This window comes from Nicotiana sylvestris, chromosome 1, assembly GCF_000393655.2.
Source record: "Nicotiana sylvestris chromosome 1, ASM39365v2, whole genome shotgun sequence".
NCBI classification, from domain to species: domain Eukaryota; kingdom Viridiplantae; phylum Streptophyta; class Magnoliopsida; order Solanales; family Solanaceae; genus Nicotiana; species Nicotiana sylvestris.
Genome location: NC_091057.1, coordinates 15,389,776 through 15,461,864, shown reverse-complemented (window position 1 = coordinate 15,461,864; position 72,089 = coordinate 15,389,776). Strand labels below are relative to the sequence as shown.

Here is a 72,089-nt window from a genome sequence, read left to right as displayed (position 1 = left end):
TTTGTTAAAAGGTGTTTAAAATCAACAACGCGTAGAAAGCATGCATATAGGAGCTATTAATCAAGTGTGAATCGTTTCACTCATTTTTAAGTCTAAAACCAGTAACAGTGACGCATGCTCTTTTGCTAAAACTCGCCTTTCTTTAATAACAGACGATTTTTCTTGAACCAGTATGTATTCATGTTTACTTCATTGTTTCTGGAATCAGTAGATATCACGCCTATAGGTCTTCGTCCAGTACTTAGGCAAGCCATAGGGTAAACTTATAAACTGAATCAGACTTTTTATCAGCTACAACCAGCAGGCAGGCCTGATTTGAGCTTCTTATCTGAACTATGTAATAAATCAGTCTGCCTCGACCCTTTAAGTTTTAATCAGACCTTAAATAGTACATGCAAGTCATGCTACATTATGTGCTTTCTTTGTTTTAAAGGAGGTCTGTTTGAGCCCTTTTATTTATTTATATGCTTCCCCAAATTTGCTATATGTGTTTCGTTTGTCGCCTTAGTATTTTACCTTTTTAAACCACAAATAAGCCCAATACCTCCTCCCTTTAGGATTAGTAGTCCTAAGTACCTCCGGGGCTGATAGGATTAGGGCGGGTAATAGCATGCAATAAGTAAACGAGATCATTCCGCGCTTTAATACCTTAACGAGGTGGGAAAGGGTAAATATAGATATGATGACCACGCAATAACATCACGTGTAGTCCCTCACTGAGGAGTGACTACCAGATGTTGTGTGGGGTGATCCATATTATTAATAAACCTAGGACCCCCCCTTTCCTTTGTTTTCTTTGTTTCTTTAAATCTTTCTAAACCGTTTCATTCAAGAAAATCAACTCTTTTTAGTTCCTTTTTCTTACTTTTGTTTATTTGTTACCATTACGTGAAAATCCCCTCTTATCTGAAGCCTTTATTTGCCTATGTGCATTTAAGTCACAACAATAGTTTGGCGGGAACCATACTAGTGGATCTTGAGGGGTTCCTAACACCTGCCCCTTGGGATAATTTCAAGCCCTTACCCAATATCTAGTTACTCAAAACAATCCCCTCCTAGTGTCCTATGCACTTTAATCATTAGGTGGCGACTCTTCAATTTAAATCCAATTCCCGAAAGGGAACGAGTTGTCCTCCCAAATGTCATAAACCCGATTTCGCGAGAAAAAGGGGGCGTGACAATATACATCGAAAATATAAAAGCAGATAATTACAGTTAAAGATGGAAGGGGGAAAACATGCTTCGGGGAATAACAGATAACAACAGAATATCAAGAGGAATATAAAGAAACCAAAATCCATATACTAGCAAGGATAAGGAAAACAAATGCAGAATTCACTTTTATTTCACCTCTTGTTGCAGGCGTGCAACCAGCTCCCATTTCATATATCTCGTTGCAAGCGTGCAACCCGCTCCCATTTCACATATCTCGTTGCAGGCGTGCGACCCGCTCCCATTTCCTATATCTCGTTGCAGGCGTGCAACCCACTAATGATAATAATTTCCCGGTAAGGGAACAGTAATGATAATAACATCCCGGCAAGGGAACAATAATGATAATAACATGCGAAGCGCAATAAACCACAATGGAGTCATAACAATTACAATACAAGACCCACAGGCATATTTGACACCAACGTATAGATACTCGACACCATGCCTATACGTCGTACTCCACAGTTACCACGTAGCAAATAAGACACAACTCCTAATCCCCCGAGCTAAGGTTAGACCAAACACTTACCTCGATGCCACGAACACAATTCAAGTCTCTACTATCGCTTTACCTCTTGATTCCACCACCAATTCGCTCATATCTAGCCATAAGTTAATTAATTACATCAATAAATGCTAAATGAATCAATTATAATGCATGAAAATAAGTTTTTCAAAGTTTTACCCAAAAATTCAAAAATTGCCCCCGGGCCCACATGGTCAAAACCCGAGGTTCGAACCAAAACCCGATTACCCATTCCCCCACGAACCCAAATATATAATTTGTTTTGAAATCGGACATTAAATCGAGGTCCAAATTCCCAATTTTTGAAAAACCTTGGTTTTACCCAAAACACCCAATTTTCCACATGAAAATCATTGATTTTGAGTTGAAATCATGTGAAAAGATGTTAAAGATTGAAGAAAACTAGTTAGAAATCACTTACAATCGATTTGGAGAAGAAGTTGGCTTTGAAAAATCACCCTAGGAAATTTATGTTTTGAGAAGATATGAAATTGAAAATACGTCTAAGTGTGAAGTTACAGGTCTCTGATGTCGCAATTGCATTGCGAACCCTTCAGGATTCTGAGACTTTTGCATTTGCAAAGTAATTTATCGCATTTGCGACCTCCCCTTATTTCTGAGGGGTTCGCATTTGCGAAGCAGGCGTCGCATTTGCTACTGGGGCCTTCCGCATTTGCGAGCCAAATGGTCACATTTGGGATCAGACCTGCCTAGGCCTTTGTTTGCATTTGCGATGCAATTCTCGCATTTGCGAGTTGCGAAGCCTGCAGACCTGATCATACCAGCTGAAAACCTGGAATTTTTCTAAGTCCAAATTCCACCCTGTGGCCTATCCAAAACTCACCCAAGCCCTCGGGGCTCCAAACCAAACATGTACACCAACCTAAAAACTTCATACGGACTTGCTCGTGCATTCAAATCACCAAAATAACATCAACAACTATGAATTTAGCATCAAAATCACGAAATTACTTAAGAACTTCAAATTTTCCAAATTTCTCAAATAAGGTCCGATTCACGTCATTTCAAATCCGTTTCTTACCAATTTTACAGGCTCGACTCAAATCATATATAAGACCTGTACCGAGATCCGGAACCAAAATACGGGCCCGATACGAATGGTTTCAAACACATTTCACTTTCAGTAGCTCATAATTAATTCAGTAAAATAATTTTTTTCAAAAATTCATTTTTCGGGCTTGGGACCTCAGAATTCGATTCCGAACATATGCCCAAGTCCCGTATTTTCATACGGACCCTCCAAGACCGTCAAATCGCGGGTCCGGGTCTGTTTACCCAAAATATTGATCGAAGTTAACTTAATTCATTTTTAAAGGCAAAATTCATCATTTTTCTTAAATTTTCACATATTGGCTTTTTAGCTACGTGCCCAGACTATGCACACAAATCGAGGTAATGCTGAAAGAGGTTTTTAAGGCCTCGTATAATGACTCGACTGGTTTTTTTGCCTTTTAGAACCCCGTTCCTTTAAATAAAATTTCACGCGCTTGCTTTACCTAATTTACGACTTGCGGGGATGGTTGGTTCGGGATTTGGAAGAGTTTGGAGGGAAATATGCCTACTTGATTCCTTAGGATTTTCTTAAAAGGCTAAGTTTGACTTTAGTCAACTTTTTGAGCAAACGGACCCGGATTCGTGGTTTGACAGTCCCAGAGGGTCCGTAGGAAATATGGGACCTGGGCATATGCCCAGAATCGAATTTCGAGGTCCCCAGCCCGAGTAATGAATTTTTATTAGAAATTGTTAATTTGAAGTTTTAAGGATTTAAAGAAACTAATTAATGATTGATCACATGGGTATCGGGCTCGTATGTTGGTTCCAAATCCCGGTACAGGTCCGAAATAATATTTAAGACTTGCCCGCAAAATTTGGTGTCAATCCGAGTAGTTTAAGGGTGTTTTGGCCCGTTAGAGGAAAAATTAAGAACTTGAAGTTCATAAATTTGATTCAATTGGTTTTATGGGTGATTCTTAGATTTAGCGTTGTTTCGGGCATTCCAAAGGTTCGAGTAGGTCCGTTTCGTGATTTCAGACTTATCAATATGTTTGGGCGGGGCCCGGGAGCCCCGAGCATCAATCGGACGAGTCTCAAGTGAAGTTAAAATTTTTGAGAAGTGCTGAAGTTGCTGCTTCTGTCATAACCGCAGGTGCGAGACCGCAGATGCGGTCCATCTATCGCAGATGCGGCCCAGGGAAGGCCAGGCCAAACCGCAGAAGCGGCCTCAAGCCCGCAGAAGCGGTCCCAGCTCTTTTAGCCCCTTTCGCAGATGCGATCCTTTCTTGTAGATGCGGGACCGCATATGCGGAAATCGCTGAAGCAGTGAGTTTCATTTAATACGGGTTCTAAGTCAATTTTTACCACTTTTCACTCATCCATTGGCGAATTTGGGAGCTTTTGAGAGAAGAATTCCACCTAGCATTGTGAGGTAAGTTAATCCCACTAATTCTTAGTTTAATACTTGTGTTTTAGGTAGATTAAACACTAGAATTTTGGTAAAATCAAGGTGTTAGAGCAAAACCTAGGGTTTTAATAAAAGTTAGATTTAACCACAAAATTTGTTATGGAATAAATTAGAAATCATATATTCTTGATCCTCAGGTTATAGAGAACAACTTCCTTCGAAAAATTTCGGAATCTGGGCACGTGGGCCAGGGGTCGAATTTTAGGAAACTTGTGTTAAAGGTTGGAAAATTGCTTAAATAGCTAGAATTCAATCTTGTGAGTCTATATTGACTAGTTCCTACCTCATTTAGCTAGTTTGGGATCGTTCTACTCCGAATTGAGGGCTTGGACTCGTTCTTGGGATTAGAAGTGCACTTTGGAGCGAGGTGAGTCTCCTTTCTAACCTTGCAAGAGGGAATTATCTCCATAGGCGTAATAATTGAATTAATTGCTATTATATGCGGGGGCTACGTACGCACTAGGTGACGAGAGTCCGTGCGTAGCTACTATTATGTTAACTCCGGGTAGTCTAGGACCCAAAAGCATGCTCTACGTGATATTCTTGTAACTTGATGATAAATTCGGCTTCGTATAAATTATGTTGAATATGGTAAATGAGACTAGCAGAGGAACCCTATTTTGCTTGGCCTTTTAAAAGAGAATTTGAATATTCATGCGTATAACTACTCCTCAAATATACCTTATTGTCTGCTTGTTGATGAGTTTATTTATATTTGACCGCGTCGCACGTGTGATTCGCGAGCGGGGTAATAGATGCATCTATGTTTTGAGCCGTTCGACCCTCGGCAGTGCATAATTTACTTTCATGTTGGATCAGACCGTACGTCCCTCGGTGTTACTTGCGCATGCTTTACTTGGTATTTCTCTGTGGACTGAACTTCATATATGCCTTTAAACGTAAATGGATACCCATGATATTATTTGGAAAAAGAAATGTTATTCCTTTCCATACGATGCTAATTAATTGTGCTATCCATGCTTATTATAAATTCTTGCTCATATTATTTGACCCTAGTAAGTATCAAGTCGACCTCTCGTCTCTACTTCTTCGAGATTAAACTGGATACTTACTGGGTACATATTGTTTATATACTCATACTATACTTCTGTACTTAATTGTACAGGATCTGAGGCAGGTGTATCTGGCTATCAGTCTGGTGCGCATCCCTGAGCAGATTCCGAGACTTCTACGATGAGCTGCTTCCCATTCCGTGCTGTTCAACAGCCTGAAGGAGTCTCTCTTATGTATTTTTGCTGTCTATTTTGTTTTAGACAGTAGGATAGTGTGGTTCTTTTGTATATTCTACTAGTTTCACTCAACTTATGACACCAGGTCTTGGCACACACATTGGTAGACTGTATTATTTTGGGATTGTATGATTATTTTCGAATTTACTGATCATTTTTGATTTTATTTCAACTTAAAGAATCATTTCAACTATTTTGGGCAAAAGTAAATGAGAGCTTATTTGGTATTTTTCCGCGTTGGCTTGCCCGACAATGGTATTGGGTACTATCATGACCTATTATGAAAATGAGTCGTGACACCTCAGAATGCAGGATTCATTTCTAAAACAAGTGATGACCTTTTGGGTCATCACAGATATATTGGTCATAGGGAATGACATACCGGTATTGAGAAGTATCAAGATTTGGCTATCTGAACAGTTCTCCATGAAAGCCTTGGGAGAAACAGCTTATATATTAGGAATAAAGATCTATAGAGATAGATCTAGGAAGCTTCTTGGACTTTCCCAGTCTTTGTACATTGATACCATCTTAAAGAGGTATAATATGGATAATTCCAAAAGAGGCAATCTACCGATAGGCACTGGAATTACTCTCAGTAGGGAGGATTATCCTAAAACACCTAAAGAGAGAGAACACGTGAGTAGGATCCCATACGCTAGTGCAGTGGGAGCTATCATGTATACCATGACATGTACACGTCCTGATGTGGCTTACGCACTTGGAGTGACTAGCCGATATCAGGCAAATCCTGGTGAGGAACATTGAAAAGTAGTGAAGACCTTTCTTAAGTACTTAAGAAGGACTAAAGACCAATTCCCCATTTATGGAAATTCTGAGTTGAAACTTTAAGGTTATACTGATGCAAGTTTCTCTTCAGATTGAGATGATAGCAAATCTATTTCTGGTTATGTATTCACCTTAAATGGTGGTGCAGTGAGTTGGAAAAGTTCCAAACAAGCTACAGTAGCTGATTCAGTGACTAAAGCAGAATATATAGCAGCTAGTGAAGCTGCTAAGGAAGCTGTATGGATGAAAAAGTTCTTAACTGAACTTGGTGGGGTTCCTTCAATAGAAGTTGTAGTTCCATTGTTGTGTGACGACACTGGAGCCATTGCTCAAGCAAAAGGACCAAGATCACACCAAAAACATCCAAACACGTTATGCGAAGGTATCACTTCATAAGAGAGATCATTAGACATGGAGACGTATAGATTCAAAAAGGTTGATGGAAAGGAAAATGCTCCATACCCATTAACTAAAGCTCTTGGTGCAAAGGAGTTTGACAAGCACAAGTGAAATTGGGAATGAAGCACAACAGTGATTGGCTCTAGTGCAAGTGGGAGATTGTTAGGGATATAGTAGATAAGCCCTAGATCTAATCTCATATTTGATGATTTGAACATATTTTTGTGAATATTATTTGATATAAAAATATATGGCATCTGATATTCTTTTTATCATAGTTATTATTAATTATTTGATTAACTTGATAAGGTCCTTAATTAAATTTTGAGACTTGACATTGTGATGGAGATCATGATAATGAGAGTGAAGTTTCTTATAATTTAATCTAAATTTGTTCTTGATCATATGATTATTAATTTGGACACTAATAATACGATTAGATCAATATTTACGTGATCGTCTTTATGGGATAAAGATTAGTTGATCTCATTAATTAATCACATAGATAGATGATGCATATAGAGATATGATCATTGAACTGACTCATTGGATAATTCCTAATGGTTAGAATTACCATAAACTATCAATATGATATTCTCTTGAAGAATGTGATGTAAAAATTTCCTTTGACCTGAGATCATCATAGTAATTGACAAGTTATTTATTGTGCTTTGATACCAGACACCTGGCGATAGTTGAAAGGATATTGGGTACGATTAAATGCTTATAGAATTAGTGATTGATCAAGATGGAATCTGTCAACTCTTGGTAATGAGTTTAAGCTCCATGTTGTCATGAATTATAAACGACCAAACTAAGACCTTGGCCAGGACAATTAAATGAAAGAAGAAATGAGTTTCTTAGGTCATTCAATGGCCGATTATATTTGACATAAACATATAGTTGGTCGCCTATTAGGATTTGACAGTTGAACCATATCCTAGGATGATCCAGAGCTATAAGGACAGAAGGAATTACTACATTATTCTTCTACTGGATCTTGAGAGTAAATTGTATACTTCACGCTATCCGGTCGTTAAGGAGTATTGCTAGACGCCACCCTTGATTAGTATATTGATGTGGTCAATTTACTACCAGCTTAGTATTGAACCTATGGGTTCGCACACTAACGAGTGTTCAGATATTTGCAAGAGGATTAATTATTTTATTATTTGGTAATTAAATTAAGGAATTTAATTAGTCAAATACATTTAGTTATTAGTCCAAATAAAATATTATTATATTCTTTGCTAGCACAGAGGATATAATTAATATTGTGAACAAATTGAAGTTTTCTATTTGGAATAGAAAATTAAATTATATCTCTTGGTTGAAATATATATATATATATATATATATATATATATATATATATATATATATATATATGTGTGTGTGTGTGTGTGTGTGTGTGTGCGCGCGCTATATATATATATATACATACATATATATATATATATATATATATATATATATATATATATATATATATATATATATATATATATGTGTGTGTGTGTGTGTGTGTGTGTGTGTGTGTGTGTGTGTGTGTGTGTGTGTGTGTGTGTGTGTGTGTGTGTGTGTGTGTGTGTGTGTGATATATTTAATTAATATTTATTTATATAAGAGTATATATATATATATATATATATATAATATTAATATAAAAGGTTTATGAGTTAGAATCCAATTGTGAATTGGATAACTTTACGTGTAAAGTCCTAAAAAGGACGTTCGGCAAATTCAAACCCATTTGGAATGGGATTAATATTTACCTTATATATGAAAAGTTCATAAATAAGAGAATCCAACTTTGAGTTGGAGGAATTACGTGAAGGACTCGGCAGTCACATTTTCATTAGTTACATGATTTTCTAGTTTTCCATAAAATTTCATGAAGTTTATTTTTGAAATAAACTTTACTCCAAATAAATCATTACCTTAACCAAATAGGAAAAAAGTTTATAGGTGATGCTATATAAAGGGTGATGGAACAAAATTTGCCATTATTAATTCTTGAGAAGAAAAAATACTTTGTGAAAGTGAGAGTGCAATACCAAGCCAAGAGAGAAAATACAATTACAAGAAAAGTATTTCTTGTTCTTCTAATTTGAGTTGAGATTTTTGAGAAAAATTTCAGCACAAGTTTTTCGTTTAATTTGTTCGCGGGTTTCATTGCTCAAAGAGTTGATAGTAAGGATTGGTCTCGGTGTGGATACGCATAGAGTCTTCGCACTATCGAAGAAATTTTGAAACAGATTTCTCAAGGGAGCTGAAGGATTTTCCAACCTTTATCATTTTTTGGAAGGTGAATTTATTATTTAGTACAAGATTATTATAGGAGTAGAGTTTAAGTAAAGAGTAAAAAAGTCGTTTAAATTCTTCTAGTCATTTCGATAATTCAACTTTAGATTTAGAGGGATTTCTAATTATAATATAGTATGATATGATTAATCTTTATCAACCGATACCAATGAGACATAAATACTGAGGTAACGCAAACTCATCAAATTGGTCAGAACAAATTCTATTTTTGTCATTGGTCCGAGAAAAAATTCCTTTAACTATCAAACAAACACTACTTCAGCCAATGTTGTACTGTGATTTTTTTTTGGGGGGGAAGAGTGTTAGAAACTAGAAAGGGAAGTGGAGAAGACGTAACAACAATCCAAACAAGTTGTTAAGTATGTAGTACTTAAATTGGCCAACAATTTAATAATTCTAAAATTTTCAGCTTTAACATCAAATGCAACTACGAAGTTATTCCTGTAATCCAACATATAGATAACTCCGTTGATGCAAACTCTACTTTTTAAAGATGGAACCCAAATGCAACATCACGTGTCATCAAAACTTTATACTTCTTTTCTTCTGGTTCATAACCTAGTGAATAACTATATAAATGGTGAACCGAGTTAATAATTTTTCTCAAGCTGGGAAGACGTAGTACGTCTCATGTACAGTCAGATTTTTCTGTAAGAGCATCCCTATATAATAACTATTTTTCTATCTCCCATCTATCTATTTTCTTTAGTTATTTACTAGAGCAATTATGAACTGGAAGTCGGGGCAAGTATTCGGAGTCGGGTTTTCCGTTTATCCACAACGGAGGAGCCACCCCAAAACGACCCTTCCCTCGCGTTTGGCTATAGCAAGAGCCCCCGAATCTTGAGCTCAGGGGCGAAGCTACATGTTATAAAGGGTGATCAACTGACCACCCTTCGTCGGAAAATTACACTGCGTATATAGGTAAAATATTAGAATTTAGAGGTATATAACATATATTGAACACTCTTTTTCAGAGAATTTGTTTCACTTCTTTCAAGTTTGAACACCCTTGAGTAAATTCCTGGCTTCGCCACTGCTTGAGCTACTTGTCGTTCCAACCCAATTCCAACAATGCATTTCTCGGAGCAAGAAAGAGGAACTGTCTGACGTTTTCACTATAAAAGTTAAGTTTTTTCGGAATTGATTTTAACATTACGTTATAATATATGTTATCTATAAACGCACTTCAGTATTACAGTCGAAAAATATCGAAACAAACGACGTTGTTATAGAGAGGTTTGATTGTACTGTGATTGCAAATTCTAACAGACCCCACTTGCTCCATCCAAATGCAAAACAAACCATTAGTATACATTACATTGTTGTAAAGATTATGGAAATTCCATTTAAAGGCCTTTCCATCTCCATTGTGCTCGATAGTGTAAAAACTCTCCTTTGCGCACAAGAATTTTTGTTCCACCATTGCGAGTCATAGAGCGACAATGATGAATATCAACGAAATTTGATTCCAACATAAGGGAATAAAACTCCTACATCAATACTCATTGCCTCCCCTCCCCTCCTCCTTTTCCCCCAACCTCTTCAAGTATGCAATTCTTATTGACTATTTAAGATAAGCAAATTCTTTATTCCTTTGCATACTTATATTTATGTGATTGTGTATTAATCTTTGAACTGTATATAATAAATGAGGATATCAAACTTTTGGTGTTTTGCTTTTTAAGTCCCGTGAGGATGAAGACAATGTTTGTTTCTTTTCAAACAATTTGTCCTATTTAGTTTATTTTTTACTAAGAAACTTTTGTCTGTTTATTATTATTATAACTTATGATTATATTGTTATCATAAAATAAATAATATTTATCATAAAAATTATCTTATCTAAGCACAGTTGTATTTAAAATAAAATGACAAATAGAATATTTTGTATTTGAATCGATTTGGAATCTAAAATTTTGAAGAAATTACGCTCTTATAAGTGTAAACAATTCTAAAGTTATTTAAGTCATTTTAATAGAAAAAGAGTTTATCAGCACTTTTTTATCAGATACTGCAACAACTTATTATCAATTTCTGCACTTGTACCCAAATAAATACAAGTAGGGCAAATATTTCTCTTTGATGAAACTAAAAAAAGTTCTGTTTCCTTCTAAAACTTCTTTTGTTTTATTCGTTTAATAATTAAGGAAGAAGAGTAATTAAGGTGAAAATTAAGAGACAGAAAAGCTAACAATACCATAAAATACGTTATTTGCCCAAGTAACCACGTCAACCGAGAATGCGACATTACATATTATGTCCCGAACATATGCATTAGTAGAAACAAGATTAAATAAGTAAAAAGACATAAGTACCCCTGAACTAGGGGTATCAAATGGGCGGGGTGGATCGATTTTGGAAGGGTCAAAATGGTTTGAGTCAATAATTAGGTGGGCCCAAAAGTTACTTGGGCTAAAATGGGTTGGATCAAGATAGGCTAAAATTTGGGTCATAGTCCAACCCGTCTAACTTTTATCAAGCTTTACTTAATGTGTTATTTTCTTATAAATTGTATAATTACTAAATAAGACTTTTCTTTCTTTGGTCCTATATAACATATCAAACAAAAAAAATTATTTCTAAGATATTTTGACAAAATTACTCATGCATTAATTTGGGCTAAAAATCAGTCCAACTTAAATGGATTGAGATAGGTTAGGTCTAGATAAACTGAGTTCAATAAATGGACGGGTCAATAATCAAACTTACCTTGGGTGAATTGGGCTGGTAATTTGGGCTTGGGCCAAATTTGATCGTACACGCCATACACATGAATCCCTATGATATGAAGTTTGATATGAACTGTCATTTGGCCATACAAAATTTCACTTTTTTCGAAATCAGTATTTGGCCATGAAATCTTCAATTTTCACTTCAAGGTGAATTTTGGAATTTTTCAAAAATCTGAAATACTCCAAAAGGCTATTTTTAAAATTTTCACTTCAAATCACTCACATAAATTTAAAACAACCCAAAATTGTATTCATGTTCAAGCATAATTCTAACTTTCAAATACCATTTTCACTTGAATTTTTTTTTTACTTTTTCGAAATTTTACAATATTTATGTCCAAAGCCCACTAAAAATAGATGAGTTTTTCAGGTACTTTTTGGTGCTTCTTCAGTAGAAAATAGTGCTCGTTTATTTGGTTGACGAGGAGGATGACAATTTTCTAACCGTCTCATAAGTTTTTTCCAATACCCCATGTTTGCAATAAATTTATGCAGAGAAAAATAAAATTGTAATTACAAACAATTATAAAAAAAAAAAAAATTTATTGATAAATATTGCAGGTTATAACTTTGTTTATCCCTTTATTCTTCCCTCTGATTTATTCTACGTGATTCGAGGGCTTTAGCAAGACATATTTGACATGTTTTGGATCTCTTATTGAATATTCAGAGAATTTCGGAGATCTCATATTTGATTCTTTGTGCATAATTCGAGAGTTTATGAAATTGCTGAGATCGTCTTTGAAGGACACATATAGCCTTATTTATATGCATGAATTAGGGTTTGGGTGGAGTAGTAACAAATAATCCTAATAGACTCCTAATATCTTAAGAGTTGTCTTGAATTTAGAATTTATCTTGATCTGTTAAAATTTCAGTGTCTACGCCCCTAGCCTTACTTTATCTTATTTTATTTCTAATATTGGATACTTTTCGTTGGTTTCTTCTATACATGGAGTAAAAAGGTGCTATTTACTTAAACGAATTTCTTTTTTATTTTTAAGAACCAATTAAATATCATATCAGATTTAAGTGAATGGTTCAGATAGGAGAGCCGTTTGATTGTACTAAAATATGTTATCTATTAATGATCATTGCAATTAGGGGTGTTCATAAAATTCCGAAAAACCGAATCAAACCGAAAATCAAATCCAACCGACCAAAAAAATCGATACTTTTTGGTTTGGTTTGGTTTGGTTTTGGTTTTGAATTTTAAAAACCGATCAAATTTGGTTTGGTTTTGGTTTTAATCACAAAATAACCAAAAAAATGAATCAAACCGACTATAGGAGTAACTATTAATTTATTATTACACCTATATATAGTATATTTTTATACAAAGTTTCAAAAAACTTTTGGTAAATATTAATCGTTTTCACTTTTAGTACAGTTCTTTATCTTTACATTCTAGTTTGATTGATATTTTTTTTTTGTTAAGTGTAAGAATCCATTTCATGTTAAAAATAATATATATTTTAATTGAGTCATTAAATTATTCATCACTATTTGATTCAATTATCATCAATATATCTTGGTAAATAATAGATTTCTCTGGGCAATTGATTTGATAGTGTTGCATTGAAAATGACCGGAATATATATTTCGTAGTGTATGTCTTATATTTAAGAAAAAAACGATAAATAACCGACAAAACCCGATATAAACCGAATCGAGAAAAAAAAACGACTTAATTGGTTTGGTTTGGTTTGGTTCTAATATTTAAAAAAAATCGATTTACTTGATTTGATTTTTTTTATGGGAAAATCGATCCAAATTGAATCATGTACACTCCTACTCATTTTTACATTTAAACCAATAAGAAACAACTTCAAACAATCCATAAAAGCAAATGATGCTTTGGACTTCTCCAGATAGTCTCTGAGTCAAATTCCGTGTAGTTTCAAACTTTAAAATTAATGTAACTGAGGCTTCCAAACAAGTCCTAAAATTGTACCTATACATTTGACTTCTTCAATTTATTATATTGGGTAATTTTTATTACTTAAAAAATACTATGGGAATAATATTTTATTAAGTTTTGTAATACATAGCTACACAAAGATGGATTTGATATTAAGTTTGTAATACATAGATACTCAAAGATGGATTCAAACTTTAAATTTAATGGGTTTAAATTAAATGAACTCAATATTTAACATTGTTACCACTAAACTCATTATACTTTAGAAGTTATAGGTTCATAATTCATTTTTGTTGACATTTTAGTGAACTTTTCCATGTATGTTCATTTTCTACTGCCATTAATTGTTGGGTTCAAAATTTAAATTTAATGAATTCAATATAATTGTTTAAGCACGAGAAACACACTGAAACAATGCTCTATTACTCTGTGAAGCTTCTGTATTAGAATTCCAAATTTTAGAATTGCTCAATATTAAAAATGGACAATCATTCGAAGGGAAGAATAAGAAGTATACAAAAAGGAAAATAATAATGTTCAATATTAAAAGGACACGAGGAAAGCAAGCAACTTATTCATTAAGTAGGAAAGCCGTTAGTACTTTTGTAGACTTTGCTTGATGTGTCGCCTTCCTACAAAATATATTGAATTACTAAAATTAGTTATATTTTCATATGTTAATTATTTATTATACAATATTATGATATTGTAACTCATTGTACGCATTTGGACAATATTTACTTGAAATTGTAAAATACTATTTGGAACTTCGATTAATTTGGATATATAATATTTCGACTTCAACTTGAAATATCATTTTCGGAATAATGTACGTGTTAAATTTTGATTCATTATTTCAACTTCAAAGATTGAAATAGAGAATTTTAAAATAAAAATTTGCTTAAAAAGTATTTCTCATTAAGTGAAGTTTATGTCCAAACACAATTTAAAAATATAAATCTAACTAAAATAACAGAATTTAAATTAATTACACTATTAAATTTTATCAGATAAAATAATGTAACACAAATTGTTGGGCTCGTGTTAGCACGGGCCAACGACATCTAGTATTAGTATATAGTGAAAATAAATAAGAAAAAAGTACAACTTCCCAACTAATAACGTATAAAAAAAAACTATATATATAGAGAGAGAGAATTATTTACTTCAAATCCCAGATCTCCTTATTTTTGTGTAATATGATTAATTGGTGACTTCTATTAATTGATTCTAATAATTTCAAGTTCACCTCGCGCACACCTCGCTTATTTTACAGGTCATTGCTGTTAGAATATACTATAAGCCATGCGTATTGTTATAGTATTCTTTATGAACAATTATTTATTTACTTGTTTAAATTCAATAAAGTTTCATTTTAAATAGATCATGTGTTGGTTTGTGCGTCCATTGCTTACATAGTAGATGATTTAGTGTATAGAGTTTAGCTTATACACGGAAGATTAAATCATCGGTTCTTGTAAGACATAAAAGTTAATGTTCACAATCTAATGATGGAATTGGACAAATCATCGGAATGATTGTAGCACAAGATTAAATATAATTTATCTTAATTATGGGAATGGTTTAATTCCAACTTCTTGTGCTAGTACATTTTGTATGTATTGAACGGATCAAGTAGAGATGAGTATTTTATACTGACTTTATAAAATAATTTCTCTAGTCCATTTAATGTACTTATACTCTTAATCCTGATATAATTATTATTAGTTGTGTATGTCACTTGTTGTTTTGATTTATTAAAAGGCGAGATTCTTTCGCGAGTCAATAAGCCTGGTAAATTGGATAACAATGATATACATTGGCGAAGTAATAATTAGTTGATGGAATCCATGTCTCAATTTTGAGATTGATGATACTCCTTTATGAAAGCTTATAAGTTTTCATGTGTAAACCCGGCCGGTGGATTTTGTATCCGACACATGAAATAAGTTAAGTGTAAGTCTAAAGGAAGTAATCAATAAATTAAATAGTCAGTAATTTAATTTGATTGATTAGTATCTGAATCTTAACATGGGGAGTTAAATAAGGTTTTATGGAAGAATTTCGAAATTGAACTAAGGAGTGCAATTACGAATTTTTAGTGGAATAATTCGTAATTTATTATGATGGAAATTAGTTTCAGAATTTCGAAATTAATATCATAATAGGAAGCCTTGTTAATTAAATTCTGTGGTCCCTACTGTGCCTAAATAATAGAAAATAGTGGAAACTGTTACTTAGTGGGAAAGAAAACGTGAAAACCGTCCCTTAGTGGGAGAAGGAAACCTAACAGGTTTTGAAAACGATTTTGACCTAAAAAAACGCAGCTATATATATGGATATAAGGGCTGGACGTTTTTTACATGATTCTGACTGCGGTTTCTACTAGAATTTTGCCCACCCAAAATTCTTTTTTTCGGTTATTGTTTGGGTAATACAGTAGAAGACTGTGGAAATCTGCTAGTGTGTTTTCAACTGAGGAACTGGAGAACGACCTAGATTTGTTGTGTTTACGCTTCAAGAGGTAATCCTAAAATTTCCATACGTGCTAGTTGTTTAGATTACACGTGAATAAGATTCTGTTATTGCTTCCGCTGTGGTATATATTCCATCAATTGGTATCAGAGCTTACTCACATCTAATTAAATAATTAGGATAAACCATAAGGATTAATATCATGTTCTATATGCAAGTTTTGAATTACATGCAAAGTTTGTTTTTCTGAAAACCTGCACTGTTTTTTTGGTGTGATTATCTGTTATGGGTTGTGTTGATTATTCTGGAAACTTGATGTATCCTTTTAATATTTGTGATGTTGAGTTAGAATAATCTGAAAATTGAATTTTATCATGTAAAACGGAAAAACACGTTCTGCTGAATTAGGGCAGAAAATCGGAGGTCAAAAAGTTTTGGATATTGTTCTAATTGCTGAAGAGTACAAATTTGTGCTCGATGAGGTGTGTCCAGAAAAACCTGGAGATGATGCCACAGATGATGAACAGAAGGCTTACCAGAAATGGATTAAGGCTGATGAGATGGCGCGGTGTTACATTTTGGCATCCATGTCGAATGTTCTGCAACATCAGCATCAGTCGATGGAGTCTGCTTATGACATTCTGGAAAATCTCAAAGAAATGTTCGGAGATCAGAATCGTGCGGCTAAGCAGACTGCCATGAAAGCCCTTCTGAATACCAAAATGGTTGAAGGTTCATTGGTCAGGGACCATGTTCTGAAGATGATGAGTCTTCTGAATGAACTGGAGGTCCTTGGAGCTAACATTGATAAGGACACGCAGGTTGAAATGATCCTGCAGACTTTGCCTGACAGTTTTCAGCAATTTCGCCTGAATTATAACATGAACAAAATGGATTTGTCCCTTGCAAAATTGTTGAATGAGCTGCAGTCGGCAGAGACTATTATCAAGTCCCAAGCTCCTCCCGTGGCATTGAATTTTGAGGCAGGTTCTTCTTCTAAGCCGAGAGGCGGGCAGAAAAAGAAAAAGGCTCAAAAATCCTCTGTTGGTGGCGCGACTGCTGGTGTGAAAAAGGCTAAGGGCAAGTGTTATCACTGCAAGCAGCCCGGGCATCATAAGAAGCAGTGTCCAACTTATCTGGCCAAGCTGAAAAATAAACCAGGTGATTTACATCTACTTGTCGTTGAAACATTTTTAGCGGCTGTTTCTACCATGTCATGGTGTGTAGATTCGGGAGCCACTAATCATATCTGCACTTATTTGCAGGGGTTTCAGGTAACGCGGCGGCTAAGTAAAGGAGAAATCAATGTTTATCAAGCAGACGGTTCAGCAGCCCCAGCTTTAGCATTAGGAAATATTAGTATTTCGTTTGGTAGTGGTAGAGTTTTAGCTTTAAAAGACACATTATATGTACCTTCCGTTAGAAGGAATTTAATTTCGGTTTCTAGCGCTATGAGAGATGGTTATGATTTTAATTGTCATGACGTTGATAAATGTGTTATTACTCATAATAAGCGTTATCTCTCTTCGGCTACATTGATTAATGGTCTTTTTGTTGTTGACTCTATTCCTAAACCGTTACCACCTAAAGAACTGAATAATGTTGATTTACCAAGCAAGAGAAAACGTTCTTCTGAATTGAGTGAAACATATTTATGGCACTTGCGTTTGGGTCATATAAATCTGAACAGAATTTCCAGGTTGGTCAAGGATGGACCTTTAAGTTCATTGAAAGTGGAGGCACTACCAACTTGTGAATCTTGTTTAGAAGGGAAAATGACAAAACGAAATTTCCCCTCAAAAGGAAATCGGGCAAGTGATAAATTAGAATTAATTCATTCTGATTTGTGTGGTCCAATGAATGTCCAAGCAAGAGGTGGTTTTGAGTATTTTGTGACTTTCACAGATGATTACTCAAAATATGGATATATTTATTTGTTGCGTCGAAAGTCTGAATGTTTTGAAAAGTTCAAAGAATTCAAGACTGAGACTGAAAAGCGACATAATAAACATATCAAGACACTACGATCTGATCGTGGTGGGGAGTACCTCTCTACAGACTTTATTGGTTATTTATCAGAATGTGGAATTACATCTCAATTATCTGCACCTGGAACTCCACAACAAAATGGTGTAGCTGAAAGAAGAAATAGGACTCTTATGGAAATGGTTAGATCAATGATGAGTTATTCCGATTTGCCTTCGTCTTTTTGGGGACATGCCTTAGAAACGGCGAATTATGTTCTGAACTTAGTTCCTTCAAAGTCAGTACCCTTGACCCCTACAGAATTGTGGACTGGGCGCAAGCCTAGTCTGCGGCATATTCGAGTTTGGGGTTGTCCGGCACATGTGCTAAAGGGGAAAACGGATAAATTGGAGGCAAGAACGGATGTATGCGTGTTTATAGGTTATCCAAAAGGGACGAAAGGTGGTTTATTCTATTGTCCTAAAGAGAAAAAGGTAATTGTTAGCACAAATGCCAAGTTTCTAGAAGAGGACTATTTGATGAACCATGTTCCTAGAAGTAAACTCGTTTTACAGGAACTCAACAAAGGAATGGAAACTCAGTCATCTGAAAATCAAAACGACCATATCCAAACCCCGGAAGTCGATTTTGACATACCATTGCACTTTAGTAGTGGGAGAAATGTCAATAGACTTAATGTACCACAAGAACAAGTGCCCGCAGTCATACTACCACAAAGTAGTGGGAGTCATGTTGAGCAGACTGCACAACAGGAAGAAGTCGTTGATATCCCTGTGGATAGCATGGAGACTCAGGTTCCTGATGATGTTGTGGTTCAACCACAAAATCAACGTGATGTAGTTGCAACTGATGTAGTGCGTAGTCGTAGTGGGAGAGAAATAAGACAGCCAGTTCGTTACACGCTCTTGGGAGAATCATATGATAGGATCCCTGAGGAGCCTACCTCCGAACCTGTCAATTACGACCAAACACTACATGATAAGGATGCCGATAAGTGGGTTGCTGCTATGAAATCAGAGATGGAGTCTATGTACTCTAATCAGGTTTGGGATCTTGTAGAACCAACTGATGGGGTTAAACCCATTGGATGCAAATGGATCTATAAGAAAAAGAGAGGTGTAGACGAAAAAGTACAAACTTTTAAAGCAAGGCTTGTAGCGAAAGGGTTTACTCAGAAAGAAGGGATTGACTATGAGGAAACCTTCTCGCCGGTAGCCATGCTTAAGTCTATAAGGATTCTCTTATCCATTGCTGCTCATTATGATTATGAGATTTGGCAAATGGATGTCAAGACAGCTTTCCTTAATGGAAGTCTTGATGAGTGCATCTATATGATGCAACCAGACGGTTTTATGGAAAGTGGCAAAGAGCACATGTTGTGTAAGCTTAAAAGGTCCATTTATGGACTAAAACAGGCATCTAGGGCATGGAACACTTGTTTTGATAAGGCGATTAAAACTTTTGGTTTTGATCAGTGTCTTAACGAATCTTGTGTATACAAAAAGTGGGATGGGGACAAAGTGGCATTTTTGATCTTATATGTAGATGACATACTGCTCATAGGAAATAATGTGGGCATGTTGAATTCAGTTAAGCAGTGGTTGTCCACACATTTTGATATGAAAGATTTGGGAGAAGCGGCTCATATCCTTGGGATCAAACTCTTGCGAGATCGCAAGAAAAGGATATTAGGCTTGTCCCAAGGTCTTTATATTGATACAATACTCTCCAGGTTTAGCATGCATGATTCCAAGAAAGGATTCCTTCCTTTCAGACATGGAATTTCTCTATCTAAAGATCAGTCTCCTAAGACTGATGAAGAGATAGAAAAGATGAAGGCGGTCCCTTATGCATCAGCTGTGGGGAGCCTCATGTATGCTATGTTATGCACTAGGCCTGATATCTGCTTTGCCGTTGGCGTTGTTAGCAGATTTCAGTCTAATCCTGGGAAAGAGCATTGGACGGCGGTTAAACATATAATCAAGTACCTGAAAAGGACTAGGGATTACATGTTGATCTACCAATCGGATGACCTGGTACCTATTGGGTATACTGATTCGGATTTCCAATCAGACAGAGATTCTAGAAAGTCTACCTCAGGTAATGTGTTTACTCTTGGAGGTGGAGCCATAAGTTGGAGGAGTATCAAGCAAACTTGTGTTGCTGATTCCACCATGGAAGCCGAATATGTGGCAGCCTCTGAGGCAGCCAAAGAGGCAGTTTGGCTCGGTAACTTCCTGAGAGAGTTGGGTGTGGTTCCTTCGATTCAAGCACCAATTACGCTTTACTGTGATAATAGTGGTGCGGTTGCAAATTCAAAGGAGCCACGAAGCCATAAGAGGGCAAAGCACATTGAGCGTAAATATCATTTAATTCGTGATATAGTGCAGAGAGGGGATGTAGTGGTCACCAAGATTGCGTCAGAGAACAACTTGGCAGATCCGTTTACTAAGAGCTTACCACAGAAGACTTTTGATAAGCATGTAGAAGGAATGGGTGTCAAAATTGTAGACGCATGGTTATTAGTCTAAGTGGGAGATTGTTAGAATATACTATAAGCCATGCGTATTGTTATAGTATTCTTTATGAACAATTATTTATTTACTTGTTTAAATTCAATAAAGTTTCATTTTAAATAGATCATGTGTTGGTTTGTGCGTCCATTGCTTACATAGTAGATGATTTAGTGTATAGAGTTTAGCTTATACACGGAAGATTAAATCATCGGTTCTTGTAAGACATAAAAGTTAATGTTCACAATCTAATGATGGAATTGGACAAATCATCGGAATGATTGTAGCACAAGATTAAATATAATTTATCTTGATTATGGGAATGGTTTAATTCCAACTTCTTGTGCTAGTACATTTTGTATGTATTGAACGGATCAAGTAGAGATGAGTATTTTATACTGACTTTATAAAATAATTTCTCTAGTCCATTTAATGTACTTATACTCTTAATCCTGATATAATTATTATTAGCTGTGTATGTCACTTGTTGTTTTGATTTATTAAAAGGCGAGATTCTTTCGCGAGTCAATAAGCCTGGTAAATTGGATAACAATGATATACATTGGCGAAGTAATAATTAGTTGATGGAATCCATGTCTCAATTTTGAGATTGATGATACTCCTTTATGAAAGCTTATAAGTTTTCATGTGTAAACCCGGCCGGTGGATTTTGTATCCGACACATGAAATAAGTTAAGTGTAAGTCTAAAGGAAGTAATCAATAAATTAAATAGTCAGTAATTTAATTTGATTGATTAGTATCTGAATCTTAACATGGGGAGTTAAATAAGGTTTTATGGAAGAATTTCGAAATTGAACTAAGGAGTGCAATTACGAATTTTTAGTGGAATAATTCGTAATTTATTATGATGGAAATTAGTTTCAGAATTTCGAAATTAATATCATAATAGGAAGCCTTGTTAATTAAATTCTGTGGTCCCTACTGTGCCTAAATAATAGAAAATAGTGGAAACTGTTACTTAGTGGGAAAGAAAACGTGAAAACCGTCCCTTAGTGGGAGAAGGAAACCTAACAGGTTTTGAAAACGGTTTTGACCTAAAAAAACGCAGCTATATATATGGATATAAGGGCTGGACGTTTTTTACATGATTCTGACTGCGGTTTCTACTAGAATTTTGCCCACCCAAAATTCTTTTTTTCGGTTATTGTTTGGGTAACACAGTAGAAGACTGTGGAAATCTGCTAGTGTGTTTTCAACTGAGAAACTGGAGAACGACCTAGATTTGTTGTGTTTACGCTTCAAAAGGTAATCCTAAAATCTCCATACGTGCTAGTTGTTTAGATTACACGTGAATAAGATTCTGTTATTGCTTCCGCTGTGGTATATATTCCATCAATTGCATCCTTTCGCATACTCAAATATCGAATAATCGTATATGCATATTTGTTAGGATTTTATAAGGAGATACCATCTACATTTCTTAGCAAAAGGTCAAGAAAATAAATATAACAATCACTGAGTGAGAAGCATGCATAAGTACATAGATGTAGGAACAACAACAGCAACAACAACATACATGTACTCTCACGTAGTGGATTCTGGGAAGGATAGTAGTGAAAATAGCACGGGCTAGCCAGTTTTTGGATTGATAATTGAAAAATAACCAGCATTTGTAAATTCATTAAAAATAATCACTATTTTACTGAAACAACAAAAAATTCCAGCATAATATACTGGATTATGGAGCTCCTGTGCATAACCTTCCAACATATTATATTGGAACTCCAGCACACGGAAAGTTCAAGTATAATATGTTGGACATTGGAACTTTTGTGAATAAACTTCCAGTATATTATGTTAGAACTCCAACACATTATGAAGTTCCAGCACATATTTCATATGTAAAAAATTCGAACTCCAGCATATTATACTAGAATTTTCCAGAATTTTAAGGGTATTTTTGTTCAGATTTTAACTTTACATGAAAAAATGACTAAATTACGATTACTTTTGAAACGGTGGCTATTTTCCATTTACCAGTTGTAAATCTGGCTATTTCTGATTATTTTTTTTTCCAGGATAGAATATACGCAAACCTTACTAATACCTTTGTGGAGGTATAGAAGTTATTCCCAATAGACTCTCAAATCAAGGAAAGCACAACAAAAAATGAATACGGTAATATAGAAGCCATGATAGAGATACAATTGCATAACCAACAAAACCATTACATTTCTTTTAGGATTCAACGTCTTTAATATAAGATCAGACAAAAGATACGAGGCAAGGTGCTGTATGTGAAAATTTGGCACCTGCAAAAAAATAACAATGATGTACATTTACATGAACTTACAATTGGGATCCTCAAATCTCACAATCATGTGTCTATATACTCTGGCGAAAGGATTGTCCTGAGAAGCTCTTTCAAATTAGCAAGTACATGTCTTGGCCCTAAACTTCTGCCGCCAATATAACTCAAAAGTTGCTCTAAATCCTGCATAACAAAAATAAACTTGCCAATGTTAACTTCAACCAAAAATACGAAAAGGGCAGCTCGGTGCACTAAGCTCCCGCTATGCGCGGGTCCGGGGAAGGACCGGACCACAAGCAAAACAAACAAAAGTAATGCCTGTCCGCAAATTAAACTTGCCAATGTTAACTTCAACCAAAAATACCAAAAACAAACAAAATTAATGCATGTCAGCAAATTTCACAAGATTTTTTTTACAAGTCATTTTATTGCACCAACAAAAGTCAAAGTGTATGAACGGCAAGAACTGGAAGCTGAAAGACCTCATTGACAATCTCAAGCATCTACTACAACAACAACAACTCAGTATAATCCCACAAGTGGGATCTGGGGAGGGTAGTGTGTACGCAGACCTTACCCCTACCCTGGGGATAGGGGTAACATGTGCAAGCATCTACTAACACGTGCAAAATAATTTGTCCTGGGCACGTGGAAACTGGAAAAATAAAGGGAACAATAGTCAAATTCCACTCTTTTTCTGGAAGAGTAAATTTTGCTAATCAGTAGTAATCCTGCAAAAATGGTCTTACTATTAAAAGGTTACGAAATGAGACCCTATATACTAAGGAGTGCCTCCACCTGGCTTTCTAAGTTTCTTCATGGGGTCAAAACTTATTATTTCTCAATGTTACAGGAGAACAAAGTTTACGTCAAGAAGATCGCATAACTTAGTGTCTCATTGATGGTGGATAACAATACTATGACTCCATGCTTCATTAGCATCTTGGAATCAAATTGGACAGATATCGTCGGGGAAAGGAGACTGTTTCACAACTTTCTCTTCTTAAACTTCAAGGCAATTTCCACAAATATACCAAGATTAATATCTAGACGGGCATTCGAAAGACGGATATGTAAATTAAAAATGCAAGTGGCATCAGAGATCCAATTCCATTGAACATTTTGCATCATAAAATTGACAGAAAAGATAGTACATGGAGAATTGATTTCTCTCTCTCGTACATGGATTTTAAACACACTCTTACAAAGCCTTGAGCAAAAATATAAAGAGATAGAGAATAAAAAAGCAAACCTTATTCAACAAGAATACAGCATAAGCCGCTCTTGTTGAGTCTTGGCCTTCTAAAAATAGAGGAAATTCCACGGGCCTTGAATTTGCGGAAACTGAGGAACTAGATGTTAAATCAGACGACGAAGGCTCTATTGAAGGTGCGTAATCACGGATATATGATCGAGATCCTCCTAACCTCAAAGGATAACGAAGAGGAACTTGTAAGTAAGATGCAATAAGTGCGACCACCTGCATGAAGATCGATAAGCTGGATTAATATACACTAGCAGACTAATGTTAAATTACAAACAATGATCAACAAAATGACATAAAGGGAACCAAAGCATCATTGGAAATTTCCCCCTTTTTTCAGTAAAATCTTCATTGGGTGTATTCTACAGAAAGAAATTGAATGACTTTCAAGGCAAATGAATACACACACCAAGAAGACACAGAGAAGAGGACAACTTAAGAGAAAAACTACATTAATATGAAACAGCAAAAATGGAAAAAAAAATACAATTAAAGACAAAGAGGTTGTGAAGCAAAGAGAAAGAACACACGTGTGCAACATATCCCAGGGCAGTTGCAGACCTCTGAACCTCCTTCTTATCAGTAAAGAAGCTCATCTTCGTGAACACGGTTAAATGCAGACCTGCAATGATCAAGGCTCCTTGGTCTAAAGGTTTTGACCCGGCAGAGTTACCTGAAAAGGCAAAAAAGGAAACTTAGATGGGTGTTTGCTTTGTTTATTTGATACTGTCAACTCTGGTTTGCTTCTTTGCATTTTTAACATATGATCAAAACAACAAAAAACCATTACTATCAAATACTTGGTAGACTAGGCAAGAAGGCACCACGATTTCTAAGATATGACAGCCAATGAAGCAAGACTAAGAGTACTCGAACCATCAGCTATAAAATCCTCCTCAAAACCTAATGAAACAAAAATTGAGGTATTTACTTTTACAACATATTAAGAATAATGATATGTATCAACTGATCAAAGAAAAAGAACAATGATATGCATCACTGCATCCAAAGGACAAAGCAGGATTCTTCTAGGATGTGAATTAAGCAACTAGAATCCATTCCTGAAATTCATGAATATCTGCAAATCATAGCCTTTAGGCTTCGCGGAACAGAGGTGAAATTTTCTCAGGAGAGTGCACTGAGCTTCCAAACTTGGATCGCCAATATCAGAAACTTGAGTCACAAAGAAAATTGTGGTAGTTCAGTGCACCCCATGTTGCTCCTCGATATTTATACCCCATGTTCACTAAGAAAATTGCTCCTCGATACATTTTCTCCTTTAGTTATATCACTTCCAACTATGAAGACAATCCCACAAAGATGTGGTAGTTCAGTGCCACCCCATGTTCACTGAGAAAATTGCTCCTCGATACATTTTCTCCTTTAGTTATATCACTTCCAACTATAACTCCACTCAAATTTCTATTATGATAAATGGATCAATAAAAGCAAACAAGAACGATCCGCACTAACGAAGAGATTATGCTCTCAGGACAAATGAATAGATTCTTGTGGGAACACTTATGTGTACGTCTTCAACTTTGCTCGACATAATGCATTAAATGCAAGAATCAAGGAGAATTTAGGTCCAATTAATGCTGCAACAAAAGAAAACTATTCCAGATACCAGGCAAGAAACAGAGGACTTTGCCTAGCATTCCATATGTTAGGCTTTCAAATTCACTCTAGTAGCAGCAACGTCACAATGATCTTAAGGCTTGATACTAAAAGAAGCAGACCAAGATATTAAACCTTTGTCTCTCAGAAGTACTTCTCGAGCGCAACTGTGGTCCTATTTCTAACAAGTGAAAGGTGTGATAATGTAGTATCAAAAGGTAACTAAATCTTTTGATAAACTCTGCCTTGATAATCAACCCTTTTTCAAATTTTTCATGCATGAGCGCACACGTTGCAATATTGACAAAACAAGTCATCATAAGATCCATTTTTTAAAACAGTAATCTTAAGATCCATTACCTGAGTTGGAACAGTTGTTGAAAGATTCAAGTTCTTGCTCAGGTGCCTGTCCAATTGCAATCCTCACAGGATAAAGCAGCTGAACTTGAGACACCATATACTGTTGTCTCGTTCTGAATACTCTCTGCAAAGTTCTGAGACGACCATAACCCCTTTCTCCAGCAAAGGACCTACTTGCATCCTGCATGGAGAAAATGAGACTTTTCGGAATTAAAGAGTGGTTAAGTGAAGCTACGAAAACTAGAGGGCAGACAGATAACGATGTAAAATTTTCAACTTAACAAGGAACTTAGAAAGATAAAGTCCATGCTAAAAAGCATATTAAAATCAACGGAAAAGGGTTGAAAATACCCCTAAACTATTGGAAAAGGTTTAAAAATACCCTTCATCCACCTATTGGGCTAAAAATACCCCTCCATCCACTTTTTTGGTTCACTTATGCCCTTTGACCATTAGGTCAGTGCTGAATTAAAAATAATTATTATTCTTTTTGTAAAACTTTAAAAAAAAATATTTTGCAAAATATTTTCGCTTTTTTAAACTAATGCACCAGTAGTCCACTAATTTAATAAAGTCTTCTTTTATTTTTTTCAGTTTTTACAAAAAACAATTCTGTTTTTACAAAAAAATATTTTTTTCCATTTTTTTCAGTTTTTTAAAGCATTTTTTTTTTTTGTAAAAACTGAAAAAGAATTTGTAAAAACAGAAAAAAAAAATGTTTTTTATTTTCGTTTTTTAAAAACTGAAAAAAATATTTTTGTTTTTGAAAAAAAAAATTCATTTTTTCCAGTTTTTTTAAAGCATTTTTTTTTTAAAAAAAAAACTGAAAAAAATGAAAATAGGGGTCAGATTGTGGGGGGTTTTAAAACGGGTCGGGTAAAAAAAAATGGGTCATTTTAATCTGGTGCTGCCACGTGGCACTCCATCCAAAATAGGAGTATTTTTGTTCCAAAGTATGACAGTAGGGGTATAGATAACCCAGAGTTAGATGGAAGTGGCACGTCTTTTTTTAGTTGAACTTTTTATTCGGGTCGAGTCAATGTTTGGGGCGGGTTAGTTCGAAAAACGGTTAGATATGGGTTAGTCTTTCTACTAGGTTAGATATTTTAATTTCGACCAATAAGAAGTTGTCACGTGGAATTTAAATACTCCCTCCGTTTCATATTAGATGAGGTACTTTCCTTTTTAGTCTGTTTCAAAACAAATGATATATTTCTAAATTTGGAAATAATTCAACTTTAAACTCTTCATTTTACCCATTTACCCTTAATGAGAAGCTTTTATAGCCACACAAATGTCATGGCCCCACAAACCTTTTACCCATTTAGCTTTTAAGACCACAAGTTTCAAAAGTCTTCTTCTCCGTGCCGAGTCAAACTACCTCATCTAATATGAAACGGAGGTAGTAATAATTATTTTTAATTCAGCATTGACCTTACAGTCAAAGGGCATAAGTGAACCAAAAAGGTAGATGGAGGGGTATTTTTAGCCCAATAGGTGGATGAAGGATATTTTTAAACCTTTTCCAATAGTTTAGGGGCATTTTTAACCCTTTTCCGTAAAATCAATAGTGGTCAACATGGTGCCCCGAAGTATCGAAGGACCAGTAAAACATAGGCCACAGCAGAAACCAGCAGTGGTCCAGATGGCCAATGGCACCGTGAAGTACTCAAAGGGGGAGTAATACATCAGGAGAAAATAAATGAAACCCCTATTACCAGCGAATAGAGAAACATCCAGACAAATGCAGGACAAGGCCAATTAACTACTCTAGACAACAAAGAAAATATAATTCTTTTTTCACAGATAATCCTATTTCACCAACAACCAAGTAACATGCTTTGCCCTTCCCCGATTAGAACAGACTTCTACCAAAAAATGTTGAAAAACCCATTGCACAACAGAATATTTTGGTTTCCATGCTCTATGATTCAATCTTCCATTTGACATGACGAACACAACACTGTTTTCGTCTGACAAATATTCTTAATTCAGAACACCAAAGTCATCGAAGCTAAAGCAGAAAGGAGGAGCGAGAAGGAGGAGGGTATGGGGAAAAAAGGGACAGATAGAATGTGTCATTCAAGCTCTATCAAAGAAGACGTCACAGAATAAACCAACAGTGTCACTTAAACAATAGAAAATTCTTTATATATCCGGCTAAAAAGTGCTTAAAGAAGCACAATTAGGAATTCAATAGAAAACCAGTTGAGTAAATCAATTTGAAGGAGCTGGAATGCGAGCCACTCCGAAGACAGGCTTTATCATCTGACAAGAATCAATTGGAAGGCTTTCCATATCTGCAATTGCCCCACTCTATTTCAAAATCATATAAAGATTTCTAAGGGTTGCAAATAATGCAAAGCAGGTCATTAAACATTCTTTTGGGATGGAACACATTTATAGAAGGTGATGTAGATATATGTATATAGAGGGGGGGAATAAACAGTTTTGAAATACTAAGATACCTGCAAGCGCTTGCTAGCTCCAGAAAGAGAAGTCCCTGCAACCAACAATGACCTGATGTCATTACTGAGTTGCTCCTCTTGCTTCTTGACTTTCTCTTTGACAACTTTAGAATGCATCGACATGTTTCCCATCACCAATTTTCTGGAATCCAGTTTTTCTTTCATCTCATCAAGCTCATTCGAACGACTCAGTGACTCTGCTTCTACCTGGAAACCATATCGCCGCCCGCTAACAAGCGGGCTAATTCATTAAAGCCCAAAAAATAAAAAGGAAAGGAGAGACAGTGTCAAAACATAGAAGTCAAAAGCATAAAAAAGCAACTTATTATTTCCACTTCTCTAAAATTTAGTAGCACAAAATGGTAAGAATAAAGGGGAAAGAGAGGAAGCCCTGAAAGTATGAATCTCAACATTAACTTTTCATCTAATTTCCCTTCAGGAATTTACCAACCCAATGTTGAGGCCATAGAGAAAGAGAAACAGCTGTACCTCTAAGACTAAACAAGAAGAATAACCACTTTCTTTTGCTACACCATGTTCAAATTATAGTACTATTAGAATATAATTGTGGTAATTGACTACACATTTCCCTTGGTACCGTTACTTTTTCAGATAACTTAGCAAAAAAATGTGGAATATTTGATAAAATGTCACAATCAGGAGCACATTGTCATCCAAATTTACACTCTTGTTGCACCTTAAACTCATTTAAATCAAAAGAGAGGTTAGTCAAGTCTGAAGTAGTTAACTCCAAGAGCCTAGTGTGGGATACCTAGTGGCAAGACCCTCCACCTCTAACCATGAAGTTGGAAGAAATGATGAAAAGTGGTAAAAGCCATCGTCGAATGGTCCCCGGGGGGGGGGGGGGGTGTTGGAGGGTTGTTTTCACTATGTCAAAAAAGAAGAAAAACAGTTGACTCTGAAGAGATGTTCCAGTTTTAGATCAAATCCCAGCGGAGACAAAGATACTAGGTGATTTCTTCTTTGACCAAGCCTTGGTGGAGACTTACCCGGTATTCGTGTTGGTTGAAGGTAGCAACTAGCAAGTACCTTCGCAATTAGTCGAGGTGGGCACAAGGTGGCCCGTACATCACAGCTATCAACAAACAAATTTCAACATGGTGTCATCAGAAGATTCTGAATTCAATCTTCACCTCAACCATCCACATGAGGGGCATGTTGAAAATATAGTTAAACAAATAAAAAAGAGTACTCTCTCACAGCTTAAACTTTTAGAGAAGTTGATCAAACAATTTTAACAAAAGTTTCAGATGTTATTTTTGTTCATATAGAACCAAAAAACAAAACAAACAACACAATCACATTGAAGCTAAAATTAAATTTCTGATCTTGTTACTTATCTAGTGAGTCCCTGTAATCCAACATCAGTTTACATATACACCAGAGAAAGAGAATTACAGGTCGACTTGGTAGTCTGAACTTTGGGCATAAAGAACTTAAAAACAATGAAACTTCCTCATTTTCATTTTACTGACTCAATTGCTTAACTAAGAATCCATTGAAAACCTTACCCTTGCATATTACACTGTATTTTACAACCTAGTCTACAATAGGATCACTCTCCTTATAAGTTTGAAATACAGAAAAACAAAACCAAAATATGATTTCCAGAATCTGTCAAAGTCATGCAGTCACCCACTGTAATTTCTTAGCATAAAACAGAAAGAGAAGAACAAAAACTTAAATGTTTTTATTTATTTATTTTTTTAGGTTTTACTGAAACCAGACATAAGATATTAGCTAATACACTTGCATCATAAAGGCATAACAATTCTGTTCTCCAAAAGAGCTCGGAAAAGCAAAGAACTGTCATATAGGAACATGAAAACTTAACCAGGTTCAATTAAGATGACCTAACTGACTGTTTTCCGGTCTACAATCAGACATTATTCTATTATCGTTTTGAAGTAAAAAGTAAACACAAAGAAGCTCCGAAAGATAAATAAAGTACTAACATGACTAAAGCACATCCTCAGTTAATAGGTATCTCTTATATAGATCTTTTACTTCCATTGTGCAACTTCCTTCAAGTGATTATCGGTCTACCTCGTCCTCTTTTAACATTTTTTTAACTAATCATAGTTTCACATTTCAAACCTGTGGATTTGACGGTCAATGGAGGACATGACTATACCATCTAAAGAGATCTTCTCTAATTTTATCTTGTCTAGTTTTGTATGACTGCACACGCATCTTAACATTCACATCTCAACGACACTCATCTTGTGGATGCATTAGCTTTAACTGCCAACATTCACTTCCGCATAACATTGTTGGTCTTATACAAATTACCTTTAATTTTGGTGGGTATCCTTTTATCACATAACACCCCTATAGTACTTCTCCATTTCAACAATTTGATTTTGATTCTATGTGTAACATTTTTATCTATCATTCCATTCTATTCTCTTAGAACACCGAGCCTAATTATCTGAATTGTTTACATTTAGGCAATGCAATCCCGTCTAATCTCACCTCAATTTTATTCTTCTTATGTTGACCGCAGTGTATATATTCCGTCTTATTTCTACTTATCCTAAAACCCTTACTCTCCAGAGTGCTCCATAATTCAAGCTTTTGGTTGACACCCTCACTAATTTCGTCAATTGGCACAATATCATCAGGAAATAGCATACACCACGTGACCTCATCTTGTATTGTATCGGTGAGCTCGTCCAAAAAAAATGATTTTTTTTATTAGTATCACTAAGGTCCACCAAGAATGTTGTTGCCCCTATACTTAGCAATTAATGTTCACTTCATTTCTCTTCACCAAGATTCAAAACAACCACAACATCATCTTCAATCAAGCCAACTTCAGAGGGAAAAAAGTAAAAAGTAATTTACCTGTATAAGGGACTGTAATTTCTGCTGAACCAATTGTTTCTTCTTCTTAGCTTCATTAAGAGCAGATGTGAGGCTACACAAACGTGCTAATTCCTGTTCATAATCTTCCCATTGTATTACTAACTTCGCATTTTTTTGGTCTTCTTGATTTTGCATTAAAGCTAATTTCTTTGATTCCATTCACAACTAAAAAATCGCAAGATTTTGATTGAATTTTTGAATAATTCAAAAAGGGTAGTTGAAAATCATGGTTTTTCATCATGGGTACTTCAAATCTTGAAAAATTAAGGTACCCAAAATCCCATTTTGAGAAGTCAAGAAAATATTTTTGGAATGAGGGTTTTGAGAAACAAGCAAATTGAAAAGGGGAAAGATGGGCTTATTGCTTATTTTGGGGGTTGTGTTTTGGATCGAATGGTTTTCCACTTTTGTTTGATCACTTTCTTGAAATGGGTGCGGAATGGTGTCTAGGCTGAGAGGAACTAGAATATTGTAAAAATATACTAGTATTCGTATTTCCTATTTAAGCAGCTTTTCTTTTCAATTTTTCTTTTGTTTTAAGTTATTGAGAACAGAAAACCTTATATATTTCGGGTTATTTGTATATGATACCCCTTTATAATTTTAAAATTAAAAAAATAATATTTTTAGATTTTTTATGTGTAAAAAAATAGATTTTATACATGTAAAAAATAAATCTTTCATGTATATATAAAAAAATAAAATTATAAAATTAAAAACAAGTTTGTAAAGAGTCACAAAACTAATTGACCCTACTTCCCCGGAGGTAAGAAGAGAAGTAAGCAAATTTTCCTTTACACTTGCTCATTTATGAACAAAAATAAAATTGAATCTTCAATAAATGTGTGAACAACACATATGAAATTTATTCATCCACTAAAACTAGTGCATGATTCTGTATGTAATAATTATGTATTAAGTTTTTGTCATAGCATCATCTAGCGTTAGGGCTGGGCATATATCGGGTAAAACTGATAATTCGAACCGTTAATTGTTTATTGGGTTGTCGGTATCGGGTTATTGGGTTAACGGTTCGGTAATGGTTTATAATTTTTTCACTATTGAGTTATCGGTTCGGGCCTCGGTTTGCCAATTTTGTTAATGGGTTAACCGATAACCCAATAAGCATTAATGAAATTGCGACTTTACCCTTAAGTATATACATATGCTAGGGTTTCTCATTCTTTCCGATTCTTTCTCAGTCGCACTCTTCAGTCTTCAGTTGTTTCACCTTCATTCTTCATAGACATTACTAGTTACTCCTAGTGTAAGTCTTTAGTCTTGTACATTAGGCTTTTAATTTCTATAACAAAATTCATCTTCGTATAGGGATTTTTAGTTGCTAAAGATTCTTTATTTTTATTTTCGTTTCTTAATTTTGTGAGCTCACGTTGTGCCGCCTATACCTACTATCAATTTCTTTTTTCAGGTTAGACATTTGACAAACAACATCCAGTTTATTTTGGACTGTTTGAGCCTTTGAGGGCTTCAATACTTGTGGAAGTGCAGGTATTATGTGAGTACTGTATGTTTGAACTTGTTAATTTTAAGGTAAAATTGCTACTACTTTGTATTATTATGAATGTATTTGGACAATTGTTGTTGAAGAATTAGTACTATTCTAGTTGTGGCTACCGAACAGAACGCAGAAATGGGTAGAATACTATATGTGAATTCTTCTCTTTTTTGCTCAACTCAAGTGAATTGTCTTCTCTTTTTTGCTTAACTCTAGATTAAGTTATCTTATCGGGTAAACCGATAACCGAACCGATAATGATCGATACCCGATTAACCGATAACCGATATCTTATCGGTTCGCTTATCGGTTTATCAAATCTATAAACCGATAACTGATATGCTAAACCGATTATATTCATAACCGAACCGATCGATATCCACCCTTATCTACCGTCGAGGCTATCGTTAAAAACTTCCTTAAATAGGGACAAAATATAAACAATGGCCTAAAACCAATCGTATTTGTAAAAATTGCCTAGTCCGGTTAAAATCTACCTACATTATAAATTGCGGCTATGTTTTAAATAGCACCATTAAAAATGGCTAGCACCAAAATATAAACAATGTCTGTCTAACGTTTGTCAACAACCATACTTTTTCCATTCTTTCGGTTGTGTAGCACTAAGGTTATTTTTGTAAAACTTCCTTAAATAGGACGAAACATAAACAGTGGCCTAAAATCATCCTATTTGTGCAAATCTCCCAAAGTTTGCCTAATCCGGTTAAAATTTACCTACATTGTAAATTATGGCTACGTTTTAAATCGAACAATTGAAAGTGGCTAGAGATGTCACACGAAAAACTATAAATACCCATAACTCCGTCTGTCAAGAAAACCAAATTGAGAGAGCAGCAGCAATGGCGGCAGAGAAATTATTATTGCAATGTGGTGACTGCAGAACTCTGTTGAAGTCCGTAGAAGAAGCAGAACAGCACGTAAAGCACATTTCCCACACCAACTTCTGCGAGTCCACTGAGCCAATTCGCCACCTCGTTTGCACCGCTTGCGGCAAACCTTGCCTCTGTAAAACAGTAATACCTTTTGCCTTTTTCCTCATTATTATTTGTCAGTCGCTAAGTTTTTATAATAATTGAGCGGTTTAAGTTATATACACTCAGGGGCGGAGCTAGTGCGTAGATTATGGGTTCGGCTGAACTAGTAAGTACTTGTCTTAAGAAATCCATTAACTACGCACAAATTATTACTTTAGAACCAAGTAACTTAAAATGATTAGAATCCTGAACTCGTAAGCTTCAAATCTTGGTTCCGCCTTCAAGGGCGAATGTAGTGTTGAACCGACGGGTTCAATTGAATCCATAACTTTCGACGCAATGTAAAAATTTATAGGAAAAATTCATTAAAATTGCAAAAATAGTAAATATGAACCTATAACTTTAAAAATATAGTGGGTTCAACGCTAAAACCTTGAAAGTTGAATCCATAGGATTTAAATCCTGGATCCGCCTCTGTTTGCCTCTGATAGTTTAAAGAATTTTTACACTACCATATTTAACATGTTATTGCATGTTGTTTACTGTATTTTCAAGTTACTAAATCATGCTTATTTTAAACAGTTAGCTGTTATTGCAGGTAGCTTAACCAGGCAGTGTAAAAAGTTAATATACGGTCTTCGTACAAAACAAACTCATGATAAGAGACTCGCTGTTTCGATCTCAAAAATTGTAGTATTAGTTAAGATATACTCCTTCAGATTATTATAATATCTTGTGTGAATGTAGGGCTGATACTCAAAATTTGGATGAGATATTTTTGATAAGTTTGTGATTGAAGCGTAGTTCATGGAATGATTAAATTGATGATAACTAATAAGAATAGCGTAACTTTGGATGAAAAATCGGGAATTCTAGTTGTTATAATTGTTATAGGTTATGCTATGCGACAACTACACTTTAGATGTAGCTTATGAATGCAGATGAGAGGCGGGTTCAAGATTTGAACTTTATGGGTTTGGAAGGTCTAGGACCGCGATCTCGAGTATTAATAAATAGGTTCAAGATTTAATATTTTTGCATATTTAGTGAAAGTTCTTAACACTTAAATAGTGACTAGGCCAAAGTTACTGGGTTCGGCCAAACCCATAGCTTACATTGTAGATCCGCCCCTGATGTAGACGTAGCAATTCGATGAACTGTAGATATAAGTAACTTATGAATGCAGACCCTGCAATTTGATGATAATATGCATTATACTATGAATTTCAATGGGAGTTTTGATGTGCTAGTGAATTGTTGCTATAGCTTCTCGAATGTAGCTGATGCAATTTTGGGAATAATTGCACCTTACATTCTTAACTTTAATGGCAGTTAGGGATGTTGATAGTTATGGTTATGCAGTTATGAGAATTACAAGAACAACAAACTCAGTGTAGTCCCACAAGTGGGATCTGGGGAGGGTAGAATGTAAGCGAACCTTACCCCTGCCTTTAAAGAGAGGCTTTTTTCAGAAGACCCTCAGCTCAGGGAGGCAAAAGGGAAAAGGCAATAACAAGCAAACCAATCTGACAATCATTCCCTTGTATAACAGACCCAAGGTACTTGAAACTTTCTCTCCTAGCTCGGGAGACAATTGATGCAGTATATAGCTCGGGAACATCTACATTACAGTGCAGTTGAATAGTATAGCTAAGCCTAATACTTTAAGGGGTCGTTTGGTAGGAGTTATTAGAAAACATAATGCAAGCGTTAGCTCTATGCATTGCTAATACCTTGTTTGGTACATTTTTTCAACTCGTTAGCTCTATGCATTGCTAATACCTTGTTTGGTACATTTTTTCAACTTGTGTATAACTAATACTTGTATTAGTTATACATCATACTTGGTATTATCCTATGTATAAGTAATGCATAGAAAACCATGGCATTAGTAATACCAAGGCTATTAATGCATGCATTGGTATGGTTAATGACACAATTGTCCTTAAAGTCCCTTAAAGCTAGAGAATATGGAGGGCATTTTGTAAACAACTATTTTTCTTCAAAAAATTTGCAATGCATTATAATTTGTAATTTACCACACCAAACAGTAAATAAGAAATAATATCTGCATAACTAATGCTTGCATTACTAACACTTGCATGCATTGCTAATACACCTTATTCTGCACTATTCTTATACACCCTACCAAACGACCCCTAAGTCTTGATGATTCCAGTTACTAAGTACTACTATGAAAATTGAACCATTGATATAGCTAGAGAATGTTGCCATTGCAATTCTTGGAAATCTAGGCCTAATTTTCTTACTGGTCGTCTTGTTACGTGAAATAATCTTGGAATATTCCACACTAAGTATTGGGTGTTTGTTTTCCTTTCTTTGGTTTCGATTTAATAATTCCTGCATCAATTATGATGTAGCTTTCATATTATTTTATAGCAAATATGATATGAAATAATAGTACATGAATTTGCAATTCCTGCATAAGACCTCGTAAAATGGAAAAAGTTTCCCTTAAAGTGTTACCTGTTTAATTAACCATCTCTCATTTGTTTCTAAAAATGTTTGTCATAACATTATTGAAGTGTTTATATCAAACTTTCCATGTTTAGAGGAGGAATGCAGGATTACTTTATTCATTTCATGTAATTTAAGGTTTCTACTTAAAATAAGAGATGATTAAAAATTTAAGTTTTGATTATATTACATAATAATATCTAATCGCGTATGATACCAATACTAGATTAGATGAAGCAATGTAATATTAGGTGAGGGTATTATTTGAAACAAACTTTCAATTTAAAACAAGCACATGTTTTAGATTATGCATCATACATTAAGGTGCAGTCCGATCCATGTACTGTAATTCGTATATAGTGTGTCTGCTAATCAAACTACGCCTTAGTTTTGATAGGAGTTCCAATAGTTAAATTACGGTATTATTTTCAATAGTTGGTATAGCCTCTACATGCAGCTTATGGGAACTTTTGGGTTTTGATTTATGAAGGAGTTTGATTTTCATGCGAAGAGGACTGGGCATACTAAATTTCAGGACAAGACAGCAGAGGTGGCAGAAGAGGAAGAAAGAAGAGCCAGGGAGAAACTTCATCAGCAATTTGAAGAAATTATTAAGGTAAGAAATCCTAATGTGACTAAGAATTTTGATTCTGCTAAGAACATGTCAGTAAGTTATGCTGATTGCTAAATGGCTAGAAGACAGTCTAAACGGCTAGAAATGAAAATTTGCATTTCGTACAGATTGACAAATATCCTTTTGCGCTCAGGTATGAGAACTTGTACTTTTCTTATTGATTTTCGGTAAACATTCTAGGGTAAGACTTTCTCCACACTACTAATTATCCTTTCGGTGTGCTATAATTACTCAGGGAGTGAGCTTATATCCTGCTTTGACCTTTTGCTGTCAGATTTTTACCGGTTTATTTTTTAATAAGCTGCATTGGCATTATTTCTCTTTGTAACCTGTTGTGACCTGAAATTGCGATTCACCAGGTCAAGGAGTAATGAAACATAATATCTGAAAACCATACTGTTGTGGCTACTTTCACTTTATTGTAAACAGACACTAACTAGCAAATGAGGAAATTTTAATTACTTGGTAATTTTGTGATTGAGATTGACTTTTTAAATTTCCAATACGATCTATAAGGCAACTTGTTATTTTTCTGTTTGCATTAAGATTACACCCTTTTTACCTTTTAAGGTTTTGGGTTTGGGGTGGTACGATTTCCTGAGTTTACTTGGACACTAAACAATGATTATATTCTTAACAGAAGTATGCAAATTATTGCCTTAAAGAGGTATGTAATGCCTCAAGCCATTTTGTGGGATTGTTTGGCTTGAAAGAAATAGCAGAATTTTTTAAGGCAATAGGAGAAATATTCATAGCCTCAAACAAAGATGTATTTTTTTGCTAGCTTTTTAGTGCAACCTAGTAATTGTAGATGATTCAACTTTCAACACAATAGGGGATCTGCGCAGCCTGTAATTACACCTTGTCGCACTGTCTTAGTACAAGCATTTACAAAATCTTTGATTACTTATCGAACAAATTATTGCCTTATTTTTCTTACTATGGCACATTATGCACCTGTAATGCACTCCACTCTTGTTTTACTAAATACTTGCATTCTTTAACTGAAAGAGAATAGAAGCTTTAAATATGGATACAATGAGGTTGATCATTTGCAGAAAATGAATTTGAACTGTCTAGGAAGATACAACCTAATCTTTCTTTCTTTGTTGTTCCAAATTTATAGAACGAAAAGGGCAATGACAAGGATGCAGGCAAATTGTAGGATTTGGTATGTTTAGGAAGATATAAGGTGTAATGTGGATCACGTAATCCTATTTGTTTTTTTCCTTGATTTGGATCTTTCTTTTGTTTGTTATTCTTATTTTTTTTGTCTTTGAAAGCGAAATGTATCGGTTAATGTCAGTTCATGCACAAACATATTTATTCAGAATATGCACATTCTTGCTTTTTACAATCAACTTAGCTAATGTTGATGACCATGTTACACCTCATCCAGATCAATCAAGTGCCATCTGATGAACAAATATATTTATTTCGCAGGCAGAAACCAGAAAACTGCTAGGTTTGCCACCACGAAATCCTGCTCTCGCGAAACTTTTGAGACCTCTTTTGGAGGAAGAAAAGGTGTGCATTTGTGCTGTTGAAATCTGTGGATATGGTTTTGATCCAATTCGGACATGCTTGTCCCTACTAAAGTTACCTTTTAAATTAATGTTGTAGAGTTCATTGCCAGTCAGTCCAGCTACAACGGCAGAGCAGATGAGTGAGTGCCTCGGGACTATCAAACTGAATCACATGGTAATGTTTCTGCTATTTTACGTCCAACTTTCTCTTCTTTCTCATAGTCATAGTTAGAGCCATAAGGGCTCTAGTGGACCTTTAATAAAGCGCTGAAGTTTTTGAAGTATACAATAACAAGGGTCTTCCAACAACAAACACACTTAGGAACTGAGATGGCCTATTGTTCGAGTCTTCTATTACTTTGTGTGGCTTTGTTCCATAATTGAATGAATTGTCCTTTCAATCTTTTATTGTTTTAAACTGATTTTTTGTTGATTTCCTTTGGTGGACTAGGATGATGAGGCCAAAGTCAAGAACTCTTTCAACACACTGCTAACTTATGCTAAGAATGTGGCGACAAATCCAGATGAGGAGAAATACCGTAAAATTAGACTCAGTAATGCTGCTTTCCAGGTGAGTATTTATGAATTAAAAGCGAGTGTGGCCATTGTTTTTGTTTTATATTTACTTATAAGTTGTGCTCATCCCTAACCTTTGAATTCAGTCAAGAGGAAAGCTCCTGTTATCCTTCCTTTCTATAACATCGTTAGAGCTCGAGTTCATATAATTCCTTATAGTAGTGAAGGGGTGGAAGGCGGGTTTAAGGTGTTGGGATTCCCTCCAGTAAAGTTTGCTCCAGTATTCTTCAATAGGGTTCTGATCCCTTGACATGTGTCCTGCTCATTAGTTGATGGACAAGATTTCTTTACTTCAATAACTAATTTAACCATGGCTATGTCTCTCTTCTTGAAACAGAGACAACAAAACTCCGTTGGCTACTCTGCCAGAACGCCTTTGGAGCATCTTTCTTCACCTATGTCTTCGATTTTTCGACACAAATACCTCATCAATATTTTCTATATAACATAATTTTAGTGTGTAGATATCAGAAATCCTTACCAACAGCAAGGCAAAATGGAAAAATCATCTTCTTTATACTTAAATTTTAAAACGAATAAAGTGAAAATAACAGTGATCATAATAGACTTGAAAGTATTTTCATAGGTGAGGAAAGTGAGGATACTTGTTAAGAAGATTCCTATCTCCACCACCCACTAATTAATCCTGCAAATTGATCAAATACTAGTTGTAGACAGCATAGAAGGGAAACAAGAAGAAAAGAACAAAAAAGGGAAGATGAAGGCCGCGATTAGCAAGGATGGCCTGTTTGAAAAAGGGTTAAAAGAAGAATATCTGAGAGACCTAGGGAGGTTAGTCATGAGAAAGGAGAAACATAACCATGGTTAAAGTAGTTTTTTAATTAAAGAAATCTTGTCGATCAATTAGTGAGCAGGACATGTGTCAAGGGATCATAACCCTATTGAAGGATACTGAGAGCAAACTTTACTGGGGATCCCAACCAGGTGTAAGTACTTGGTTCAGAATGTTTTAAAGCTAAGTCAGCTCCCAAGCTCCATAAAGACTATTACCGTGATCCGTTTTTAATACCCCACACTTCTTTTTTCCCCTTCTTTTGTTTCGAGTTGTTCCCCAAAGGGTCTATGGGAGCAGTGGCGGATCCAACCATGGGTTTGCCAATTCGGCATAATTCAATGCTTCGTTCGAATTTTATATAGATGTGCGAAGAACAATTATAGATAAGAGTTTGTTATTGTTAAATTTGACAAGATTCATGTGAATTAGTGTAAACATTTGCAAGTCTGCTTTTAGGAAGAAATTGGTAGATGCATTTTTCATGCATTTATGTTGCATGATCACACTTTATGTGATGTCATGCATGACATTATTAAGGTCATTTTCCTTCTATAAATAGCAAGGATTTTGTTTATTTGTAAACACCTCTCACTTGCCTTCTTATCTCCTAAGGCATTTGAGTCTTCTTTCTCTCTTGTAGTATTTCACTTGTATTTTTGGAGTGAAATAAAGTTTGAGTTGATTGTTTCCGACGACTAGGCAGAAAATCAAATTTTGCCGAACCTCGTAAACTTCTGGTGTTCTTTTTTATTGTCTCATTTACTATTTATTAGCTACCTTTAGATATAGTAGTTGTGATTGAATCACTCTCTATATATTCGGCTTCCCAACAGTTGTATCTTTCAGAACTCACTCTCTCAATCCACAATGTCTAAATTCTGCATTTGCCACTGTATGGGGGTGTTGGTTGGTTGGCTATGTGTCATCACCACCTAATTGTAGATTATATCAGCCATAGAATCATGTTGAACTGATAGGATTCTTGAAAATGTTCTCAGAATTCTATAATTATGAATTTATGATAGATACCTCAGCCAAAAGTAGTTTCATGACACTTAAAATCCTGTTTTGACATTTCGATTACAGGAAAGGGTTGGCAAATTACTAGGAGGCATCGAATTTCTTGAGCTATGTGGATTTGAAAAAATTGAAGGGGGTGAATTCTTGTACTTGCCAAGAGAAAAAGTGGACATGGATGTGCTTTATTCAGCTGGACATGAGTTGAACAGTGCAATTAAAAATCCCTTCTTTTGAATCCTATGATCCATATATTAGGTAAAGAAAAAATGTCAACTGTAAAGGATGGTCTCTCATATTTCTTTTTAATATGGATTGAGATTATGCAGGATTTTGATCAGTACTGGTGATGAGATTGGAAAGTTTTTTCTACAGCCTACAGATGTATTTTCTTTTAAATCATGCTTATTTTTGTTTAGCTTTGCATGCATGTTAATAGAAGATGTCAAAGTGTATATATGTTGATGATTGGGGGAAAAAAGCTACTCCCTATAGTTTTGAAGTATTAGTCGTTTGGCAAACTGAATTTGTTTTAAACTACGAAAAAAGGCCAACAATACCCTTAACGTATTGAAAATGGCTCAAAAATACCCTCCATTAATTTATTGGTCCCCAAATGCCCCTAATGTTTGTTTTTGGGCTCAAACTTACCCATGTATCTAACAGAACTAACCTAGTCATTTTTTTGACTTTAACTTCGCCATGTGTCATTTTCTTAACTTGCCACATGTATTATTTGTATTAAATAAAACTCACATATATATTATACATTAATAGTTTAATATATATTTTACATAGATATTATTTTTAGGAGAAATTCACCGGTTAACGCCGGAGGATTCCCTTGCCTGATATTATCTGATGACTGCACAAGTCTCGGAGAGAATTTGATTGCAGACTCTTGCCTGGCTAAAATGGAAACCTGTGTCCCTGAACATTGTGATAACTATTTCTCATATCAATATTATCATAGGGATGAACAGAAACAGATTTCAAAGATGAACAGAAATAAATTTCAAACACTGCTTGATATTTCTCATAATCGATATTTAAATTGTTTGATCTTCATATATACGTATAGGTTGTGACATTGCAGGCAGAGTTAGCTTATGTTCAAGCCCGTCTTTCCACCATGCAATATGCTTCTTCAGAACTGGCAGAAACGACGAAAGGCAGCCCATATATTATCATCTGAACCAAATAAAATTGTTTCTTCTGTAGGATCTAGTCCAACCTCGTTCTGTGCGGAAGAAGCTAGCACCGGCTTCTTCGTGTGAGGTCTCAAAAGCAGGCAATGGAATCCTCCAGCGTTAGCCCGTGTAGTTTTCCATCATTAATGAACAACTACACCGTATTATTTCTCCTAAAAATAATATCATATAAAATATTAATGTATAATATACATGTGGGCTTAATTTAATACAAATAATACACATGGCGGGTTAAGAAAATGCCACATGGCAAAGTTAAAGTCAAAAGATTGACCTGGTTAGTTCTATTAGATATAGGGTCAAGTTTGAGCCCAAAAACAAACGTTATGGGCATTTGCGGACCAATAGGTTAACAGATGGTATTTTTGAGCCATTTCCAATACGTTAGGGGTATTGCTGACCCTTTCCCGTAAAACTATTTGACGTTGTGAAAAATCAAGTTATTTATTCTTTTTATCAAAGCTAATAATTTTGGTCCAAATAGTGGTATGTTAATTAAATTAAACGTTTAAGAGAGGTAAAAATGTTCAAAAAGATATTACATGCACTCGTACGGGCAAAATACATAATTTACCCATCAACCTTGCACATAAATCCCCATTATACACATTTTCACCATGGGCAACCTTTTACACACCCAACCTTTGTAGAGTGTGTCTAAGACATACCACTTTGCCCACGTGATCAATGCGTGTTTTTACCAAAAAATGAAGCGCGTGAATATGTGAATTTTTATATCAGATGTCAATTTTTTCATCTTCTTCCTTGTTTAAAAAAAACACTGAACCTGTCATAGCTACTCCTTGATGCTTAGACCCACTTCTCTCCACTCGATCACTTCTTCTCAAGTAGACCCACCAAAATTTCTCATATCTTTTCTTGTTGATTAGTCCTTAGCTTTGTCGATTTTTATTTTTTGGTTGAAAATTTGTAATTAGAACTCAAAAATTAAAACTCTTTGTAGCTCCACCAACCATTAAAACTAGGCTTAAACTTATGTACAGAAGATTCTTCTTTTCTCTAGAAAAGCTTAACTTGAGCTTTGCCGTGACTAAGTTAAATTTTTAAAAAGGTAAAAGTTTCAAAATTCTCCCCGGCTATTAAAGCTTAGCTCAAGCTTTTCTAGATAATCACATTCTTTAATTTTGTTAATGGGTGAGTTTACAAATAATCGTTATTACTACATTGTTGCTTCAGCTGTGGGAATCGAAAGAACACTAAAAGAAAATGAATGCGTGATGATGGCAGTTATGGTGGACAAGATGAAGAAGATTGGGATATAATTGTAATTTTATGTGCTATCTTTTTATTATTAGTCAGTGAAACGTGTCACGACCTTATTGGCGCGTGGTAGTATTCATGCTTTGAAAATCTGGATAAAAAAAAGTAGTGTGTCTTAGACACACTCTATAAAGGGTTAGGTGTGTAAAAAATTGTCCGTAGTGGAGAAGTATGTAACAAAAATTTGGGTACAAGATCGATAAGTAAACTATGTATTTTGCCGTACTTGTGCGTGCACATTTACTTTCTGTATCTTTAAAATGTAATGATAATATGATCAACCACGTCCTATCAACCATGCATTAAAAGGAAAATAATCATAAATTATTTTAAAAAATATCATCAGAGTTCACGTAATACTTCCTAACAAGTGAACAAATCAAGAAATGTTTTTAATTTATGCTATTTAAATTTCTCTTCAAAAGTTACTCCTTTCGGTAGGTATGAAAGTTAGATAATATTTTAAATAGATGGGTGAAAGATTGAGTTACTTTCATAGGAGTCCGAAACCTAAATGTCAATTTTTTAGACTCAAATTACATTTCTAATGACTAAAAAAAATTCTTTTTTATATATAACGCGGTATTATATCGCGCTATACTTTAACGGTGTTTTTGCCGTTAAAGTATAGCGCGGTGTTATATCGCATTATATATAGCGCGGTGTAATACCGCGCTATACCTGTTTATGGGCCCACCAATTAATCTCCTGCATTTAACTGACATAACTGTAATTCAAATGTATATAGCGCGGTACCTATTTGTGGTCCCATCAATAAGTCTTCTGCGGTTAACTGACATAACAATAATTAAAATAGGTATAGCGCGGTGAATACTGCGCTATACATAAAACAATTTCAGCCGCTCGAGCTAGGCATTGCCTTATTTAAAGGCGTTAGGATTTTATGAAAATCCATTCAAACAATATTCTAACTTCCGTTCAAATTTTTCTTCTTGTTATCAAGTATTTTTTATAATGTCTGAAGAGCCAAATATAAAGGTTTTATTATATTGGGTGGGTGAGGTTGTAATGGAGAATAACTCTGTGAGGTATAGTTCATCTTCACAGTGTCATGTTAAATTGCCGGTAACAATGGAGTACGATCAATTGATATCGTTGTTACGTAAAAAAAAATGAGTGTGAGGAAACGTTCGGTGAACCTTAAATTAACCGGTAGATTTTGGTATCCCGTGACTCCGCAAGGTTTACTTGTTATTCTGAGTTTAACATCGAAGATGATGAAACTCTTAGAAATATTTTGCGGATTCCTGATGAATACAAGAAATTTATTGTGATAAATTGTTGGAAATGTACGTCAAGGCTGAAGACGTTGCCAATAATGAGATTGCGCAAAGCAGGGATAACCCCCAGTCATCGGGTGGTTATTCTTGAGCAATTTTAGCCCAACAGGCTCCGATTGAAAGAGTTTGGCCGGATCTTAACTTATCTCCGCGGGAGAACGAGGAGCGAGGAAATAATTTCTCTCCTACTTTACATAATCCACAAGACGACTGGTAAACTTCAATTTTCCTTCCTGTTACGATGTTTATTTTTTGTTGAATTGAATTTGTATTAACACTCGTATTTTCCACAAGGGGTATCATCCGGATATGAATTTTACAAGTTATGACCCCACGCTCAGTTGGAATATGTGTAGTTCTGGCGTGTTGGATCACGGTAGTCCATCCGGGAGTCATCATCAACAGGAAAATGTCCATCATGAAATGTCAACGCAATACGACTTGTAAGTGAAGTGATATAGTTATATGTAAATATTTATCAATTTGAGTAGCTTATCATTTTGTTCTTTTTGTGCAGTGAAAATGAGCAACTTGATAGTCCTGACCTCACTCAATTGCCCGTAGACGACGTATTTACTCGTGATTTGGCAGATGCATAGAGTTAGAAAGATAATAATGATTATGACAACAATGCCAATGAGTCTGGAGATGACACACCCTTCCCTGACGAAGGTGATGATAAGGAGGAAGTGAATGTCGAACCTGAGCTGGCGAGGGAGCATGCTCATCCACCTCCCGTTAGACCAAGAGTGTACGAGTCTCACGTGTCATTTTATGAGCGGAATATTCTCTACCTTGATAATTTGCCAAGTATGCCGGATGTGGATGCATTCACAAGGGATGCTGATGAATTTCGGTAAGCAATGTGGGATGAGTCTAGACCAACGGTGCTGACAAAGGGCATGTATTTTCCCAATAAAGCTCGCTTAACCAGGGCTGTAAAAATGTACATCGTAAGAGAGTGTCGTGTGATGATGGTATGGGATTCAACTCTGGAGGTATACAAGGTCAAATGCCGTATACACTTTATAGGTTGTAACCGGATGTTGCGTGCGATCAGGAAGGAAACAGGGTTGTGAAAAATGGGTAAATATATTAGCACCCACAGATGTAAAATGGACACATTCAATCAGAATCACTTCAACTTGGATGTAGACTTGATTTCTCTTGTCTTGATTTCATACTTAGAAGTGTCCATTAGGTACAAGATCAAAGAGTGTATTACATCCGTCCACCAGGAATATGGGTGTACTATAACCAAAAGAAAGACATATCTCAGGCGCAAACGTGCATTTGAAATTATTTATGGTGACTAGGATAAGTCATTTTCATCTCTACTCAGGTACATGGCCGCACTGAATACTTTAACCCCCAGACTATTGTTGAATGGAGGCATGAGCGGAGTCCAGGAATACCGGAATATTTTTTCAACTATGTGTTCTGGTCATTTAAACAACAATTAATGGTTTTGTGCATTGTCGTCCGGTAATTTCCATAGACGGTACTCACGTCTATGGAAAGTATGATATTAAGCTTTTGATCGCAGTTGCAGTAGATGCCAACGGACAAATATTTTCACTAGCTTTTGCCATTTGTGCCAATGAAAGCGAAGAGACGTGGACGCTTTTTTGAACCACTTGAAGCAGCACGTTGTCAAACAACGTTCAGGTATTTGTCTAATATCTGATCGACATGGTGGTATTTTAAGTTCTGTACGACATTTGCCTGGATAGAAAGAACCCTATGCATACCACCGTTACTGTGTGAGGCATCTGAAGGCCAATTTCCAGAAGAAATATCCCGAACAAGGCCTTGCATAATTTAATGTGGATGGCTGCAACTGAGCAACAGCAGTGCAAATTCACGAGGCGCATGAAAGCGATCTGGCAGTTAGACGAAAGAGCCTATAATTGGCTTATGGGACATGAGCTTCACAAATGGACATTGCATGATGATGGTGGCAGACGATGGGGAGCCCTGACTACAAATGTGTCGGAGTCATTCAATGGCTTATTGAAGTCTACACATGGATTGTCTGTCACTGCCATGGTCCGATGACATTCAAACAGATTGCGGAGAGGTTTGTTAAAAGGCATAGAGCTGCATCGGAATTGATGGACATGGGTGTTCAATTTATGCCAATAACGATGAGAAGATTTGAGAAATATAGAAGGCAAACACATTGGAATTCATATTTACAATATGATCACGACCAGGGTGTTTTTGAAGTTCACACTGCTATCTGCGGACACTGGGGGAATAATCTACAAATCGTGAATGAAACCAGTAGGTTATGTTCATGTGGGAAATTGGCAATCTACCACATGCCATGCGTGCATGCCATGAAGTGCTTTCAACAAGTTAGTTTAGGGGCAACCAACTATGTTGATAGGCAATACAGTGTTGCTGCATACGTAAACACATATAGTGGGCAGTTGCAGCCATTGGGTGCTGAGCAATATTGGCCGCCGGAACCATTTAAAATGTTGTGTAACAAGGACTATTTGCGCAAGCTGCAAGTGCAAACGAGAACGCATATACCGAGCTAAATGGATGTTGGTGATACCGTTTATACGCGTAAATATGGCATATGCTCGCAAACAGGACACGACCGTCGTAAATGTCCTTCAGCTGGTCTGGGTGGCGGTGGTAATCCAGCTCCTGGTGCAAGTTCGTCTAATGTACCCAACTATCAAGGATACACCTAGTGTTTTGTTTTTGTAATATTTTTTGTAATAAGTGTTTGTACTTGTTTGTGTTGTAATATCTATCAAATAAAATTATGTTCCACAGTATTGTTACATTTTATTATCTAATATGACTTTTTGAATTGGGATGATGATATGATAGTTCCTCCATTCAACTTATTGGTGTTAGTAAAGAAGACAAATATAAAGATTGAAATTTCATAACATAATACTTGAAGAAAAAAAGTACAACAACCATAACTAAATCAACATACATGAAAATAAAAGATAATAAAAGAATAAATCAAGACAAAGCTGTTTTGTTTCAGAAAAATCAATATGTATAGCGCGGTTAAATACTATGTTTTGTGTGTTATCTTGTCTGTTTGAAAAGCTGACCAACTGCGAAAAAGTTGTTTCGTTTCAGAAAAGGTCAATATGTATAGCGCGGTTAAATACTACCTTCTATGTGTTGTCTTGTCGGTCTGAAAAGTTGATCGACTACGAAAAAGCTATTTCGTTTAAGAAAAGGTCAATATGTATAGCGCGGTTAAATATTACATTTTGTGTGTTGTTTTGTCGGTCTGAAAAGCTGACCGACTGCGAAAAAGGTGTTTCGTTTCAAAAAAATCAAGATGCATAGCGCGGTTAAATACTACGTTTTGTGTGTTGTCTTATCGATCTGAAAAGATGACCGACTGCGAAAAAGTTGTTTCATTTCAGAAAAATCAATATGTATAGCACGGTTAAATACTACGTTTTGTGTGTTATCTTGCCTATAAATAACGAGCACATTATAGTTATTTTCTGCACTTAACAATAACCAATAGCAAATATTTTCATAAAAGCAAGGTTTTTTTACGCTTTAACAAATGTCTGAACCCCTTTATGTGCCAAGGAGAGAGTGCGGCAAAATATGCATGATCCAAGACTGTTGGGATGATGGTGAACCTTGACGCCGCTACTGGGCGTGTATGAACAAGTTTTATAGGGTTCCCAACGAACTTGTTTGCAATTATAACTATATCACAGTTATAAGTAAGAATACCAAATAACATACCAGTGTTTCGTGCCTCCCGGCGTATGGTCTGTATCGACCGCCAACTTGATGAATGGGGTTCCCGATAAAAGTCGGGTAACACGACGGTACCAAGACGTATACATCTGAATAGTCACCGCCTGGATCTGTGAAGGTGGGGGCGAAATCAGGTCCTCTCGTCGGTCCCAAATATGGACCTGCGCCTCTAGCCATGCTACAAATACGTCGTCCGCCCTCGAACGATCATTTCGCTGATAATGTGTAGCCTCCCATGTAGGCACCAAAATCGGTATAGTCTGCAGACGGCCAAACTGGTGAAGTACTCGCTCTATGGCATGATGCTCCACAATATCAAGGCACATCAGCAGGATGAAAGTGCTCCAAATCAGTCGGCCAGCCGAGCAATAATCGGGCAGGCCACCTATCAAGTCGTCGTTGTATGCCGTCCAGATGAACTATCAAATAATAACATAAAAGTGAGTAGGCGCAACACAAGTGAATTTATAACAAGTTTAGGTACACATTTACCTGTGAGCCCTCCATCATATCCAACACATTCCTGACAAGGGGGAGATTATGATGAGCATCAATGGCTCGATAATTTTCACGCCGGAGAACCCACCTCATAGCTAGAGGGAGAAACATAGGTTCTACATCCGGAGGTAATGGTGGTAGAGGTGGTTGAAACTGCAGGAACTGCTCCCAGGTCCAAATCCAACATACAAGATTGACGTAAAGTTTAAGAAACATTTTAACTAGATAGAATTGGAAGTAATGAACAGAGTATTTGAATATGTTGTCACCTGTAGAAGTGGCAGAAAACCACATACGTAGCTCTGGGTGCCCATGCTCGCCCGACACATATGCCTGTACAGGTAAGCAAGAATAGCAGCACCCCAGCTGTACTGGGGTAAATCATCTAGCTGCTGAAGATGATGTAGAAATCGCAAACTCACTAGATTTCCAGAAGTGTTCGGGAACAAGACACCCCCAAAAAGAAGAAGCAGCACCAACCTCGTGTACTAGTGAATATGTAGATCATTTGTCTCGTTGGTGATATCGAGGTGCAATATATCCAAATGCTGTCTAATAGATGTCAAAGCCATGCGACTGGCCCCTGAAGCTGCAGTCTCATCATGTGGCCTGAAACCAGTGAAATGCTGCAGCAAGTCCAAATACTGGGCACGCGACATAGATCTCATATACTGAGGCAGTGCAACAGGCAGTCCATCGGCAGGCAACCTATATAAAACCTCAACATCCTGCAGCATGATGGTGGTCTCGCCAATGGGCACGTGGAAAGTGTGTGTCTCTGGTCGCCACCGCTCTATCAAGGCCGTAACCGGAGACCAATCGAGCTGCAGCCGCCCAATCTGAAAAATCCGATAGAAGCCCGTATCCCACAGGCGTTGGACAACACGAGGATGGAAATCTCTACCCCTCATAAAGTCCCACAAGTCGTCCACTCTCCTGGCGCGGAGAGTCTAGTCCAGTAGCTCTCCCTATCATACGTAGGCGGACCTATGATCGCCATGTAACACTAATAGCTCATCGGAGAAAGGTCCAGGATGCACATGCGGCACGTCCATGTCGTCTACTGTAAATTAAATAATATTAATTGTGTGTTTGTTTTGTAAATAATTAAATATTAATTATTTAATTGGACAAAGTATATATCTATGGGTTCCAGGCTCGATATTTGAGGTCCAGTAGCACCAAACCATCCTGAATTCTTATGTGTGTCAATTTCTTTTTCTTTTTTCCAATTAATTGTGTGTTTGTTTTGTAAATAATTAATGTTTAATTATTTAATTGGACAGAGTATATATTTATGGGTTCCAGACTCGATATTTGAGGCTCAGTAACACCAAACTATCTTGAATTCTTATGTGTGTCAATTTCAATTTTTTCATTTAATTGTGTGATTGTTTTGTAAATAATTAATATTTAATTATTTAATTGGACAGAGTATATATCTATGGGTTCCAGGCTCGATATTTGAGGCCCAATAGCACCAAGCTATCATGAATTCTTATGTGTGTCAATTTTAATTTTTTCATTTAATTGTGTGTTTGTTTTGTAAATAATTAATATTTAATTATTTAATTGGCCAGAGTATATATCTATGGATTCCAGGCTCGATGTTTGAGACCCAGTAGCACCAAGGTATCGTGACTTCTTATATGTGATTTCAATACTTTTCATAATTTTGTTTGTTTTATAAATTAAATAATTAATTTTTAATTGGACAACGTATATATCTATGGGTTCCAGACTCGATATTTGAGGCCCAGTAGCACAAAGCTTTCTTGAATTCTTATGTGTGTCAATTTTAATAATTTTGTGTGTTTGTTTTGAAAATTAAATAATTAATTTTTAATTGGACATTGTATATACCTATGGGTTCCAGACTCGATATTTGAGGCCCAGTAGCACCAAGCTTTCCCAAATTCTTATGTGTGTCAATTTTAATATTTTAAATTATTTTGTGTGTTTGTTTTATTTGTAAATAATTAATATTTAATTATTTAAATATTTAATTGGACAGAGAATATACTTATGGGTTCCAAGCTCGATATTTGAGGCCCAGTAGCACCAGACTATACTGAATTTTTATGTGTGTCAATTTCAATATTTTTCATAATTCTATGTGTTTGTTTTATAAATTAAATAATTAATTTTTGTAAATTGTAATTGGACAGAGTTTGTGTTTGATCTATCAATATAGTAAATACTTAAACTATAGAGATTCTACGCTAAAAGGTTCTACATTTTACTATGCTAAAAGGCTATATATATTTTGTAAAAATTGTACGGGGCGCCCTATTTGGTTTCCCCCATTTAACCTATACCCATTTTTTAAAAAGGTTTTAACTTGTACTCACTCTTTAAACAACTTCAGCCTAAGGGTGTCTAACGGGCCGGGTTGACCTGTAACCGGACTGGCCCATACCGGAAAAAACCGGACCGACCCGGTACATAGGGGCCGGGTGGGGCTGGGTAGGAGGGGTAGAGGGGGTTGGTCCGTTTATTTTTTATTAACGGTTAATCGGACCGGTCAAACCCGATCCACGTGAACAGTACCGTGTACCGGTTTAACCGGCCCGGACCGGACTGGACCGGTACAACGGCTAAATCGTTTTTTTTGTTTTTTTTTAAAATCTGTGGGGCCCACTAACCGTTGGCAACGGTCACCCCTGGCAGGGATCCGTTGCTTAACACCCTTAATTGCATTAATAGCCTTTTTTTCTTTAAAATTTAATATTTTTTCAATTTACAAAATTAACCTTCTTTAAAACTATAAATACCCCCTCCTCTTCCTCATTTCTTCACTCATCTCTCAATTCTAATTTCTCAATCTCAATTCAAGTTAAATCATGCCTCGTGCTTCTATAGTGCGCTCATATGTTTGGCAACACTTTGAGGTGGTAGAAGAAAATGAAGAAGGTCAGAAAGTAAAGTGCAAGAACTGTGGTCAAGTCTTAAATCTTCGTTCAGGGTCTGGCACAGGCAGTTTAAGGAGGCATATAAAGTATTGTCTTGAGCGTCCTACGAAAATTCGTATTTAAGATTTTAAGACAATTTGTGTTATTTTAAAATTATTAGACGTATTTATGCTTAATGTTTTAGTTTGTTAGATTAATATGAAGTATTATTAATTTACTATGCATGAAAATTTAGTTTTACTATTTTTTTTGTTTATTTACTTTTTAAATGCAAACTTTAATTTTGTAATTTTGAAATAAATGTAGCACTTGCAATTTATAGGTGCAATTTTTTCCCATCTTCCTTGTATTCTTTATGTTAATACTTTGTATTAAGATAACTTACAATAGTTATACAAAATACAAAAAAAAAAATTAAAAAATACACTAAACCCGGCCCGGCCCGGCCCCCTCAACCCGTAACCCTTACGGTTGAATTTTTACCCGGATGAACCCGTTAAACCCGGTAAGACCCAACCCGTAACTGGCCTGGACCATAACCCGTACGGGCCCAAAAACTCCCAACCCATCCCGGCCCGGCGCACCCATTTAACACCCTTACTTCAACCCCTTTTCTCCTCCTCCTTCTCCTTCTCCTCCTCCTCTTCTTCTTCTTCTTCTTCTTCTGCTGCCGTTGGTGCTTCTATGAAAGTTCAGTTCATGGGATGATTGCCATAAGTATGTTTATCAGATTATTTAAAAATAAATTATAAATAATTATGTAAGTTAGTAGGCAATAATTTGTGAATATTTCCACGTACGTGAAGTTTAAGGTCACACTTAGTGATTCTTTTCATGATAATTCTGTTCTTTTAACGTTTATTGTTTCCAAAATTTATGATTTAGATGCTGTTGGCAATCTGATTATTTATCTAGTATGTTAGAATAACTTTTCAAAAACTTCAGCTTATATAGTGTCGAAGTTTATACAAATGAACTAAATAACTTCAGCATCTTCTGCTGAAGTTTTTGAAAAAGTTTTATGACAAAACTAATGAATCCCGGACAAAAAAACTTCAGCTTATGTAGTGCTGAAGTTTTTATAAATGAATTAAATAACTTCAACATCTTCTGCTGAAGTTTTTGAAAAAGCTTAATGACAAAACTAATGAATCCAGGACAAAAAACTTCAGCTTATTTAGTGCTGAAGTTTTTATAAATAAACTAAATAACTTCAGCATCTTCTGCTGGAGTTTTTGAAAAAGCTTAATCACAAAACTAATGACCAGGACAAAAAAACTTCGGCAAATAGAGAACAAAACTTCAGCTACTATGCTTAAGTTCAGCAATTACAAACAAAAACTTCAGCAAATAGAGAACAGAACTTCAGCTACCATGCTTAAGTTCAGCAATTACAAACAAAAACTTCAGCACACTTGGTTCCGCAATTTTTGCTGCTTCATGCTAGCCTACTAGAATGCTGAAGTTTTGCATGATTGCCTTCGTTACTTCAGCCCCGTATGCTGAAGTTACGCGAAAAAGTGGGTACGCTTGCAATTTTTTTTGTAAAGTGGGCACAAGTTAAAACGTGACCCAAAAAGCGGGTAAAGTTGCAAATTCCCCCTATATTTTACTACGCTAAAAGGGCACTACTCTTTAAGCAAATAAATAATCTAAACTAAATAAAAATAACAAATATATTTTAATAACATAACATTCACGAAATTACATATAAAATAGTAAAAGAAATTTATGCACATTTTTATTACAAAAAAATTATTTCTCAACTTTTAACTATTTTTTTAAAACACTAATATCTTAATCCGGGTAAAAATAACATACTAGTTTAATCACAAACAAAACACAAAACAACATGAAAACACATTCAAGATAACTAATATGCATTATTATACGAGTTTCGACATAAACTAAATCGGCATACCTCGATTTATGTTTTTAGAAAAGTCGAAAAATTAAAATTTTGATCCCGGAACGAAGAAACCACAACAATAGAATGCTTGGGTTGGATGCAGGACCTACAATCTTATTTTTTTGTGTGACGGGTGGGGTCCACTCGGATATTTTTTGGAGAAAAGGGGGGGCGCTGGTTCTATTTTTTTTTTTTAAAACAGAGAAGGGTTCAAAACGCTCCTAAACTATTAGAAAAAAGTTTAAAAATACTCTTCATCCACCTATTGGGCTAAAAATACCCCTCCATCCACCTTTTTGGTTCACTTATGCCCTTTGACCATTAGGTCAATGCTGAAGTAAAAATAATTACTTAAAAAAATATTTTGCAAAATATTTTTATTTTTTTTAAACTAATCCATCAGTAGTCCACTAATTTAGTAAAGTCTTCTTTTTTTTTCTTCAGTTTTTACAAAAATATATTTTTTCCAATTTTTTTAAAGCATTTATTTTTTGTAAAAACTGAATAAAATATAAAAAAAATTGTTTTTAACAAAAATATTTTTGTTTTTTAAAAACTGAAAAAAAATATTTACGTTTTTGTTAAATATTTTTTTTAGTTTTTTTTTTTAAATTTCAGTTTTTAAAAAACAAATTTTTTTTTTATAAAACGAAAATAGTTTTTCCGTTTTTACAAAAAAAAAATTCAGTTTTTTCAAGTTTATTTTTCCAGTTTTTACAATAAATTGCTTTAAAAAAAATCAAAAACAAAAATATTTTGTTGAAAATATATTTTTCAGTTTTAAAAACGAAATTATTTTATAAAAACAATTTTTTCCTATTTTTACAAATTGTTTTTCAGTTTTTACAAAAAAAATGCTTTCAAAAAAGCTGAAAAAAATATTTTTTTGTAAAAACTGGAAAAAAAAAGAAGAAAAGAAGACTTTACAAAATTAGTGGACTACTGGTGCATTAGTTTAAAAAAATAAAATATTTTGCAAAATATTTTTTTTATGTAATTATTTTTAATTCAGCATCGGTCAAAGGACATAAGTGAACTAAAAAAGGTGGATGGATGAGTATTTTTAGCCCAATAGGTGGATGAAGAGTATTTTTAAACCTTTTTCAATAATTTAGGGACATTTTAAACCTTTTTCCGTTTAAAAAATAGGGGAAGGGGTTTGTTTCTGTCGTTGGGGAAAGAAGAAGGGGTTTTTAATTAGAAGGTATAGCGTGGTATTACACCGCGCTATATATAACGCGGTATTACTCCGCGCTATATATAACGCGGTATAACACCGCGCTATATTTTAATGGCAGAAACACTGTTAAAGTGTAGCGTGGTATAACACCATGTTATATATAGAAAAGTATCTTTTTGGGTAGTAGAAACGTATTTTGAGTCCAAATTTGCTATAAATGCAGTTTGGACCGAATTTGCTATAAATGCAGTTTGCAGTTTCAAATTATATTTATGTTCTTCTTGTTATAAATCCTGCAAATGGTTTCATCCACTTGCAATGATGGATGTATTCCATAACAGGTTTTGGATTGATTATGTATCCATAACAGGTTTTAGATTGGTTATGTATCCATAACAGGTTTTTGGTTGGTTATGTATTCATAACAGGTTTTGGATTGATTTTGTAACAACGAAATGTTTCTATAAATAGGTTCACTGATGAACCTTCTATATACTCTGAAACGAAGAAATAAATCCTCTCTTCTAATGTTGTCATTCTCTTCTATTATTAGTCCTAATTAATTACATAGTTCTTGCTATATTGTTTTTTTTATAACACGTTATCAGCACGAGCTCCTAGCCAACTTTAATCATCTCCAGTTGTGCTTATTTTCTTCCTCGGAACAAGGTGGGTAACTCTAAATTCATACAATTACATAGTGTTATAAATTATGACAGTAACTTAGTTGATTGTCAAATATGGGATGCTTGCTTTTTATTAAAAACAAGTCATTTCCTGCGCCAAGTTGAAAAAGTTATGCTTACTCTCTTTGATAATAGAAGAATCTTTACAATTGACCAACTTGATATTACTATCACATCAAAATATTTTTATATTTAATATTTTAGATCTTGGTTATTTGTATATTTCTTGATATGGGTCTTCTAATGATTAATTGTTAAAGTTATATTCATTAGTAAATAATTTCTTCCTACTTGTTCGGTGCGTAAAACAACAACCAGCTAAGTTGTCCATGCATATATTTTTGAGATTTTGGCAAAGTTTAAATTTTAATAGGTGAAAAACAAATGCTGACTCAAAGAAGAAATTCATGTTATCGTACTAGTACAAAACAGATATTTGTTCTTGTAATCTTCATTGGTAATAGTTCTTATCATATTTCTAATATAATTATTATTTTTGGATAGTTTTTATTATGTCATATTTGTCAAAGTTTGAATTTGTGGCACTTGACATCTCCGAAAGGAATTATTTATCATGGGTCCTTGATGCTAAAATTTACTTTGCTGCAAGAGCTCTTGAAAATACTATTATACAAGGAAATGAAACATCGGATCAGGATAAGGCAAATGCTATAATTTTCCTTCGTCATCATCTCGATGAAGGGTTAAAAAATGAATACTTAACCCTGAAAGATCCATTTGAATTATGGAGCAGTTTGAAGGAACGGTATGATCATCTTAAGGCAACGGTATTGCCAAGAGCTCGATATGAATAGATTCACTTACGGTTATAAGATTTTAAAATTGTAAGTGAATATAATTCTGTTGTATTCAGAATAACTTCCCAACTTAAATTATGTGGGGAAATGGTGAATGATGAGGATTTACTGGAAAAGACTCTTTCTACTTTTCATGCCTCAAATATGGTATTGCAGCAACAATATCGTGAAAAGGGTTTAAAGAAATATTCTGAATTAATCTCATGTCTCCTGATGTCTGAGCAACATAATACCCTTTTAATGAAAAATCATGAAGCCCGTCCCACTGGATCTGCACCATTTTCTGAAGTGAATATGGTAGCAGCGACTGAAAAGTCTGAAAGAAGACAAAATAATTATCGTGGTCGTGGTTGTGGCCATAGTCGTGGACGTGAAGGTGGACATGGAAGGGGACAAAATAATTATCGTCATCATGATGGAAATAAATAAGAGAACAATAAGAATCCTCAAAATAATTCTTTAAAGGGTAGAGTTAATATTTGCCACATATGTGGTATGAAAAGTCATTGAGAACGTGTTTGTCGTACACCTGACCATTTTGTCAAACTTTATCAAGCATCTATTTAAAAAAAGATAACAATGTGGAGGCACACTTGACTTATCAAAATAATGATGATGAGGCAGGTCCCTCAAACAAATATGATGATGTTAAGACAAATCTTGCATATAAAGATGATGATTTTGGAGGCCTTGCAAATATTACTCATTTAGAAGCTGGAGACTTCTTTGAGGATATTGACTGAAGAAGTGATTATCTTATTGGGGAATAAAACTTTAAGAAAAGTTGTTATTTTCATATTATGTCTTTAAGTAGTTTGTTCTTCTTAGTGTACTTTCCTAAAGCATCATATATGCTAGTTTCTGCATTCCTAGTGTAATTTCTAATGTTTCTTTTATTTAGTCTTTCGTATTTCTTATGATGTACTTTTTGTTTCTTTATGAAGAATATGAAAATTCCCCAGTCTTCAGTTAGTTCCAAGATCAATAAAGATGATATATGTTTTTTGGATAGTGCTACAACACATGTTATTTTAAGAGATAAGATATATTTCTCTTATTTGGTGATGAAAGACGCCAATGTTAATACAATATTTGGCAGTACAAGATTAATTGAAGGCTATGGAAGAGCAAATTTATTACTACTCGGAGGAACAAATTTGGCTATTAATGAAGCATTATATTGTAGTAAGTCTCAAAGAAACTTACTAAGTTTCAAAGATATTCTCCAAAATAGATATCACATTGAGACTACAAATAATGAAAAGATTGAATATCCTTATATTACTACAATAAAGTCGGGTAAGAAGTATGTGCTTGAAAAGCTGCCTGGTCTTTCCTCTGGCTTGTACCACACAAACATTGGCAGGGTTGAAACACATGTTATAGTAAACTAGAAGTTTACTAATTCAAATGATTTTATTATTTGGCATGACCGGTTGGGCCATCCTCGTTCTAGCATGATGCGCAAAATAATTGAGAATTCACATGGACATGTATTGAAGAACCAAAAGATTCTTTAATTTAAAGAATTCTCTTGTGGTGCATGTTCTCAAGGTAAATTTATTACTAGGCCATCAGTAACTAAAGTTGGGATTGAATCCCCAGTATTTCTGGAACGTATACATGGTAATATATGTGGGCTCATTCACCCACCATGTGGATAATTTAAATATATATGATTTTAATAGATGTATCTACAAGATGGTCTCATGTGTGCTTATTATCAACTCGCAATCTGGCATTTGCGAGGTTGTTGGCTCAAATAATAAGATTAAGAGCACATTTTCTAGATTATGCAATTAAGACAATTCATCTTGATAATGCCGGTGAATTTACATCTCAAGACTTTAATGATTATTGTATGTCAACTGAAATAATAATTGAACATCTTGTTGCTCATGTTCATACTCAGAATGGTCTGGCAGAATCATTTATCAAACGCCTCCAATTAATTGCTCGACCATTGCTTATGAGAACAAAACTTCCTATTTCGATATAGGGTCATGCTATTTTGCATGCAACAGCAGTTGTGCGTGTCATGCCAATGAGTTATCATAAAATCTCCCCATTACAATTGGCTTATGGTCTGGAGCCAAATATTTCTCATCTTAGAATATTTAGATGTGCGATATATTTTTCAATTGCTCCACTACAACACGCAAAGATGGGCCCCCAAAGAAGGTTGGGGATATATGTTAGATATGAATCTCTTTCTATTATTAAATATCTGGAACCCATGACTGGAGATTTTTTTACAGCAAGATTTGCTGATTGCCATTTTGATGAATTAGTTTTCCCAACATTAAGGGGAGAGAATAAGCAGCTGAAAAAAGAGATAGACTGGAATGCATTATCATTATCTTATTTAAATCCTCGTACAAATCAATGTGAATTGGAAATTCAAAAGATAATTCATTTACAAAGTATTGCAAATCAACTTCCAGATGTATTTACCAACCTACCAAGGATTACTAAATCTCATATTCCAACTGCAAATGCTCCAATCCGAGTTGATGTTCCGGTAGGACAATCTGTCAAAGCATATGAGTCTAAGCCACACTTAAAACGTGGCAGACCAATCGGTTCTAAATATAAAAATCCTCGGAAAAGGAAAGGGAAAAATGATCAAGATGGTCATAATATGGAGGTAGTTGCTCAAGAAGAGCCCCGAGACATAGTAATAGATAATACCTCAAAAGAGGTCAAAGTACCTGGAAATAATGAAAATGAAGAGATCTCAATAAATTATGTCTCAACTGAGAAAAGATGGAACTGAAATGATATAGTTATTGATAACATTTTTGCTTATAATATTGCTGCTGAAATAATGCAACAAGATGAGGATCTTGAATCGAATTTTGTCGATGAATGTAGACAGAGAAATGATTGACTAAAATGGAAAGATGCTATCCAAGTAGAATTGACTTCACTTAAAAAATGTGAAGTTTTTGGACCTATAGCCCAAACACCTGAAGGTGTAAAGCCAGTGGGGTACAAATGAATTTTTGTGCGAAAAAGAAATGAGAAAAATGAAGTTGTAAGATATAAAGCATGACTTGTAGCACGAGGATTTTCACAACGACCTTTGTATTGGAAAAAATTGAGTTTACATATTGAAGTGATTGAAAGATGACGTGTCATGACACGAAGGCTGGTCAAAGAATGATGATTAGCAAAGAGGCACGAGTTGCAACAGATACGAGCAGAGGCACAAGTAGAGGCACGAACAAATACTCAAAAAACTCGGCGCTCATACCTATTTAGATCCGCAAATTAAGGAGAATGAATCTGACAGCACAAGAGAGTACAAATATAGTATTTAATAAGCATTAAATACTGAAAACGTTAGAGAATCTGTATTAAATTACAATGATTATGTAACGTAACATTTAATGCCTTTAATTGTCTATAATGGCCTGATTATGACAAAGGCAAAACGTATATCTTAGAGATAGCTATAAAAAGGAGAAAACTGGTCATTTGTAAGGACACGAGAAATCATCTGAATATACTGGTTTACTTTGTTTTCTTATGTCTATCTTATTGTTAGCAAAATCAATTTCCCTTATTCATTTCTGATTATCAGTAACCCGAATTCTTCTAAATTAAAGTTTTGACCGAAGTTTTACCTTTTGGTTAAACAAATTGGTTCCGTTACCGAAAATCTGATAATCTATTCTTTCTTAGGCTAAACTTTTTTGTTGCATCAACCATGTCAAATATTAATGACAACACCCAAGGAAACCATCAACTCTAGGGGAATCCACAGGATGATCACACCCCGATCCCTTCTCCCCAAAGCTCCCCTCGGCGGTCTTGAGAAGACACTCCTAATGGATCTCATGCAAACGGAAACGCTCAATTTGAAAATGATGAAGCTATCAATGAAGCTTTGCAAAATCTAATCGCTTAACAGGTCAATAAAGCTCTTGAGGCCTATGTCAGCCAGTTACCTGTTGCACCACCAACACCCACTCCAATTAACAACACTTTGGAGAACCCTCGTTCTGGGCTTGCTAATTCAGGCAGTGGTGGAATCCCCAGCGAGTCACGAGAAGGAGAACCAGGTAACTTAGTCAATTCTGATTTATAAAATTTAGTATTAACATTGCAGAAACAGCTCAAAGAGCAAAGTGACCGCATAGAGCAAATACCTGGAGTACCGCCCGTAATCAAAGGGATAGCTATGGATAAATAATCACAACAACCTTGGAAGCCAAGTGCCGGTCCCCTCCCAATTCCAAAGAAATTCAAAATGCCCGATATTCCAAAATACGATGGAACAACTGATCCACGAGATCACGTGACTGCATTCACAACAGGTGTAAAAGGCAACGACTTGACCAAATAAGAAATTGAATCAGTATCGGTCAAAAAATTCGGTGAAACACTCACTAAGGGAGAATTAACATGGTATTCTCTTTTACCCGAAAATTCCATAAATTCTTTTGCTGAGCTTGCAGATTAATTTATCAAAGCATATTCGGGAGCTCAAAAAGTCAAAAAAAGAATGGAAGATATTTTCAAAATCAAGAAAGGAGACTCAGAGTTTCTTAGAGAGTTCGTGGATAGGTTCCAGCGTGAAAGAATGACGTTACCGTGTGTACTTGACAATTAGACAGCTATAGCCTTAACTAGTAATTTGAATGAAAAAAGATCAGAAGCCACGAGGCGACTCAAGGAAAGTCTTCGTGAATTTCCAGCAACAACGTGGAATGACGTTTACAACAGGTATATCACGAAACTAAGGATAGAAGAGGATATTATCTCACGGTCTCAAAAAGAGGAAAAGGTAAGTTCGAGACGGGCGGAAACCGAAAAAAGGTCCGGTAAAAATAGCTACGAACCATATATGGGCCCAGCGGGAAAAGATTCACGATCAAAATTGGACAATTCAAGGTATGATCATAGATCGAGGAATAGAGAGTCGGGATCATCATCAAGATTTGGGAATGATCGAAACACGCGAGAGTCACCGGATGATAATAGAAACTTGAAGGCAAGATTCGGTGGTTATAATTTTAATGTGAGTACTTCTGAGCTCGTAGCTGTTTTAAGAAGCATGGGTGACAAGGTGCGGTGGCCAAAAGAAATGAGATCGAATCCAAACAGGCACAATCCTGATCACTGGTGCGAATTCCACAACGACCATGGTCATAAAACGACAGACCGTAGGTTGCTACAACGCGAAGTTGATCACCTATTAAAATAAGGGTATCTCACTGAATTATTCAGTGAGAAAGGAAAGCAAGCACACATGAAGAATAGGCAGGAGCCCCCTAAACCACCTTCTCCCAAAATGACTGTTAATGTTGTAATAGGAGGTGAAGACATCAATGGTGTGACCTACACAGAAGCCAATAAAGTTTCCAAAGTCACAATTACCCACGGGAAGCGGGTGCGACATGTCTTAGAGGAAGAAAGTATTATGTTTGATGATGCAGATGCGGATGGCGTATTATCTCCACATAACAATGCACTGGTAATATCTCTACTTGTACATGATACTAATGTGAAACGAGTTTTGATTGATCTAGGTAGTTCCGTGAACATTATTCTGCTAAGGGTACTACTCGAGATGCAAGCTGAAGATAAATTAATACCAAAGGCGCATACTTTGTCTGGATTTGACAATTCCAGCGTCGTGACGAAAGGGGAGGTAATACTTACTACATTCGCAGAAGGAGTTGTCAAAGATACAAAGTTTCAGGTGGTAGCTATGGAGATGGCTTACAATATGATTCTCGGGAGACCATGGATCCACGAGATGGATGTCGTTCCATCGACCTTACACCAAGTAATTAAATTTCCATCACCATGGGGAATATGTCAAATATGTGGGGATCAATAGACATCCAGGAGCATCAACTCTATAGCAGATTCAAGTACGAGAAACGAAGAAAAATAGCAGTTACAGAATCCAGTTGAGGGTACCACAACGCAAACCTCAACTGAACAAGGGCGAACAGATGTGGACTCAAGGTCTTATGCCATTCAAAAACCGGAGGAAAACGAAAATATCAAAACAACAATCGAAGAACTAGAGTTTGTAGTATTATCCACACAATGGCCTGAAAGGAAAGTCTATATAGGGGCCAATCTAAGCCAGGGCATGAAGGGTAAGTTGATTGAATTTTTGAAAACTAACGTGGATTGTTTTGCTTGGTCCCATTCTGATATGACAGGGATACCAGCGGAGGTAATGACTCACAAATTAAATGAAGACCCACCATATCTGCCTGTCAAACAAAAGAAGAGAAAGCAAGGAACTTTCAAAAATCAGGTGATTCAAGATGAGGTCCAAAAATTACTAAAAATTGGGTCTATCCGAGAGGTAAAGTATCCTAATTTGTTAGCCAATACTGTTGTGGTACTGAAAAAGAATGGTAAATGGCGAGTTTGTGTAGATTACACAGACCTTAACAAAGCTTGTCCTAAAGATTCTTTTCCATTACCACATATAGATCAACTAATTGATGTTACTGCAGGACATGAATTGTTAAGCTTTTTAGAAGTGTATTCAGGCTACAACCAGATCAAAATGGATCCTATAGATGAAGAAAAAACTTCATTTATAACAGATATGGGGACTTACTGTTATAAAGTAATGCCTTTTGGTCTCAAAAATGCTGGTGCAACATATCAAAGACTAGTGACCAAAATGTTTTAAGAACCTTTGGGAAAAACTATGGAGGTCTATATAGACGATATGCTCGTTAAAATTCAACATTCAGGGGATCATATATCACACTTGTCTGATACGTTTAAGATCTTGCAAAAATTTAATATGAAATTAAATCCTGAGAAATGTGCATTCGATGTTGCATCAGGTAAGTTTTTGGGTTTTCTTGTTTCTAACCGTGTTATTGAAGTGAATCCTGCACAGATTAAGGCCATTGAAGAGATCTCTAACATGCTTACAAGTAAAAAGGAAGTGCAGAGGTTGATAGGAAGAATTGCAGCCTTGGGGAGATTCATTTCTGAATCATCAGAAAAGTGCTTTAAATTCTTTTCAGCTCTTAAAAAGCAATATCAGTTCGAATGGACTGAGGAATGTCAACAGGAACTTAAAAATTTGAAGACATACTTATCAAATCCATCGTTGCTCGCAAAATCAAAAGTTAGGGAAAGATTGCTCATCTACCTTGTTGTCTCCGAAGTAGCGGTAAGTGCTGTGTTAGTTCGTAAAGATCAATGTAAACAATCTCCGATTTGTTATGTCAGCAAATCTTTATTAGATGCGGAGACGCGGTATCCTCAATTGGAAAAGCTTGCACTTGACTAATCATGACATCTAGAAAATTAAGGTCTTATTTTCAATGACATCCTATTGATGTAGTAACTGCTTATCTATTACGCAATATATTACACAAGCATGATTTGTCAGGTAGGTTCGCCAAATGGGCTATAGAATTAAGTGAATATGACATCACATATCAGCCTAGAACCGCGATAAAATCTCAAGTGTTAGCAGATTTTGTGGCTGATTTTAGCCAAGGAATGCAATTGGAAGCAGAAAAAGAATTACAGGTGTTCAACAGATCTAATTCGGGAATTTGGACCTTATTTACTGATGGTTCGTCTAATGTGAAGGGTGCAGGCTTAGGAATTGTTTTGGTACCACCTACTGGTGAAACCATTCGACAAGCCATTAAATGTCATTCTATAACTAACAATGAGGTAGAGTCTGAAGCTATGATTGTAGGTTTAGAACTAGCACGAGTACTCGACATTAATCAGATTGTAATCAAAGTGATTCGTAGCTCGTAGTTAACCAAATGTTGGGGACTTATACGACCAGGGAAGCACGGATGCAGCAATACTTAGAGAAGGTACGGGATCTAATCAGGCAATTCCAAGCCTGGAAAGTTATGCAAATACCAAGAGATGAAAATGTCGAGGCGGACGCCGTAGCCAATCTCGCATCTGCAGCAGATGTGGCAAGCAATGAAAATGCTTCCGTAATTCATTTGTTTCATTCAGTACTCGATCCAGACAAAAATGAAGTAAATTTTAATAACTTAACCTGGGATTGGAGGAACGAGATTGTTGCTTTTTTGCAGTATGGAACCGTCCTTGAAGACAAAAAAAAAGCTCACGCGCTTCGAAAAAGGCCTGCTCGATATTGTTTAAAGCAAGGCAATCTTTATCAAAAAATGTTCGATGGTCCCTTAGCAAGGTGCCTCGATCCTTCTCAGACGGAGTATGTAATTAGAGAAATACACGAGGGGCATTGTGGGAATCACGCCGGAGGAAGATCATTGGTAAGAACCATGATTAGGGCAGGTTATTACTGGCCTAAAATGGAAGAAGAAACGGAAATTTCGTGGCTAAATGTGATAAATGCCAAAGATACGGTAATAACAGGCATAGACCTGCGGAGTTGTTACATCCGGTCATTGAACCATGGCCATTTATGAAATGGGGGATGGATATCGTAGGTCCACTACCACAAGCAAAAGGACAGGTAAAATTATTGCTTGTACTTACTGACTATTTTACCAAATGGGTGGAAGCAGGAGCATTCAAACAGGTGCGAGAAAATGAAGTTAGAGATTTCATTTGGCGAAATATCATATGTCGATTCGGTGTGCCAAAGGAAATCGTGTGTGATAATGGCCCTCAATTTATAGGCGCATAAATCATAGAGTTTTTCCAAAGTTGGCAGATCAAAAAGATTACATCCACACCTTATCATCCGGTGGGTAATGGACAAGCTGAGTCAACAAACAAAGTCATTATCAACAATTTAAAGAAGCGTTTGGAGGAATCCAAAGGTAATTGGCCAGAATTGCTACCTGGAGTTTTATGGGCATACTGCACAACAGCAAAAACAAGTACGGGAGAAACACCATTCTCATTGGTTTGTGGAGCTGAAGCCTTAATTCCAGTTGAGATAAGAGAGCCAAGCATGAGGTTTACACAAGCGTCAGAAGAATCCAATAACGAAGAAATGCGCATAAACCTTGATCTACTTGAAGGAAAAACGGAAGCTGCATTAATAAGAATGGCAGCACAAAAGCAGGTCATAGAACGATACTACAATCGTAAAGTGCGTCTAAGATACTTCAAGATTGGGGACTTCGTGCTCAAAAAAGCTTTTCAATCTACGAAGGTGACTAATGCGGGAAAATTGAGTCCAACCTGGGAAGGACCCTACATGATTCATGGTATCGCAGGAAAATAAGCATACGAACTGGAAACGATGGATGGCAAGATACTACCTTCACATTGGAATGCCGTTCACCCGTATCATCTTCAACATTTCCAGAAGCTTCAGCCACGGGAGAAAAAAAATCTTGGTTCTGCTGAGTCTTTTCAATAGTCTCTTTGATCTTGGCTAACTGAGATTCTAAGTCAAAATTCTCCTGGCTAACTTCAACAATGGTATCATGGCGGGAATTTAAAAGCTCCCAACTTACTTCAATGGCAGTTTTATCTTCAAGAATCTCGTAATCTCTTTCCCAGTCAACAATTTCATTTCTTAACTTCTCATTTTCAGCCAAGGCAGATTCATAAGAGGTTTGAAGAGAAGTGTGTGAATTTTCTAAAGAGCAAACCTTATCAAAAGATACCTGGAGGTCTTCTTGAGTTTGAGTCAAAGTCTGCACGAGTTCACCAGCATATGCTTTTTTTCACCCAAGAGAGCCTTCAACTCTCTGATTTCTTCACTTGCCTTGGAAAGTTGCTCGGAAAAAGAGGTTTCCAGATGAGTCTTTTCCTTATCTGCTTGATTTGAAGAAGCTTTTTCAACTGCCAACTCTGAAGTCAAAGCTCGTACCTGCTGCTCTAAGGTAAATTTACTTTCTTCTAATGTTTCCACGTCGATCTGAAGACTTTCACACTGTTCATTCCAATTATCCGCCTCCACTTAGTAGTCACGCACTAATTGCTCTGAGAGGGTAACCATTTTCATCATCTCCGTGCCAATTAGATTGACCTAAAAAAGAGAGGGGAAAAATGAGAACCCTAAAGATAGAAAAATGATAAAACAAAGTTTTGAAAAAGGGATACATTTAAAGAAGCATGCACTATATCGTTCATCAAGGTCAAAGAACTGTGGCTGTCAAGCTTAGCTCTCTCAACTGGACCAATCAAAGGCTTTAGCCACACGTCAGCTTGACCTGATTTCCTCAAGAGGTTACCCTCAGCAGGAACTTCAATGGTAACTTGCCTCATGACTTCATCCCTACTTGAGGAACCAACTTCTGTGTAAGGAATAGTTGAAGGAGGGGTAGTCGAGGGAGGAACTGTAGAAGCAGTCAAAACATCCTGGTGAGGAACAACAACAACCACGACCGGCAAATGAGGTATCACAGGAACAGGAGTATAAAAAGAAGCAAGAGGTGATTCATCAGAAATCGGACCTAAATTTCACCACCAAACCAGCGGTTAAAAAGTTGCTCAACTGAATCATGAGCAGCAACGGGAACGTCATCATCGGGAATCGACACCGGGGTTTCAACAGACTCGGTAAGAGGAGTAAAATGAGGGGAGATGCTTCATCATTAGAAATGATTCGTCTACGAGCTCGCGGCCTTTTTACTAAGGAACCCTCATCTTCCTCTTCTTCAGAGTCTTGGTTAATAGTAACTTTCCTTTTCGATGAAGAGCCCAAAATTATTTCTTGGGCCCTTTCCAAAGAAATACGAGAAGCTACGACCGCCTCAGCACTAATCCCTCAAACGGCAAATCCTGATAAAAAGAAGGATTAAAATAAATTCTCGAAAAAACAATAAAGAGTTAAATAAAAAAACTCTTGCCATAAGTTTTCACTTTCCAACCAAATCATTGGGAAAGATTCTTCCAAGATCTGCCCTCCATTGGGGTTGTATTTAACAACTTTCCTACCCAACCATGGAAATTGGAAATTTCGTCAACAATTCCCATGGTTGCTGGAAAAGAAAAGGAAAATTAGAATAATGATCATCAAAATTGAAGAAAAAGGTACGAGAAAGTTATTAAAAAGAAAACTCACGTGCAAAATTCCACTTCTCGTGGAAGGGAACATTTCCATCACCCACTAAAACAACAATGGGGGTAGCAACAAACCTGGCATACCAGCCACAGTCTTTGTCATCTTCTGGACTGACAAGAACTCTTTTGCTCCTTGATACTAAAGTAAAAACACCTTGGCGAAAGAGTCTAGGAGAGTAAAGGTGAGTTAAATGGGCAAAAGTGAAAGGCACACCGGCCATGTTAGCTAAATGCCTCAAACAGACAACAACCCTCCACACTATAGGGCCAATTTGACTTAAACAAACATCGAAAAAATGACAAAATTCAAGAATAACAGGATCAATAGCAGGTTTGAATCCTAACGTGAAAGGATACGTATAAATAAAGGAAAATCCAACTAAATAGGAGGTGATTCTTTGATTCGCGTTGGGAATTATGATAGGGAAGTCATGACTCCAATGACAGTCTTTACGAACTAAAGAAATTAGACCCTCTATGATCTGAGTTGGATAGATATCAGCATGATCTAAAGAGTGTGAACACCTAATTTTTGATAACATTTAATTTTTTATCACTTCTTTTATGTAAATATTTTAGGGGTTTTTAACCTACTATTATTTTAGGTTTATTACACTTTTTATTATAGGATAAAAATACCAAAAAAATAAAAGCTGAATTATCACTATTAATATTATTTTTTTATCATTTTTTGTTTTTTTTATATAAAAAAAATCCGAAAATATTTTTTTTAAAAAACAAAAATAATACTTTCGGGAATGATTTAAAAAATAAGAAAAGGGAAGTATTGAATAAAAAAAATATAAAAGTAAAAATAGGTGGAATTCTTTTTTTAAAAAAAGTAAAAGAATGTAGAAAATTTAAAAAAAATAAAAAGTTTTGTGGAAATTTTTAAAAAATTAAAAAGTAAAAGAAAGTTGGAATTAAAAAATAAATATAAAGTTATCTGAAAATTTAAAAAAATTAAAGTAATTGAAAATAGCATTTTTAAAAGAAAAAGAAAAGATAGTGGTTTGTTTTTTTAAAGAAAAGTTAAATAAAGTGAGATTCTCTTTTAAAAAATAAAAAGTAGGATTTTAAATAAGATAAAAGTAATTAAAGTTGGAGTTTTAAAAATAAAAGTAATAAAGTTGGGATTTCTTTTTCTAAAAAAATAAAAGCAATTTGTAAGTGGGATTTCTTTTAATTAAAAAAAAAAAAAAAACAAATCTGAAAATTTCGAAAATTTCGAAAATTTTGCTATAAATAGAAGAGAAAATTTAGGAAGAAGGGAGTAAAATTTAGGAAGAAGGGAGTTCAAAAAAGAGGAAAAACTAGATAGAGAGAAGAAAAAAAGAGGGGGCGGAGAGAGCGGTATACACTCGATATACACTCTGGATACATAGGATATACAGGGACATAATTCATTTTGGAGAGAGTAAAAAAGATAGAACCAAATTTTCTGAAATATTGAGAGCGGAAGAACACCATAGAGAGTTCAAAGCTAGAAATAAAAAATAAAGAGAGATTTCCGCACTATTTTTCTTCTCCATTTTTACTAGTTTTCTCCGTGTTGCTGGGATTTCTGGACTGAGGTGTTGAAGCTACTGTGTTGGGCTTTCTGCTTCTGTATGTTGCTGTGTTACATACTACTTTGCTGACTTTCTTCTTTTTGTATTGACAATACCAGGTACACAAACTGATACACTGGTTCATCTTGTAAGTTACTCGAAACATGAATGCAAAAATGAGAAAGATTTGAAGTTGTAGTTTAATGTAGTTTTTTCTTTCTTTTACTGTCTGTATGTAGAACATTCTATGCGCTGCCCATGTAAACTCTTTAAACGACTCACTTTCGAAACTTAACTATAATAACTCGAAAGTATGTAAATAAAGTAGGACCTTTTCTTCATTTATTTTAGAGAAAAACGAAAAATAAAAAATGTAGTCATTCTAAGATTATCCTTTTTATTAAAAAAAATAATAAGACGAGCCTCGCCAAATAAAAATGCAAATTGCGGGGCCCTCAATAATTGGTCATAATAAATACTTAGAATTCGGGATGGACTGTTTAGTGAATTTCACTGCCTTCCCCAAAGATAATAACGCGTTAGACTCTTTAGACGCGATTTAATTAAATTACATTCTTAAACTCGGGTGCACATTTATGTGACCCAAATCCAAATCTCAACGAAGTCGAAATGTGTCTCTAATCACGGGTACATTGATTGTGACGTGGTCCGAGATGTATGTCCATGACGTTGCAAATTCCTTTAAAAAATAAGAATGAGATGAGCCTCGCCGAATAAAAATATAAAATTGCGGGGCCCTCGGTAAATATTTGCTTTAAAATTGCTTAGACTTCGGGATAGACCGTTTAGCAAAATTCCACGGCCTTACCCAAAATAATAATACGCTAATCGCTTTAGGCGTGCATTTTAATAATCTTACCTTCTTAAATCCGGGTGTGCATTTCATGCGACCCAAATCCAAATCCCAAAACATTGAATAAAAATGTGTTCCGGATTGCGGGTGCATTTCATGTGACGCAATCCGAAGACATGTTTTTTTAAACGATGTTCACATTCTTTTAAAAATATAATAATAAAAGCGGTGAAGAGTTAAAACTTGCACATGAGCTCATAATTGTATAAAAATCAAATAAACAAGCCGAATATGACAGTTGAGCGACCGTGCTAGAACCACGGAACTCGGGAATGCCTAACACCTTCTCCCGGGTTAACAGAATTCCTTATCCGAATTTCTGGTTCGCGGACTGTTAAACAGAGTCATTCTTTTCCTCGATTCGGGATTAAACCGGTGACTTGGGACACCCTAAATCTCCCAAGTGGCGACTCTGAAATAAATAAACAAATCCCGTTTCGATTGTCCTTTAATTGGAAAAACTCCTTCACCCCTCGCGGGGGCGGAAAAAGGAGGTGTGACAAAGAGGACACTTGGTTTCTAAGGGACTCTCTATCATTGTAGAAAGATAGTTCTGCAGGAACTATTTCTTCTACTATAGGTTCATGAACAGGTCAGAGGGTTTCTTACCTCTAGAAGAAGACCTTTGAGAAAAAGAACCTCTGGTTCTAAAAGAAGAACTGGAACTAGATGAAGGAAGAGAAGAATCCCGTATGGATGAAGACCCTAAATTACGAAGTCTACCTCCTCTTCTGCTTCTGCTAGGGGCAAGAGGAAAGTTATCAACTATGGGGACTCTTCTAGGGTAAGGGTTTGATGAAGACATGATAGTACGAGGAAGAAGCAAACAAAAATTCAAGAATTGAATATTCAGAGAACTTTATGTGATAAGGACAAAGGCAAAAACTATATTTATACTAAGAAGCAACCGTCAAAGGAAAAGATGCAATGATGGAAAGGTCATAATGAGAACTGCTGCTTCGTAATTGGTGAAACTGTAAAAGAGCCTTAAAAAGCATTGCAAAGTCGCAAAACCAATAAAAAGATGCCACATGTAATAAACATTAAATGGAAGTGACAATTGAAGCGTCGATTCTACAATAACATTAATGGCAGCAAATATTCCCGCTTTAATAAAATCCACTTCCCAAATATTCAATTGATGAATAAATGGCAAGTGGGGGGACTATCTATATTGGGAAAAATTGAGTTTACGTATTGAAATGATTGAAAGATGACGTGTCATGACACGAAGGCTAGTCAAAGAATGATGATTAATAAAGAGGCACGAGTTGTAACAGATATGAGCAGAGGCACAAGTAGAGGCACAAGCAATTACTCAAAAGACTCGACGCTCATACCTATTTAGATCCGCAAATTAAGGAGAATGAATCTGACAGCACAAGAGAGTACAGATATGTCACACCTCCTTTTTCACTATACCCCGCAAGAGGAGCGTAAAGGAGTTTTTCCAATTAAAGGACAATCGGAATGGGATTTAGTTATTGATTATTCAGAGTCGCCACTTGGGAGATTAATGGTGTCCCAAGTCACCGATTGAATCCCGAACTGAGGAAATTTATGACTGTGTTAACAGTCCGCGAACCAGAAATCCGAGTAAGGAATTCTGTTAACCCGGGAGAAGGTGTTAGGCATTCCCGAGCTCCGTGGTTCTAGCACGGTCGCTTAACTGTTGCATTTAATTTTATCTGATTTTAATACATGCTAGATCGTGTGCCTTTTATTTGTAAACCGCTTTTTATTATTATTATTATTAGCAGAATTGCGACGTTGTGAAAATGTGTTTCGAACCACGTCGCAATCAATGCACCCGTAGTTATCCACACGTTTCGACTTCGCCGAGATTTGGATTTGAGTCGCATCAATGCGCACCCGAGTTTAAAGAAGGTTATTAAACTGTGCCTAAAGATACTAACATAGTGTTACTTTGGTGAAAAGCCATGAAGTTCGCTAAACGGCCATCCAAATTCTAGTTATTTCGATAATTATTTACTAAGGGCCCCATATTTATTTATTTTATGCGGTAAGGCCCGTCTCAATTTGGTAAACCTCTTTTCTACCATTAATTATTTTATAGGAATTACGATGTCGCGAAAACGCGTTTC

The 72,089-nt window shown here is 35.6% G+C and overlaps 4 protein-coding genes across 6 annotated transcripts; 2 read left to right on the top strand and 2 right to left on the bottom strand.

Moving 5' to 3' along the window:
- Positions 1 to 22,762: 22,762 nt before the first annotated feature.
- LOC104242246 (vacuolar protein sorting 38) lies at positions 22,763 to 31,959 on the bottom strand. Of its 3 annotated transcripts, none has more exons than XM_009797265.2 (6): positions 31,467 to 31,959; positions 28,599 to 28,805; positions 26,131 to 26,311; positions 24,684 to 24,826; positions 24,142 to 24,369; positions 22,763 to 23,072 (listed from the first exon to the last, which is right to left on the bottom strand). In XM_009797265.2, the coding sequence occupies exons 1-6, from the start codon at positions 31,644 to 31,646 to the stop codon at positions 22,956 to 22,958; spliced, it is 1,056 nt and encodes a 351-aa protein (XP_009795567.1). In that variant the 5' UTR covers positions 31,647 to 31,959; the 3' UTR covers positions 22,763 to 22,955. The 3 variants fall into 3 exon arrangements, with proteins under 3 accessions (XP_009795567.1, XP_009795568.1, XP_009795569.1); XM_009797266.2 differs by having other exon boundaries at positions 28,599 to 28,839; positions 31,467 to 31,633; XM_009797267.2 differs by having other exon boundaries at positions 28,599 to 28,827; positions 31,467 to 31,633.
- A 1,816-nt stretch (positions 31,960 to 33,775) lies between these two features.
- Positions 33,776 to 41,503, top strand: LOC104242247 (uncharacterized). The gene is made up of 6 exons (XM_009797269.2): positions 33,776 to 34,037; positions 36,967 to 37,092; positions 38,554 to 38,637; positions 38,734 to 38,811; positions 39,088 to 39,207; positions 41,095 to 41,503. The coding sequence occupies exons 1-6, from the start codon at positions 33,864 to 33,866 to the stop codon at positions 41,260 to 41,262; spliced, it is 750 nt and encodes a 249-aa protein (XP_009795571.1). The 5' UTR covers positions 33,776 to 33,863; the 3' UTR covers positions 41,263 to 41,503.
- Positions 41,504 to 49,566: 8,063 nt separating this feature from the next.
- LOC138890552 (serine/threonine-protein phosphatase 7 long form homolog) lies at positions 49,567 to 49,989 on the bottom strand. Its single transcript, XM_070173947.1, has one exon. It carries the CDS (start codon positions 49,987 to 49,989, stop codon positions 49,567 to 49,569), a length of 423 nt encoding a protein of 140 aa, XP_070030048.1.
- Positions 49,990 to 56,277: 6,288 nt separating this feature from the next.
- Positions 56,278 to 57,012, top strand: LOC104242248 (uncharacterized). Its single transcript, XM_009797270.1, has 2 exons — positions 56,278 to 56,531; positions 56,640 to 57,012. The coding sequence occupies exons 1-2, from the start codon at positions 56,278 to 56,280 to the stop codon at positions 57,010 to 57,012; spliced, it is 627 nt and encodes a 208-aa protein (XP_009795572.1).
- Positions 57,013 to 72,089: the final 15,077 nt, after the last annotated feature.

What these genes read in the sequence shown, in the direction of transcription:
- LOC104242246 (XM_009797265.2), bottom strand. Translation starts at nt 31,646, where the DNA reads ATGGAATCAAAGAAATTAGCTTTAATGCAAAATCAAGAAGACCAAAAA. An exon ending in AATTACAGTCCCTTATACAG is followed by an intron (nt 28,806 to 31,466) that starts GTAAATTACTTT and finishes TATGGTTTCCAG; the next exon opens with GTAGAAGCAGAGTCACTGAG. An exon ending in GAGCTAGCAAGCGCTTGCAG is followed by an intron (nt 26,312 to 28,598) that starts GTATCTTAGTAT and finishes TTCTCCATGCAG; the next exon opens with GATGCAAGTAGGTCCTTTGC.
- LOC104242247 (XM_009797269.2), top strand. Translation starts at nt 33,864, where the DNA reads ATGGCGGCAGAGAAATTATTATTGCAATGTGGTGACTGCAGAACTCTG. An exon ending in AACCTTGCCTCTGTAAAACA is followed by an intron (nt 34,038 to 36,966) that starts GTAATACCTTTT and finishes TGATTTATGAAG; the next exon opens with GAGTTTGATTTTCATGCGAA. An exon ending in AATTTGAAGAAATTATTAAG is followed by an intron (nt 37,093 to 38,553) that starts GTAAGAAATCCT and finishes TTTATTTCGCAG; the next exon opens with GCAGAAACCAGAAAACTGCT.
- LOC138890552 (XM_070173947.1), bottom strand. Translation starts at nt 49,989, where the DNA reads ATGAGGGGTAGAGATTTCCATCCTCGTGTTGTCCAACGCCTGTGGGAT.
- LOC104242248 (XM_009797270.1), top strand. Translation starts at nt 56,278, where the DNA reads ATGTCATATTTGTCAAAGTTTGAATTTGTGGCACTTGACATCTCCGAA. An exon ending in TGGAGCAGTTTGAAGGAACG is followed by an intron (nt 56,532 to 56,639) that starts GTATGATCATCT and finishes TGTTGTATTCAG; the next exon opens with AATAACTTCCCAACTTAAAT.